At 37.8% G+C, this 72089-nt stretch overlaps 5 protein-coding genes, 1 non-coding gene and 1 pseudogene across 6 annotated transcripts; 3 read left to right on the top strand and 4 right to left on the bottom strand.

Moving 5' to 3' along the window:
• Positions 1-5677: 5677 nt before the first annotated feature.
• Positions 5678-8602, top strand: LOC106414572. Its single transcript, XM_013855205.3, has one exon. The coding sequence runs from the start codon at positions 6661-6663 to the stop codon at positions 8005-8007; it is 1347 nt and encodes a 448-aa protein (XP_013710659.2). The 5' UTR covers positions 5678-6660; the 3' UTR covers positions 8008-8602.
• A 4737-nt stretch (positions 8603-13339) lies between these two features.
• On the top strand, positions 13340-14503 carry LOC111208948. Its single transcript, XM_022708619.2, has one exon. It carries the CDS (start codon positions 13340-13342, stop codon positions 14426-14428), a length of 1089 nt encoding a protein of 362 aa, XP_022564340.1. The 3' UTR covers positions 14429-14503.
• An 8851-nt stretch (positions 14504-23354) lies between these two features.
• On the bottom strand, positions 23355-26275 carry LOC111208947. Its single transcript, XM_022708618.1, has 4 exons — positions 25074-26275; positions 24891-24984; positions 23859-24655; positions 23355-23469 (listed from the first exon to the last, which is right to left on the bottom strand). The coding sequence occupies exons 1-4, from the start codon at positions 26273-26275 to the stop codon at positions 23355-23357; spliced, it is 2208 nt and encodes a 735-aa protein (XP_022564339.1).
• A 250-nt stretch (positions 26276-26525) lies between these two features.
• LOC106402483 lies at positions 26526-28198 on the bottom strand. Its single transcript, XM_013843235.3, has 2 exons — positions 26933-28198; positions 26526-26817 (listed from the first exon to the last, which is right to left on the bottom strand). Exons 1-2 carry the CDS (start codon positions 27961-27963, stop codon positions 26814-26816), a joined length of 1035 nt encoding a protein of 344 aa, XP_013698689.2. The 5' UTR covers positions 27964-28198; the 3' UTR covers positions 26526-26813.
• Positions 28199-29116: 918 nt separating this feature from the next.
• Positions 29117-31213, bottom strand: LOC111208946 (defensin-like protein 242). The gene is made up of 2 exons (XM_048766801.1): positions 31138-31213; positions 29117-31024 (listed from the first exon to the last, which is right to left on the bottom strand). The coding sequence occupies exons 1-2, from the start codon at positions 31211-31213 to the stop codon at positions 30792-30794; spliced, it is 309 nt and encodes a 102-aa protein (XP_048622758.1). The 3' UTR covers positions 29117-30791.
• Positions 31214-53656: 22443 nt separating this feature from the next.
• On the bottom strand, positions 53657-55118 carry LOC106373588 (annotated as a pseudogene).
• An 8678-nt stretch (positions 55119-63796) lies between these two features.
• LOC125592158 lies at positions 63797-63903 on the top strand. The gene has a single exon (XR_007328006.1). It is a non-coding gene; the product is annotated as a small nucleolar RNA R71 (small nucleolar RNA).
• The last annotated feature ends 8186 nt before the right edge of the window (positions 63904-72089 follow it).

Genomic DNA, 72089 nt, shown 5'->3' with positions numbered 1-72089 from the left:
TAACGACGAAACGAGTTTCCTCGATAATTCCTCGTAAACTTGCTTTTACGACGAATTCACGAGGAAAACCCCCCTCGTAAATCTTTTGTTTTCTTGTAGTAGTGCATGCAAAACATTTATTAGGTAGAAGACGGTTTGAACGAACATATAAACTCATCTGTCATACAAAATGCAAGTCATTAAAATAAAAATATGTGAAACGGATTAAATGAATATGGTGTCGTATTTGATTATTATCTAATTCAAATTATTTATTTTAATTTTAATTTTACTTATAACATATAAATAAATTATATATATTGACATATTCTATTTTTTAAAATATAAATTATTTTAAATCAAAGTAATTAAGATTTAACGTGCAAAAAGTTTTTTTTAATTAAAAGTATACTAATATAATATTTCATAAAATAATTTTAAATAGATCTTTAAATTTGGTATTAAAAAAATATTCTCTAAATTGTGAATATATTTAACATCTCAAATTGGGGTTTAGTAACTATTCGTAAATTTAATACCAAAAATTTAAACATTAAAGTTTAATAAAACTGGAAAATCGTATTTCTCTAATTTATTCTTCATATAACTTTTAAATATTTTAATTAAATTTTTCTGTTAAGCATGGATTAAAATTATTCTCAAGACCCAAATTTTTAGTCCATCTAAAAATATTAAAATAAATCATGTACACAAATTTACATATAAATTATATACAAATCATAAGAAGCATAAATTATGAACATAAATATAGTTTTATTGAATAAAATCTTTGTCAATGAAACATTGATGTCACTCTTTGAAAATGCATGTCGAGATCTAATTGCAATTTGACGAGTAAAATGTATGTATAATTTCAAATAAAGTCAAATATTTTGTTGATGTAGACACTCTAAGTCTAAACTGAAGAAATATTTTATAACTAAATATATAATTATAAGCATATATATATATATATAATTCGAGTTTTGTCGACAAAAATAGTTTGGTTCCTATGCCGGCAATGCTCATTGTAGTTCCACTAGAAAGTTTCAGAAAGGTATTCCCAAGATCTTGAAATCTCAGAAATATATCAACAGAATTTGACACATGATGGGTGGCACATGAATCTACGATCCAAGAACTAGGAGCGATATCATTTTCTACTTATTTTGAAGTGAGCATGTTGTATTAGGTAGGTGGTTAGAGAGAAAGGAATATACCAGATAACTGTCAGTTAATTAGTACGAAGGTTGAAGAAGGGGCTTGAGGAGAAAAGTAGACTCGGTGTAAGGGCAGAAGATTGGAGTCTCAAACTAAGGTAAGAAGTCATGTTTTGAATTTGTGTATTTTTCATATTGCCATTCAGTTTATCTGATCCTCCAACCAAGTTTTGGATCATTTGAAAATGAGTGTCTAGAGTAGTGAGAGTTGTCATGTTTGTACTAGGAACAAATGACGATGTAGGTTTTGGAGCATGAGCTGACATAGCCGTTTGAGGAGAATACACATTTCTTTTTCATGTCACTAAAGGAGAAAAACCATGAAGTTTGTAACAACAGTCTTTGAGATGACCTATTACTCCATAGTGGATACAAACATGACGAGGCCTTTGATGATAAGTGGGATTACAGATATACTTCCATCATAGTGAGAAGTATGAGCTGAATTTTATTTTCCACTGGAAGCACATATCCTTTAGCCGTAGCTCCAACATTTTTTTGACTTTGAGATAATTATTATTGTTCATAATTTGACCACAAATGTTCACATTATATTTGTTTACCCCCATTAAGAAATTGGATGGTTCTACTTGTTTATGCTTTGTCCAAGAGTTCATTAACCTTTCCAAACTTACAATTACAGTGGTACTTGCAAAGTACTGCCAAATAGTCTTCATCTTTGTATAAGAGGCTGATGGCTCCATTAGTCATTGATATAGATTCTAAGATTTCTTGGTCTAGTTGACGATTCTAGGTACGTTCCTAACTTGAAACCTTTTGAATAGATCTGACAAAATCTTAGGAGCATCATGGCATACAATATGATATCATATATTTCCTGATTAACAACATGCCTATAGAAGCCATGATTTAACCTTACTATTTCATGGATTCCAGATCTGGAACAATGAATCAGATTCATATGGTCTTGGCAAAGATCCGTCAATTAAATTCCATTTTCTTAGATTCTAAAGCAATGGTCATCACAAAGTTCCAACTTTTGTAGTTCGATCTGTCTAAGGTGTGTGAGACTTGAGAGAGGCGAAGATGATTTGCAGCGTTTAAGAAGTATGTACTGTGAGCTATCTATCCAGATTTGAGGAGATGATATGATCCATGAATAGCTGTATTTGAGGAGATAGATTGCTCTCATAGTTGATTCCATGACTTGTTATTTTTTACGATGGGGTTCTATTTAATATTCTAGTTTGTGAGATTGTGATCTCGCAACGTAAAATAGACGTGGGTGTGTAGTTTATAAGTTGTCTTCTGTTTCTAGCTGTGTTCATAGCTTTATAATAATACCTTTATCTGTTACTAATTGGCCAGGTCAAGAGGCAAAGAGGCAAAGAGAAGAATCCAACCCTCGAGCTAAGAATATAAGTCATTGACGTCAGCCATGTCAACGTTGGATTCTTCTCTCTGCCTCTTTGCAGCTCTAAATAATGGAGACAATATTTAGTTATCCATCAACGAGGATGCAGCTTTCGAAGGCTTATAGACTCTATGAATACTTTAACGATATTCTCTTTCCATTATATATAGAGAAAAACTTTAGGATAACACTAATTTTTTTTTTTTGTCAAAAATATAGATTCTAAGGATCAAAATAACCAAAATGTTTCATTAAAAATGTAAATATACACTTATATATCTAGAGTTAACTAATCCAAATCTTAGGGTTTTATAGTTAAGGGGTGAGAATTTAGAATTGAGGTTTAAAATTTTATAAAATAAAAAAATAAATATTAAAAATTTGAAAAATAGTTTTAAAAAGTATTTTCGAATTACAAAAAGAAAATTGAAAAATAAAATTAAAAAGAAATTCAAAAAAAGATAATTTCGGAAATTTCTTTTTTATAAAAAAGTTTGAATTTGAAAGCATATAATAAAACTATAAAAAAAATTTATTGTATTTATATATCTAGAGTATTAGTGTATTTTTACCTATTAAATGAAATATTTTGGTCAATTTTTTCTTTATATTCTATTTTGTGACAAAAACTTAAAAATTGTCTATCTAAGACAATTGCCCTTATATATAATATAAGAAATGATGTTTAGTGTTTCAGTAATAGGAGGTTATCCTACAAAATAACACAGACGTATATAATTTCGAATGTTGAAATTATTCACATGTGAATACTCACTCTTCCGTCAATCCCAGGAAGATGGTGTTTTACGGATGGTTCCTGGAAAGAAAATGATATTTTTTCTGGCCAAGGATGGTATAGTACTCTAGAGGGATTTGCGGGTTTGATGGGTGCAAGGAATGTTCGGGCGTCACTTTCTCCCCTTCATGCAGAAATGGAAGCCTTGTTATGGGCAATGGAATGTATGAAAAACTTACGACAATTTCAGGTTACGTTTGCAACGGATTGTTCTCAATTGGTGAAGATGGTTTCAACACCAGAGGAATGGCCAGCATTTGCAAGTTATTTGGAGGATATAAACAGCTTGAAAGAGAGTTTTTCCCACGCAGAGATTATCTATGTACCAAGAACGCATAACAAGAAGGCGGATAGCTTAGCCCGTAGCGCTAGGAAGGAAACGTCTTTTGTAGTTCACATGGATCAAGATCTCCCAGTTTGGTTCACAGAGTCTATATGAGTCTGTAAAGTTGATGACAAAAAAAAAAAAAAAAAAAAAGAATACTCACTCTTTATGAATTTGGTCTCGTCTAGAACATGTTACCTTCCCAACATCTTGTGTTTCTGTTTTTTTCACTAGCTACAAAATCACATCCATGCGGCTGGACTCCTCGAACGAACAGCACATCATCAGTAATCGATCTATGTACTCCAGGCAGAGAGTAAATAAAAGGCTGCATGGAACAGGAAAATTACCTATTTCAACGTGAACTTTACCGTCGTCTCTTTTTTTTTTCTTCGGAATTTTGTATTAGTGCATGTGTCTTTTTTTTTCTTCGGAATTTTGTATTAGTGCATGTTTCACACTGAACTAAACAAAATTTTAAAAATACAATATAAACTTTACGCTTCGTGTCATTTTTTCTTGAACTTTATAGTAGTGCATATTTCGTACTGAATTAAACAAAAATTCCAAAATACTACATAAACTCTCAATATCGTGCCTATATATATTGACTGTCTAAGGTGTTAGTCAACCATTCATTTATCAAAATGACGTCTTTTTGATAAATATTACATGAACTGTCAAAATTGTGCATATATATTAACTGTCAAATTTTAAAATAAAGTTAAATATTCAAAAAATGTTATTAATTTAATTTATTAATATTATTAAATTTTAAATATGATTTTGAAACTTAATTTTATTTTAAATGTAACAACACAAAATTCTAAATTTAACAATATATTTCAATTTTTAGTAATACTATAAACTAAGTATTTAAATTAATAGTAATTAATTTAAATTTATAAAAAAATGATTTTTAAAGTTAAATTTAAAAACAAAAATAATTATAGATTTATTTGATAAAACTACAACAGTATAAATTTGATAACACTTATTTGATTAAACTAAAACTTATATATAAGTTAATGTTTACACAATTTATAAAAGAAGGTTACTTTGGTCTATGAGTTAATATGCTTTTACTTGTCCAGAAATACGAGAGTTAAAACATTACAAATTTAATTTTTAATCCAAATGATGTCGTTTTGATAAATTAATGAAAGACTGTCACCTTTACGATTTTGAGAGTTTATGTAGTATTTTTTATTTTTTTAGTTTTGCATAATTTATCCAAAATAACGTCGTCTTGATAAATTAACGGATGACTAACACCTTTGACGATCAATATATATAAGCACCATTTCGAGAGTTTATGTAACATTTTTGAAATTTTTTTAAGTTCAATATAAAATATTCATTACTATAAACAGTCCATGAAGGAAAAGATACGACGCGTAAAGTTTATATACTATTTTTGAATTTTTGTTTATTTCAGTATAGAGTGTACACTACTACAAAGTTCAGAAAGAAAAAGCACGAGGAGTAAAATTTACTTTGAAATAGGCATTTTTCCCGTCAAGCAACAACACACTATCAAAATTGTAATGTTTTCACTCGTATAAGGTCACAAAATTGTAATGTTTTTTGCAACCTAAAATTTTGTCCTCTTTTGGCTCATTCAGTAATTAACATCCGATAAAATAATAATAATAATAATGAAATATGTCTTTCTTTGAGTTCTCTTTTTCTTATATGTAGAATATCCCAAATACCAAGTCTTATACATCTGTTCCTGGATGTATGAAATTGTGCTAGTGGGACAGCACTCGACATAGACATGTTTACTATATTTCCTTGGAAAGTTGTCTAAATATTCGCATATTTGAGATAGATATATGTTCGTGGCACATCTATATGTTTTAATACATTTGTTGAACTCTTTGCAAGAAGATAGCTCATTTATTCAGTTACCGTTACTTATCCGAACTCTTTCTTAGAACATATGTTGGTAGAAGTGTTTGACAAGAATTTGGTGCGTGATAAGACGATATGTATGATGTATCCTACAAGGGTACAACATGGACATAGTGTCTATCTTTCTATAATTTGGTATATATAAAACTAACTTTGACTCGAGATATGCCGTGCAAAGATGACACCACAATTGAGTAATGCAGAAGATAAATCAAGAGACAAAATAGATACAAACAACCAACTATTGCTTTATTAGAAATCGCCTAAACAATTTATTACAAGACTTATTTATCAGCTTTACACAGTCTGTTAACACCCTAACAGCTGCTACTAAAGATTCCTAATCTACCCAAACTTGTCTCTCTGTCGTCAGTACTTCAGAAACTGCTTCAGCACGACCCAAGAACACCTCTAAGAGATTTTCACACTTCCTCTATAATAATAGCCAGTGTCTTATGGAATACACACGACTCCATAGCTCTTTTATAGTGATCCCCATGTTCCTGAAACTCTAGTCTCCAATGAACATGAATATGGACAACTTCCATATCAATAAGTACATTTTCCTTTTCTTGAAATGCACTTATTCTTCAAGGCATAAATTTGCTCCACAAGTTTATCTTTTGTCTTTTCTCCACGGTATAAACTTGATCCCACGCCAGCTCAGCATCTTGCATCCACCTGGTCTCCACCACTCTGCATGCCTCCTGGTTCACTATCTGACACACACTGCTTCAACAACTACTTCAACGACTACGTCAAGATATAAACTCTCAGTTTATCCTTCTCCATCTCAGCATATCTTGCATCCCACATGGTAATCCACCACTCTGCATGCCTTATGTAGTAACGACTAATGCATACATCATCAATGACTTCGTCGTCTAGTTAGTCACGGAAGACTATTGAAATCTACAAGCTCCACTTGCATCTTCATGCCATCCATGTTATCTTTCTATAGTTTTATAACATTTTAATTATAGAAGATTGTCCACACGAAAACTTGTATATATCTTGTGAAGATAGTAAAAGGCAAGACATTCTAAAAATGGCTTGTTCAGAGTTGCAAAGAGCCATAGAGAACCCAGTTCTTGAGCTCAAAATTGTATCAGCCAGCGACCTCAGCCATGTCGATGCCACTGACAAGATGGACGTATACGCCGTCGTTTCAATTCACGGCGAAGGTACTCACAAGACACAAACGGCCAAAACACCCATCGACTACGACGGTGGTTTGAATCCGACGTGGAATCACACCGTTAAGTTTCCCTGCAACGAAGAAGCAGGCCGTGAAGGCCGGTTAACCCTCAAGGTCGAGTTATTTAGCTATTTGCTCGAACGGAAGGAAGACCTTTATCTAGGAGAAGTCAACGTCTCGGTTCAGGAACTTTTTGCCTCAGATCCACGGCCGTTTGGAAACGGTAACGTCCATAAAATGAAGTCTATGACTTGCCCTATCAAAGTCACAGAGGAAGGAAGTACCAACGCAAGGTTGTGCCTCTTGTACCGGTTTAAACCACTGCCGGTTGATGATTCGTGTCCTCCTGTACCTCAGGATCATTCCCTCTCGATTGGTCAACCCGTTTATCCAAACCCGGAACAAGTAATACCAGGTCAGCCTGTCGTATTTTCCCCTCGGTTTCAAACCACCACGACCAAACTGATCCTTGAGATTGTGATCAAGTTTGCCAAAGACATTGAAGATGTTAACGCCTTCTCGGCTATGGACGTATATGCTTCAGTTGCGATCCTTAAAGACAGGAAAGTTAAGGACAGGATCAATACCCCTGTCGCTTTCTCCGCAAATACAAACCCTAAATGGAACCAGACGATTAAGTTTTCACTCGATGAGAAGTTAGCTCAAGAAGGGCGTTTAATGCTCCTGGTGGAACTGATGAGCCACAGGCCTTTTCTTGGTGATAAGGAAATCGGATTCGTCAGACTTCCAATGGAACAACTATTAGGCTCAAACCCTCCAGCCAGTGGTGATGCTAACGGTATGAAGCTGGAAACGCACGCTTTGACGGGTCCTTATGGGAAAAAAGGTGTCGTGAACTTCACGTATAGATTTCTTGCGGAACAACTTAGGGTTTCAACGGTTCCAACACCGTCGACAACATCCCAACCATATATCATGTATCTACCGGTCTCGCCTCATTCATACGCGTCATCAGATCCGATACAGTTGACCTCAAGTTATGTGACTGTTCAACAAGGTAAAAATGCCGGGCAGGGTAACGGACTAGTACCAATATATATGTCGCCTCAATATCAATCACATGGATATCAACAATATTCACCACGAAATCCGCAGCCACCACCGCAACATTCGCAGCTTAAGCCACTGACTCAGCAGCCGTTCTCTCAGTCAATGCCGGATACACAAGAAGCATAAACTTGTTGTACTCGTCTTAATTATTGCGTGGAAAATAAAATGATCTAAGTTTGATATGTATTTTTAAATGCTTGGACCAATTTTCCTTCTTTTACTTTCAGTTGATTTGTGTTGTTCCTCTCTCCATTATCTTGAAACTTAATATTTGCCAAGAGAAATTTTCCATCACTCTTTTTTCATGATATATTTTGACATTTCCTGCTTTATCTTTTCACTTTCATTTTTTAATATATGAAGTCTATGTTGGTCATTTTCTTGCTCTCTTTCCTTTTGTTTGTGTGGAACTATTCGTATGAGTAATAGTGTCAAACCACTCGAACAGGCACGGAGCCGCATCTGACATTTTTCATGATGCACTTTTTAATATTATTATTACTGTATAATGTAAAATAAAACTTTGAAGTGGGCCCTCTTAGGGCATGCATATTATCACTTTCGAGAAGAAATTTAAATGTCCACAGACTTGATCCAGCTATACTATGTAATAGATATTGAACCGTGCGGATGATTATTTTTATTTGTACACACATAATTATTTGTTTTACGTGACTAATTGTAATATTTACAATTATATTGTTTGATATAATATTTTAAAATACAACAATTTTATAGTACACATACAATAAACTTTTTTTTTTTAATTTTCAGTGATAGCATATTTTATATTATGTGATACAAAATTCTGAATTGAAATATATTATTGGTAAATAATCAAAATTTTAATTGAAAAGTATTATATTAAATTAATATCACAAATTTAATACAAAATTATACATGATTTTAGTTATAATTAAAAAATTAATTAGATATTTAAAATTTTTTTATTGAAAATGAAATATACATTAAATTTTTAAATAAACACGAAATTAACAAATATTTTATAAAAAATATTAGGTGAAAAATGAAATTTACATTTATCTAAATAAATACGAAATTAATTAAATATTTAAAAGGTTTATTTTAATGAAAATGAATAATATATTTATATTGTAAATAAGAAGATATGAAAAGATTTTATTCATATACAATTTCAGAGAAAATATAGGAATATTTATTTGATTTTTGTTTTAGAATAATTAAAAATAATTCATATATTTATAAAAATATAATTTAAACAACTTTCTAAGGGGTGGTCCAAATAAAAAAATCACACATGAACTAAGTCATGAGTTCTATTTTAATAGATAAGATACTAGGATAAGACCTGCGCCTTGCGCATGGTGAGTTTATTTGTATATATTATCGATAGTTTCTATTATATATTTGATCATTTTATTTATATATATAAAATATTTTTTGTTGTTATTATATAATTTCTTTCCGATGGATCGGATCAATTTTTATTAAAAATAATGGAACAAAACTATAATTAATACATCATGGGTTGATCGGATTGGACATTAAACAAATTATGACATAAAAACCTTATTTTTTCCATCGAACACATTCTTGAAAAAAGTGAACAGTATTGTTTTCTCAGTTGAATTATTTTGACTTTTATCTTCCATATGGTTTTGAAAGTTTTCAAATCAACCATCGAATTGATACAAGTCATTTTAATGTTTTTAGTCGTATACTTAAGGAAAACTTACATTTTTGTAATTTAAAGTCGTTTTAAAAAATTCAAAATATAACATATAAGAAAAAATCTAACATATAAGAAAAATATAACATATAAGGTGTCCTCATTTTTGTATTTTAAAGTCGTTTAAAAAAAATAACATATAAGGTTTCCTCATTTTTGTAATTTAAAGTCATTTTAAAAAATTCAAAATATAACATATAAGAAAAAATCTAATTTTTTTATTATATGGTTAATGTGATTGTTTATTTTTTTTAATAATATAAAATTAAACAAAATGAAGAAGGATGCAAAAATTATTATCAAATCTTTATTATTCATAATCATTAATTGTCATATATATGTAAATAGTATTAGGTAATTTCGTAGCTTTAATTTAGGGAAAGAATACACACTTCTTATATTTTAGGTTAATATAATGTTCTCTAGTGGACATTAAACAAATTATGACATAAAAACCTTATTTTTCCCATCGAACACATTCTTGAAAAAGTGAACAGTATTGTTTTCACAGTTGAATTATTTTGACTTTTATCTTACATATGGTTTTGAAAGCTTTTAAATCAACCATCGAACTGATACATGTCATTTTAATGTTTTTAGTCGTATACTTAAGGAAAACTTACATTTTTGTAATTTAAAGTCGTTTTAAAAAATTCAGAATATAACATATAAGAAAAATATAACATATAAGAAAGATATAACAGATAAAGTGTCCTCATTTTTGTATTTTAAAGTCGTTTAAAAATAATATATAACATATAAGGTTTCCTCATTTTTGTTAAAATCATTTTAAAAAATTCAAAATATAACATATAAGAAAACATCTAATTTTTTTATTATATGGTTAATGTGATTGTTTATTTTTTCAAAAAAATATTAAATTAAACAAAAATGAAGAAGGATGCAAAAATTGTTATCAAATCTTTATTATTCATAATCATTAATTGTCATATATATGTAAATCATATTAGGTAATTCTGTAACTTTTATTTAAGGAAAGAATACACACTTCTTATATTTTAGGTTAATATAATGTTCTCTAGTGAACATTAAACAAATTATGACATAAAAACCTTAATTTTTCCATCCAACACATTCTTGAAAAAAAGTAAACAATATTGTTTCCACAGTTAAATTATTTTGACTTTTATCTTCAATATGGTTTTGAAAGCTTTCAAATCAACCATCGAATTGATGCATGTCATTTTAATGTTTTTAGTCGTTTACTTAAGGAAAACTTACATTTTTGTAATTTAAAGTCGGTTTAGAAAAATTCAAATTATAACATATAAGAAAATTCTAACATATAAGAAAAATATAACATATAAGGTGTCCTCATTTTTTTATTTTAAAATCGTTTAAAAAAATATAAAATATAACATATAAGGTTTCCTCATTTTTGTAATTTAAAGTCATTTTAAAAAATTCAAAATATAACATATAAGAAAAAATCTAATTTTTTTATTATATGGTTAATGTGATTGTTTAATTTTTTTTAATAATATAAATTTAAACAAAAATGAAGAAGGATGCAAAAATTGTTATCAAATCTTTATTATTCATAATCATTAATTGCCATATATATGTAAATCATATTAGGTAATTCCGTAGCTTTTATTTAAGGAAAGAATACACACTTCATATATTTTAGGTTAATATAATGTTCTCTAGTGTTATATAATTATGAAATAATATGACACCGTTAGATTAAACTGTACTTTATATTAGATGCCGTAAAATTCTTTGAAATGGTATTTAAAAAGCATTTAGAGTGCTACCTAGGATTTGAGGTTTTTTTTAATTAATACAAAATTAAGGTTTTAATTTTTCAAATGCTTCTCAATTAATATATAGAGGATATATGGGGATTATACATCATTTCGAATACTATAGAAAGTTTACCAAATTCTAAAAGTGTATGTTGAACTTATAAATACCCGCGGTAAATTATACACGACGTCTATTTGATTTGGACCTGGTCCTCACGGGAACACAATAATATTTTATTGTCTATTATAATTTTTTAACGCTTTTAAATTATATTACTACAAACTGTAAAAATTATCAGTATAAATGATTTAGCCGCCAATAATTTTACATTCCTTATAAAAATTCATGTTTGATTAAGTCACCTAAGTTAACTTATATGATCCACACATTACGGAAATCTTTATATGATGTTAGAAGATCTGATGTAAGTATTTTTCCATTAATTTGCATAGTTCTTTTTCTAAAAATTTGAAACTCAAGCACTTTTAATGTAGAAACATAAACATTTTATCAAACCATTGAAATATGGAGAATTCATTATTGTTTTTTTTATTTGAAAAATGTTTTACTTGCATTATATTGTTTTCTTGAATTTAAATAACAGTTATATTTATGGTTGTCACTAAAATTAACGTATTATTTAACAATTTTATCAAAGATTAAATTTTGTCACAAAATATTGTATATTAAATTAATAAAATACAAAAAAATCATATTTTCAATAAACTATATCATCATTTTAAAATAAATATGGTAATGACAAATAAGAAAGTTTGAAAAAAGTAGATAAATAATGTTTAGGGGATTTTTTCAGAAGCATACATTTCACTCGTATAAACCACTAGGTTACATGTCTACCGGTGATTATATTAAAATAAATTGTGAGGATTTTATCATGAAAGATATTTACTTTTAATTTTCTTCTTGGTTTTGTATTTTCTCAACATGGCATGATTTACGGCTCTGAACGTGAAGTATAAAATGTTTTAGGAGGGTGTATTGAATATGTAATTTAAAGTGATTTGACTTTTAAAGATTTTGTTGATGATCGCAGGGGAATTGGAAAATTTGGTGTGATTTTTATTAAAACATTCTAGAATCTCATCTAAAACAATGAGATTTGAATTTTTATTTTTATAACTAAGGAACTCTCTTCAAACACTCTAGAAACACTTAAAGTACTCTAAAATCTCCAACTTAAATATTGTTCAATAACAATTGATTTCAGAGTGTTTTATGAAATGAAAAGTTCAATAACACTAGACTTTAAAGTATTTTTTTAAATTCATGTTTGAATAACAGTAGATTTGTCATTTTAATATAAATCATTTCAAATACCTATTTGAATACACTCACCTTAATGTATTTGCTGAACTCTACTAGTTCCATAGTATATGAACTATGGGCCGCACTGCTACATGCAATTGAAGATTTTTTCAGCCTATTTTAATAAGATATCTACCTAAAACATGCTGTTTGTTAATTTGTTTATTAAAGGCCAGTTTGATGTATATATACACTAACATTTCTGGAGTAGTGACATACATGTTATCTTATCTTTTTATAATATGGTAACATCAGAAACTGTCCATGCAGTTGTGTATTTTGTATACCTTTGTCCTACTTCGAGACAAGACAGGACGCGACTAGCTTTTCTCGAAAATGTCTTCCCAACGGTCGCAAAAAACGACAGAGAACCCAAGTCTTGAGCAGCTTTTCTTGAAAATGGCTTCCCGACAGTGGCAAAACACGATAGAGAACCCAAGTCTTGAACAGCTTTTCTCAAAAATGTCTTCTCAAAGGTGGCAAAAAACGACAGAGCCCCAAACTCTTGAGCAGCTTTTCTCGAAAATGGCTTCCCAACGGTGGCAAAACACGATAGAGAACCCAAGTCTTGAGCAGCTTTTCTCGAAAGTGTCTTCTCAAAGGTGGCAGAAAACGATAGAGAAACCAACTCTTGAGCAGCTTTTCTCTAAAATGACTTCACGACGGTTGCAAAAAGCGATAGAGAACCAAACTCTTGAGCTCAAAATCATATCAGCCAATGATGTCAGATATATCGATGGTAAGGACAAGATGGACGTGTACGCCGTCGTTTCAATGAAAGACGACTATACTCAAACGAAACAAGCGGCCAAAACACCCATTGACTACGATGGTGGTTGCAACCCGACTTGGAGTCACACCGTTAAGTTCTCCGTCAACGAGAAAGCAGCTGGTGAAGGCCTATTGACCGTTAACGTCAAGTTATATAGCTATTGGCTCGAAGGAGAGGACGATCTTTACTTGGGAGAAGTCAGCGTGTCTCTCCAAGAGCTTCTTGCCTACAATCCGCTTCCACCATTTGCTAACGGTGACGTCAATAAAATGAAGTTGGTGACTTATCCTATCAAAACCATAGAGGAAGCAAAACGAAATGCAAAGCTGAGCTTCTCATGCCGGTTCAACTCGGTTAAAGATATTTATCCAAATCCGGGTCCAACGGGATCATGTCAGCCAGTCATATATTCACCTCAGTTACATACCACCACGGTGACAAAACTAACCTTAGAGCTCGTGATCAAATGTGCTAAGGATATAGAGAAAGTCACCAATATCCTCGACGAGATGGACGTATATGCTTTGGTTACAATCCGTGACGGTAAGAAAAGTGTTAAGCATAAGAGCAGTACGCCTGCTGTTTTCTGCGCCTATCAAAACCCAAAGTGGGACCACGCCGTTGAGTTCTCCCTCGACGAGCCGTTAGCTAGAGACGGGAGTTTGACGCTATTCGTTGAACTGATGAGTCTCCGACCTTTCTTGGGAGACAAGCAAATAGGACATGTCAACGTCTCGATCCAGGAGCTTTTACGTTTGAAACCGCCGTTAACAAACGGTGATAGTGATAGTAACGATATGATGTTAGTGACCGAGAGTGTTTCAGGTTCGTATGGCAAAAAAGGAACGTTGAGCTTTGCTTATAGGTTTCTTGCGGAGCAGGTTACACTTCTCAAGCCATCACCATCCACAAACCGTCTACCCGTCTCATATCAGACACAACAACAACAATCCCAACCACCACCATAGAACTCGCAGTAGTCTAGACCACAACATGATACATATTCACATCCATATCAGTCAAATGGATACCAACAACATTCACCACACCACTACCACAACATCAGTTCCCGAGACCACTTCAAAAGCCGTCACAAGCACAGCCGCAATCCACGACCAGAAGTGTATCTATAGAGATAATGACATGTTAATATTAGGATAATGATTAGGAGTTGTTTATAGTTATCTACTAAGTTTACCTTGTATATATACTTCTCCTAATGAATGAATACATACACGCTTTCTTCATATTATTATCATTACATGGTATCAGAGCACTAACGATCTCTTGAAACCTAAAAACACTTCCGCATATTCTTTGCCGTGATTGACAATTAATCGATCATGGATTCTACAAGTTCTACTTCTGAGACTACGTCTCCTTCTACTACCTCTACAAATCAAGTAACGCCCTACTCTCTACATCCCTCCGACAATCCAGGCGCTTTGATTACGCCGGTGATTCTTAAAGGAGATAATTATTCAGAATGGGCAACTGAATTCTGGAATTCTCTATAAGCGAAACAGAAGATTGAGTTTATTGATGGAACAGTTCAGAAACCATCTACAAATCCCGACTTGTCTCGTTGGACCGCTGTTAATTCTATGATAGTTGGCTGGATGCGCACCTCCATCGATCCGCTAGTTCGTTCTACCGTGAGTCACACGCCAGATGCGATTCAACTTTGGGAGTCTCTCAAACGCAGATTTTTTATCAAAAACGGAGTCCGCAAGCATCTTATACAGGATGAGATCACCAACTGTAAGCAAAACGGACAGACCGTTCTCGACTACTATGGCCGCTTATCTAAGCTTTGGGAGGAACTACAAAGTTTTCAACCAACTTTGTCGTGTACTTGTGATGCTTCTTCAATTATCGAGAAGGAAAAGGAAGATGCCAAAGTTCACAAGTTCCTATTTGGACTTGACGAGTCTCGTTTCTCTTCCATTCGATCACAGATCATCGATGAGGAACCACTACCTGACTTGAATCTTGTTTACTCTAGGGTGATACGGGCTGAACAGCTTCTCCAGACCGTGCGCATTACTGAGTTAAAACATGATCTCGTGGGATTCTCTGCTAAAACAGAGTCCCCTGTTCACACTACTTCTCCGACTGTTGCTGCTGCTAACTCATTCCGGAGCCGTGATCCAAATCGCTTTTGCACTCACTGCAACCGCAAAGGACATGAAGCTTCAGAGTGCTTTCTTCTTCACGGTTATCCCGACTGGTTCAACGAACAACAACAACGCTCGGGACAATCTTCTACATCTGCTCAACGTGGTCGTGGAGGCAGTCGTGGTCGCGGACGTGGCCGAGCCAATGCCTCTCGTACCACAACAACTACAAACATGCTACATTCGGATCAAATCACAGCACTCATCAATCTTCTACAAAACCAACAGTCTCAACTATCTACAGATAAAATGACTGGTAAAACTACTTTACATGATGTTATCATTGATACAGGGGCTTCACATCACATGACTGGTGATCTGTCCTTACTACAAGACATTCACGATATCATTCCATCCGCTGTCACGTTCCCAAACGGACAAGCCTCTCGGGCAACCAAAACTGGAACATTATACTTAAGCTCCGATTATTTTCTTACTGACGTTCTCTACGTTCCTGACTTCAACTGCACACTTATCTCAGTCTCTAAGCTTCTTAAACAAACCGGATGCATCGCGATTTTTACTGATACACTTTGTGTTTTGCAGGACCGTTTTACGAGGACTCTGATTGGAGCCGGTGAAGTGCGAGAGGGTGTGTATTATTTCTCGGGGGTGACAGTGGCACGGGCAAACAAGACTGGACAGACTAGGACACCTGCTTCTTCAGTTTTGTGGCACCGACGACTTGGACATCCTTCTGCTAAAGTGTTATCTTCCTTAGACGATTTTCAGTTTGATTTTCAACACACACACTCGTGTGATGTATGTTTTCGTGCTAAACAAACACGTGAAGTTTTTTCTGAGAGTTTTAATAAAGCGTCTGCACCCTTTGCTTTAGTTCATTGTGATGTTTGGGGTCCTTATCGGACACCTTCGTCTTGTGGAGCAGTTTACTTTCTAACACTAGTTGACGACTACTCTAGAGCCGTTTGGATTCATCTAATGCTAGAAAAATCTGAAGTTGCATCATTACTCAAGAACTTCTGCTCCATGACCGTAAGACAATTTCGATTTCCCGTGCAGACTTTCCGCACAGACAATGGATCTGAGTTCATGACTCTAAAACAATACTTTCGGCAACAGGGTATTTTACATCAGACATCATGCGTCGACACTCCTCAACAGAATGGTCGCGTGGAGCGCAAACATCGCCATCTCTTGAATGTTGCTAGAGCTTGTCTGTTTCAAGCGAACCTTCCTACTACGTTTTGGGGCGAGAGCGTACTAACAGCTGCACACTTGATTAATAGAACCCCAACTCCGGTACTGAATGGCAAGACACCTTACGAGGTACTACACGGTTCTCCTCCCTCGTTTGGTTCTCTGCGAGTGTTTGGTTGTTTGTGTTACGCGCACCGACGACATCGCGACAAAGACAAGTTTGGGGACCGCAGCCGCAAGTGCTTGTTTGTAGGGTATCCATACGGCAAGAAAGCCTGGAATCTCTACGATATTGACGCCAATGAATTCTTTACGAGTCGTGATGTTATCTTTTGTGAAGACACGTTTCCTGGTCTACCACACGATACGGATCAACTCCATCAACCTGACATTGCTCACGATGATTACGTATCAGTTAGCTCCCTTCCTTTAATCCCTACCGTGTTGCCTTCTCTTCCTACAAACAATGACACTCCTACCGTTACACAACCAGAGACAATTCCGCCTCTGGAAACTCCTACAACTACTCCTCCTGTGACTCTACCCTCTTCCATCAACTCACCCGCTACTACTATCTTACCCTCTGCCACTCCAACCACATCACTCCCACCTCCACCAACCCAACTACTCAACAAAGAACCTCCTGAACTGACATCTCCAGGTCTACCTGAACTGCTAGGTCGTGGCCATCGCGTTCGAGAACCTTCCGTGCTGCTCAAGAATTACGTCACACACTCTGCTCACGCGAATAATACACTCCTCTCTAACTCTTCTGGCTCAAGTCCTAGTCCTTCTACTACGGTCTCAGGTAACACTATGTATCCTATCTCTCGCTATTTGTCTGACGCCTCTTACTCTCCAAACCACAAAGCTTTTTTAGCAGCTCTAATAACAGAAGATGAACCTAAGTCCTATAAAGAAGCAGTCACTCAAAAGGTGTGGAGAGACTCTATGACTGATGAACACGACGCTCACGTTCTCAATGGAACTTGGGACGTCACTACTTTACCACCAGGCAAGAAGGTCATCTACAGCCAATGGATATACAAAAACAAATACCTATCGAACGGTAAGCTGGGGCGTCGCAAGTCTCGCCTGGTTGCTTGTGGCAATCGTCAAAAACAGGGCATCGACTACAAAGACACTTTTGCTCCTGTTACTAAGCCTACTTCTGTTCGTCTTCTACTTCAGATTGCTGCTATTAAACAATGGGAGGTACACCAGATGGATGTACATAATGCATTTCTACATGGAGACTTGGAAGAGGAGGTCTATATGAAACTTCCACAAGGCTTTGAAGATCCTGATCCGACTAAAGTAGCTAGACTCAGAAAATCAATATACGGTCTCAAGCAAGCTCCTCGTTGCTGGTTCTCGAAACTCACTACTGCTCTCAAGTCTTACGGCTTTGTTCAAAGTCGAGCCGACTACTCTCACTTTGCTTACATTCGTGGTTCTACTCATCTCCACATTCTGGTTTACGTCGACGACTTTATCATCGCCAGTAACGACCTTTCTACTCTTCAGAAGTTCAAAAATTACCTTGGAAAATGCTTTCACATGAAGGATTTTGGTAAACTGAAATATTTCTTGGGCGTTGAGGTGGCTCGCAGTAAAGAAGGAATCTTTCTGTCACAACGCAAATATGCTCTCGACATCATCACAGAAATGGGATTACTTGGTTCAAAGCCTTCATCTGTCCCTATTGAACCCAACCATAAACTGGCTCTCGTGGATGGTCCACCACTACCGTCACCTGACGCATATCGAAGACTTATTGGACGGATTATTTATCTCACCTTTACTCGTCCAGAATTAAGCTACGCAGTGCACATTCTCACTCAGTTTATGAAAGCTCCTCGTCAGGGTCATTTTGATGCTGCTCTGCGTGTGGTTCGCTATCTCAAAGGCACTCCGTCGCAAGGAATCCTACTACGAGCCGATTCCTCTCTTCAAGTTAACACGTTTTGCGACTCTGATTGGCAAGCATGTCCGCTAACTCGTCGTTCTCTGAGTGCTTATGTCGTATTACTTGGAAACTCTCCTATCTCCTGGAAGACTAAGAAACAAAACACAGTCTCCGTTTCTTCTGCTGAGGCAGAGTATCGCTCAATGGCATATGCTCTGCGCGAACTCAAATGGATCAAGCAGTTGCTCCATGCGTTTGGTGTCACACATCGTCAGCCTATGAAGCTTTTCTGTGATAGTAAATCAGCTATCTACATTGCAGCAAATCCGGTTTTCCATGAGCGTACGAAACACATTGAGGATGACTGTCATCAAGTAAGAGATGCTGTACAGGAGAAGCTCATCACTACTGAACACATTAAGACTACAGAGCAACCAGCTGATCTTCTAACCAAGGCGTTACTTCCCTCTACATTTCAGTACTTGTTGTTCAAGCTGGGGATTCAAGACATTTCACCTCCAACTTGAGGGGGGTATAGAGATAATGACATGTTAATATTAGGATAATGATTAGGAGTTGTTTATAGTTATCTACTAAGTTTACCTTGTATATATACTTCTCCTAATGAATGAATACATACACGCTTTCTTCATATTATTATCATTACAGTATCCGCAAGAGGATAGCATCGCAGAGATAGGATTAGGGAGGTCGGTTTTGGGACGAGTAAAAGGTGGAGAATAAGTAGCATGATTCGATGAAGTGAAGATCGTTTATTTGTGTGCAAGTTATTATGTTTTCTTGTTGGAACTTGGGTTGTCTTGTGACTTCTGTATTTGATACTTGTGTGTCCTCGCTTGTTTGCTTTCACATGGAAAGTTGTAATACGCAATTTTCCTTCGGAGTTTTAGATATGTTGTGTTCAAGTTCAACACACTAATCCCCATCTATACCTAGAATGAATCTAGTGGGTGCATATCGAATATAAAGTAAAATTCCCTTGCTTCTGGGGCAACGCCATCTCCGAAAGCGGAAAAACAAATCGTGATAAGTTTTTAAAATTTATAAAAAAATCACATTTTGTTCAATTAGTATTGGATCAAATATATTAAAAATGTATCAAATATTCCTAAATTTATTTTTATAATAAATTATACATTTAACCCGAATCAATTGTAAATATTAAAATCGTAAATAAAAATTTATGAACATTTTAAATATTTTTCAAATTTAAACTTTCTTAGAAAAATAGATAACCTCAATGATAAATATATCCACATTATTTTAATATTTAATTTAAATAACTTAAATATCTAAACATATATAAATTGGTTTGAAATAAATATGAAATATTATTTATCATTTTTTCTATTTTACATAGATGTAAAAAAATTGAAGAGAATATGAAATAATCAATATTTTAATGTCATCAACAAAAATAAAGTATAATCTAAAATAATGAATTGAATAAATGGCTTTTTGTAAATATGACTCAAAATTCAAAACCAAACACAAAACTAACCCATGATGTTTTGGAACTTTCATTTGCTCTATAAACCCCAAAAATTCAGATTATTCACAAAAATGCTATTATTATTTTTTTCAAAAATGAGTATATTACTCTATCATCCCCATCTTCATCAAATATTTACAATATTACCATTGCCATGAATACACAATCACCACGAACAACCAATTTAAAGCTTTTTTAATGCACCTAAAAATGATTTTCACTCCTCCCATCTCATTTCTTATGCCCTAAAACAACATTTCTTTCACTTTCTCTCTATATTAATCTAAAAAACTCAAGATTTTGATTCTAAACTTTTTAAGGTTCATAGAGCCATTCAAGTTTATTATCCTTGGTCATTAACAAGTGGTTCGATTTTGTGGTGAAGTTTTTGTGGTTGGAGACGCTAAGCAAGTTATTTCACTGGTTGAAGCTATGAAATCAATTTTTTTTTTCGAATCTGTCCGACGTGAGTCTTCTATCTTCCGGTCAATGCATATGTCAGTTTTGCAATTGACTTTCTGTGTATTTCCAACTTTTCTGTGTTAATGAAAAAATCTCAAAAATATCAGAGAAGACTTTCCGGTAAGTCGTCTAGGATAAACATGTTAGTTTTGAAATTGACCGGATTGTGTCAGAAATTTGACTTTCTCTAGAAGACTTGCAGGGAAGTCGTCTGCCATAAGACTTCCATATAAGTCTTCCGAACTCTCGGTGAAAGTTGTCTCACTATCAGTGAAAGTCTTCTCATGTTACTTTTGCAATTAAAAAATAAAACTTAAATATTTAATTTTAATTTTAATTAGAAGACTTCTATGTAAGTCTTCTGGGAGACGACTTACACGGAAGTCTTCCAGAATTTTATTCCGAGATTCTTGTCAAACCTTGGTTATCACAGAAGACTTTCGTGTAAGTCGTCTACCGAAAGACTTACATGGAAGTCGTTTAATTAATATTAAATATTTAAGTTTTTTTTAAAGTTGTAAAAGTAATCTGAGACGACTCACATAGAAGTCGTCTAGTTAAAATTAAATTTTTAAGTTTTATTGTTTCTGGTAGAAGACTTCTTTGTAAGTCGTCTAGAAAAAGTCAAATTTTTGACACAAACCGGTCAATAAAAAAAACTAATTTTTTTATCATAGACTACGTCTCGGGAAATCTTCTCTGGTATTTTCGAAAAAATTTCAAAAACAAAAGTAAGCTCATATTTACAAAGGAAAATTTACAAAGAAGTCTTTTGTAGAATAGACTTCTCCGGGATTCTTCCTTTGTAAATTTTCAATTGCAAAAAATGACCTAAATGAAAGATTTCCTAGAATTCGTTTGGCGGACGACTTCTTAGAAGTCGTTTGGCAGAAGACTTCCTAGAAGTCGTTTGGCGGAAGACTTCCTAGAAGTCGTGTGGCGGAGGACTTCCTAGAATTCGTCTGGCGGATGACTTCCATGGAAGTCTTTTACGTCAATGTTAATAAACTTTCATTTTCTCTAAAACTATAAAGACTTTTAGTATATATCTATGTTAATATATATCTTAATATTACATATCACAACAAGCGCTTCTACGTTAATATATATTGTCATTATACGTTTGATTGGCAAAAATAATAATGATAGTCTTTTCAAAAAAGAAGCCCATTACTTTGTTTTTTTGTTGGAGATATTGATCTGGCTAAAAATTGATACAATATTGAAGTTAATGTGTTGAAACTTTGGTATACATGAAAATTTTCAAAAATCGTTTTGGTTGAATTGGTGTTTGTTGATACCATTGTAAGTATAATATTTTTCGTTATTGATTTGCGTTAATTATACGATTTAGTGTTAGTGAACATTCTCTTGGCAACTTTTGATCTAAGCTATCTCAAGAGGATTCTTTTGTTCGGAGTAATTTTACTATCAGTAACAGTACTACAGAATATAGAATGAATCTTCTACTTTTTAAGATAAACTTCTATACAACAACCAAAATTACTCCTTATGATGATTTTCCGTAAGAGTTGGTAAATAACCATTTCAAAGATTTTAAAGAAATATTGGGACGTCGGTATGAAAAGAAAGTCTTGACCAGTGAGGTTTCTATATCATATTGTGTTTTTAATGTGTCATATTTATAGTCTCTATGTTGAATGCCTAGGTATAAAGCCACATAATAAACAAACAACATAAAAATTAAAAAAAATCTGCACACCAATGAAAACACATCATTTTTTTTTCTTTTTTTTTTTGTCATCAATAAACAGACTCATATAGACTCTGCGAACCAAACTGGTAACTCCGCATCCATGTGAACGACGAAAGACGATTGTTTTCTGGCACATCGTGCTAGACTATCTGTCTTTTGATTTTCCGTCCGGGGTACATGAATGATCGTTGAGCTAGTAAAATATGTCTTCAGTAGCTTTATGTCGTGCAGGTAACTCTCAAACGCCGGCCATTCCTCTGGTTCTGAAACCATCTTCACCAATTGAGAACAATCCATAGCAAAAGTAACCTGAAACTGATGTAAATTCCTCATGCATTCCATTGCCCATATCAAAGCTTCCATCTCTGCATGAAGAGGTGAAAGACATGCCCTAGTATTCCTTGCACCCATCAATCCCTGAAAGCCCTCGAGTATGCTATGCCATCCTTGACCTGAATAAGATTCTTTATCTTTCCAGGAACCATCTATGAAACACCAACGACCAACTCTCAGCTGCCGATTCAAAACCTCATTCTGTGGTGGAGCCTGCTTAGTCTTAATCACCTGGGCCTCACCCCAAAGTGTTGATTCAGTTTCTGCAAGCGTAAGTGTATCTTTTGGGTCAATATCCAAATTACTAAAGACCTTATTATTCCTTCCTTTCCAAATATACCATAGTATCCACGCAAAATGATGATCTTCCATCTTCGGAAGTACCCTCCAGAAAAGATGATCCATATTTGTAAATAGTGAGCTTGTGGGAAAATAGACTGGGTTAGACGGTATCTTTGATAAAGCCCAAACTTGACGGGCAGGAGGACACTCAAAAAACACATGGTTTATTGATTCCTCCTCAGCTCCACATCTAATACAACAAATATCTCCCTTCATTCCTCTTGCTTGCATATTCTTCTTAACAGCTATACATCCGGATACCATTTTCCATAAAAAATGCTTAAGCTTCGGAGGACATCTCACCTCCCAACAGAAAGCTTTTAGAGTATCCACTGTGGGACCATAAAAAGCTGGTGGTTTTGCCTTGTCCGGATAGACCCGTTCCAGCTGATATCCTGTTTTAACCGAATATTTTCCATTATTTGTGAAATGCCATCCATTCCTATCCACCAATTGAGTCTTACTCAAATGAATACTTTCAATAATTTGAGCGTCTGGGGGATCCACCAAATCCCGAATTACTTGCGACTTTCAAGTTCGTGAAATTGGATCTATCAAAGAGTCCACTGTGAGGTCCTGATAAGTGTCATGTTGATTTTTGTTTGCTGGTCTCGGGTGAGTGGTTGGGAGCCATGGATCACTCCATACAGAGATAGAGGATCCCGTTCCCACCCTTTTGATTAGTCCTTTGCTAACCAGAGATCTAGCAGATACAATACTCCTCCAACCGTACGACGGAGAGTATGAACGGATCGGTTCTAGGGGTGAGGCATTCCTATAGTACCGTCCTTTAAAAACTCTAGCAAAAAGAGTTGAAGGCTTCTCTATCAGCCTCCACAATTGCTTTCCAAGCATAGCTGTATTAAAATCCGTTATGTCCTTAAAGCCTAGACCTCCTTCGTCTTTGTTTGTACATACTTTGTCCCATGACTTCCAGTGCATACCCCTTGTATTTCCCCCTGGGCTCCACCAAAATTTTGATACTGCACTCGTCAATTTCTTTACCGTTGCTTTTGGTAGCCGATAAACAGACATCACATGGTTAGGCAAAGCCGTGACTACTGATTTAATGATAACTTCCTTTCCACCTTTTGAAAAAAACTTAAACGTCCACCCATTCACCCTGTTATTCAAACGGTCCTGGACAAAACCAAAAACCTGTATCTTGGATCCCCAAAGACTCTCCGGCAGACCCAAATATGATCCCATCCCTCCTAAATTCTGTATCCCAAGGATGTCTCTCAATTCCTGTCTAGTGGACTCCTCAATCTTATGTCCAAATTGAATCGAAGATTTCTGAAAATTAATCAGTTGCCCCGAGACCACCTCATATTCCTTCAGAATCCTAAGAATAGTATGACATTCTTCCTTATGTGCCTTACAGAAGAAGAGACTATCATCTACGAACAACAAATGAGAGATTGAAGGACAAGCTCTTGCCACCTTCATTCCAGTGAAATGATATCCTCTTTCAGCCTTCTTAATATTAGCAATCAAAGCCTCAGTACACATGATAAATAGATAAGGGGATAAGGGATCCCCCTGCCGTAAACCTCTTTGAGGAACTATATGTCCACGAGGCTGCCCATTTAGCAAAACATGATATTGAACTGATGATATACATTCCATAATTAATTTAACCCAATGCGGATCAAAACCCATCCTGAGAAGTAGCGCTTGAATAAAACCCCACTCCACCCGATCATACGCTTTGCTCATATCTGTCTTTATCGCCATATATTTACTTTGGCAAGCCTTATTAGTCCGCAGTCCATGAAAAATTTCCTGAGCAATAAGAATATTATCTTAAATCAACCTTCCTGGTACAAATGCTGATTGTGTCTCCGATATTAACCGTGGGAGGCATAATTTCAACCGCTGACATAAAACCTTCGAAATAATCTTGTACCCTACATTGCACAAGCTAATTGGCCTCAACTCAGACATCCTTGTAGGCCTTTCCGTTTTCGGGATCATATAAAAATTGGTAATATTTAACCTTGAATCCATGTCTCCTGTGATCAAAAAATTATTCACCATTGCAACCAAATCAGTTTTGATGATATGCCATGCATGTTGGAAAAAAAGTGCCGTCATTCCATCCGGTCCTGGGGCTTTTTCCGGATGCATCAGGAACAAAGCCTGACGAACCTCCTCCTCCGTTGCTGGCCTCAGCAGCCCATTATTCATCTGTGGAGTAATAGACGGAATTATTTCCTCCGGAAAACTGTTAAAGTCTGAAGGAGAAGTAGTAGTAAACAAATCTTCAAAATAGTCCACCGCCACCTTTTCTACACCATTTTCTTCCGTTATCCAATTACCAGTTTCATCGTGAAGACCCACAATTCTATTTCGAACCCGTCTTTGTTTTGTTAAAGCATGATAGAATTTAGTATTTAGGTCTCCACATGAATACCACGTATTCCGACTCTTTTGGTGCCAATACTCCTCCTCATCCTTATAAGCCTCTTGCAACTTCCTAGATACTTCCAAAATCTCCTCTTGCGTTCTATTATTATCCGATTGGACCTCTTCCAATGCTTTTTGGAGCCCCTGAATTTTGTCCTTTCCATAAGGAGGGTTATTTTTTCGCCATGCTGCAATTTCATGTCGAGAATTACTAATCTTTGAAACAACATCCCCTGTTCGTCCTTCATTATTTTCCAGCCAGCCTGAGGCAATCGATTCCATGAGGCCATCCTGTCCAATCCAACGTTTATCAAACCTAAACTGCCCTCGTCTACGGTAGACTTTATCTTCCAAAAAAGCGACCACTGGCCGATGGTCAGACGCTACCATCCCTAGGTACTCCGTATAAGAACAGGGAAAAAGCGTGTGCCAATCTTCATTCGCTAGAGCCCGATCTAGCCGACATCTGATCGTTACTGCCCCCTTTCCTTTTCCCCTTCTCCCCTTCCATGAAAAAGTGTTTCCCCGAGCTGGAAACTCCAACAAACCACAGTTTCTAATCATATCATTGAAGGGGACAAAAGAACTTGCGCTTCTTAAAAAACCTCCATCTTTTTCATGATTTCCGGTAATCTCGTTGAAATCTCCAATAATGAACCAAGGCTCTGTTCTCGATAACCCATACCTCGTCAACCGTTCCCACACTTGTTCCCTCAATTTTTGCACCGGTTCTCCATACACAAAAGTAAGATAAATTTTTTTCCCAAGTGCCACCGCCTCTACATCAATCATCCTATTACTCGAATAGAGAATCTGAACCTGGTATTCATTATTGTAAAAAAGCGCTAAACCCCCACTCCGTCCATTAGGATCCACTGTCACCAAGCAATCATATCCAACATGTGATTGAAACTTTTGTACAAATTCAAAAGTCTGCGTAGTTTCTGATAAAAATAAAAAATCAGGTTTATGTTTATGCCAAATTTCTCGAAGATAACTTATTGTCCAATGACTCTCCATTCCTCGACAATTCCAACTTAGAATCTTCATAAAATTACAATTTGATCATGCTCCCAAGAGCTAGAAAATGGGCCTTGAAGATACCCAACCATTTTAAACAAATTAAATTCCAAAAACTCCCATCCGAAAGAGAGTACCCAATAGTCCTGAACCAATCCAAAAACCAGTACCAAATGGTCTTGAACCAATTTAAAAAAATTGTCCCACCACCATGATACGCGACTACGTCGGGGCCCACTACTGCAACATCTTGTATCGATATATTGACTATACCACCATTTCCATTTTCTCCAGTACACAGACCCTTGTATCAGCTCCACAAATACAATAAGAAAACCAAAACGTATTATTAAAATCCATAGATTATAATTCCTAGCAGCTGTCGATACAATAAGACAGATCATATTAACCCAACACCAAAATAAATACCACAACTTGATAGTTCGTGACCAAACACCAAGTCCCTCCGGCCAGCCATCACGATCCATATGCATATAGATAAACAAAGTAGACTTGCGAGGTATACCATTCGCTACCAACACCATCACCGCCAACCAAGAAGTATACCATTCGATACCAAGCCAACCATAATAATCACCACGGATCCAACTAAGCACGTCAGATGAACATTTTAAAACAAATAAGTGTAGTGTCTCATACCAATTCCAATGCCAAGAATCCAAAACACCATAAATATTCCAATACATCACGATATCATAATTACTAACATGAAGACACGCCAGAAACAAAAGGCCAAAATGAAGCCAAGAAGCCTCAACAGTACTACAAAATGATATGCTCACAGAGCTTATTGAAAACCCAAAAATAAGAACACCAAAGTTGACCAAACATTCCCACCAATATTCTTCAAAGCCGATGATATCCATAAACAATATATATGGTTTTAAAGAGCTAGGTTTAGGGTTTGATGGACCCTTTTCCTCCGTCTGTTTCACACCTTCTCCGTGTCGATTACCTGCCGTTGCTTGAACGCATTTGCGTGGTGAGAGTACAGCCTGAACGAACCTGTTTTTTGATGTTCCCTCCGCCAAAGTCGTATTCTTGAATAACATCTTGCGTGAACGATTCTTTTTCTCCTCATTACCAATGGCAATTCCCATATCACCTGCATCCCCTAGGTAATTGATAACCTCCTTGGTCTCGTCCAAAACCTCCTGTAAATTATCAGGTTCCTCAACTTCTCCATCAGTGAGGTTCTGGAACTCATCATCACCACTAATAACCTTTTCATTGCCCTCTACATCAATCCTAGTTTCATCAAACTCCATTACATCCTCCTCTACACTATGATTCCCATTTCCGACCATATCATTACCCAACTCTAAATCATTCTCAGGGCCCAGAGATACCTTCAGATTCGATTTGCCTTGCCTCTCTTTCCTGGACTTTCCAGATCTCCATAAAATCCTTCGAGATCCATAAGCTCCTTTCGCTTCCATCCTCCACTGAAACCGTCATGAAGATGAAGATTTACTCTCCGAGAACCACTTAAAACCTTTCGATTGCCCCTTTGAAGCCTTAGATCTCCGCGATCCCAACCTTGAGAATCCATCGAACCCTAAAAAATCGCCGTCGCCATTATATGAAAACACATCATTTAAATCCTTCCAGATTTAAAAATATTATCCGCATAACGTGGCCAAATTTTCTGCCCAATCAATTTGCCCCACATGTCTAAGATGAGCAATAAAAAAAATTCAAAAGTTAAAATTTTGCAACACTAATGAATCCACCTAGATATATTACAAATTTTCAACAATCTCATAGTTGAATACTAAACAGTTGAAACTGGTTTCAACACCCCACATTTTGGATGATCTTGAGTAAATAATATTAGTAAAAACATGTTTATTTTTCTCTCATTTCCTCTAGTTTCCACTTTTTCTTTTCCACTTTTTTAATCTATTTTTTCCACCTAATTACTCTAAACACTCTTAATCTAACCAGCGATTTCACATAAATTAAAACCAAAAATGAAAATAAATTATGTTGAAATAAAAAATGAGAAGACTGTATGTTGGTAACTGATCTCTATACAAATTGATGGTTTAAAAGGGGGGGGGGGGGGGGGGACAAGCTATTTTCCCACTAGAAGTATCGTATAACACCATATATCTTCAAAACTATGACTTCGTTCTAGATGTCTCCGAAATAAAAGTTCCAAACCTAGTTCCCGATAAAACTTAAGCTTAACACTTACATCTCTTTATAGGGATGGGCGTCGGGTACCCGTCTGGGTTCGGTTCGGGTATTTCAGATTTTCGGGTATTTCTGTACTTTGGGTCGGGTTCGGGTATTTTTAGTTCGGGTTCGGTTATTTCGGATCGGGTTCGGATATTTAGATTTTGAAAAAAAAATTAAATTTTTCATTTCTCAAATTTCTTGTATTTAAAAATTTAACTTTCACTTAACTAATTTTTTTTTTAATTGATTGAATGGTTAATAGATTTGAACATAACATTTTGAAACTAAAAGAACATTAATTTGATTATTGTTTTTAAATTTTGGATGTAACTTTTTGTAAATTCTTGAAATAAAAAGTTTGACATGCATTTTAAGTGAGTAGTAGATCATTTTCTCCGTAATTCTATGTATATTATATGAACTTAACGTATGTATAGTATCAATATAAATATTTTATATAAAATGAGAGATGTAAACTAGAAATATATGGTTAATTATACATATGTTCGGTTATCTTCGGATATCCATTCGGGTTCGGATATTACCCGTTCGGGTTCGGATATCTAATCTCTCCTAATTCAATACCCGTTCGGATATTTTGCTACTTCGATTCGGATTTCGGTTCGAGTTTTTATGATCGGGTTCGGATGCGGCTTCGGATATCGGATAAAGTGCCCACCCTTATCTCCTTAGATTAAACGTTCGAAATCCCTGACCCCATAAAATTAAATTACTAGGTTTAAAATTTTTAATAACCAAAACTATCAAAATTTTAATAATAAACCAAAACTACCAAAATTTTAATAATAAACCAAAACTAAACCAAATTCAAAATTAAACCCGATCCGATTTAAGAAAAACAGACTCTATAAAAATAAGACAAAACCAACGCTTCTGGTCTTCCTATTTCTTCATCAATCTGTAAACATGGCTGAATTCAAAGATTCAGAAATTTTCAAGAACCCAGCTTGAAGCCATAGTAGACGTAGCCATAGAAATCAAAATCATAAAACACACAAAGTTTCTTCCTTTTTCTTCTACTTCTACGTGAGACTTGTCTTCTCTATCCAGAGATGTTCTTGTCTAAATATCATTAAACTTGAGACACTGATGATAGTTTTCTTCGATTAAGAGATTTGATTTATCCAGTAAAATTCAAAACATAAGAGGTTTGATTCTCTTGTCTAAGATCTGAATTAGAATGGGGTTGAAGGAGAAGACATAAAGAAAAAATGTGTTTATTGGTAATAGAGGTGGTGGGGCCGTCGAATCAAAACTTCTAAACCAATGAACTAGTCTCTCTAGAGAACATGACTGTGTTGCTAGTGACAAGATTAAACAAGCATATCCAAAACAATGAGAGAAGAAGAAGAAATTAATTAATGGAAGCAATACATATGTAAATGAAGAAGTATTGGGTTAGGATTAGGTGAAGAAGAATTTGGGTAAAATCTAGGGAAAAAAAGGGGTGAGGAAGAGGATGATGGCCGGATCACTTTTTTTTTGTTTGGGTTTAACTAAATTAGGTTTTGGTTCTATTTTTGAGTTTTTTTCTGTTTGGTTTTGCGAACCAATTTCAAATTGAGTTGCATGGAAAAATAGGCTTCAACGTTTTGTTTCGGGAACATCTGGAATGAGGCTATAGTTTAGGAGACATATAGTACTATAAGATGATACTACACGTGGCAAAATAGCTCGTCTTCCCAGTCTAAAAACTAATAGTGTTTATTTCTGAAGCCAACTTTACTGTATTTATACATCAAATACCACTGTAAGCAAATACCATATGTTGCAGAAATAAGCAGAATCATTTTGCGGAAGAAAAAAACATGTACAAAACTTTTAATACTATTAATCAATTGGTCCAGTTGCGAGACTGGAGCAAAATGTATTAAGATATTAATTATCATGTTTCTAAAAGAAATTAATGTAATTAAGAAAATTACTGAACTCAGATCTCTGAAAATAGTGTATGAGATCTAGGATATTATCGATGCCTACAATTTGATAATAATTGAAAATATGCTGAAAATAAGTAAAGATAACACTAGTTACTTTTTTGTAACTCTAAGAACATATTTAGTTAATTACAACAATCCTTGCAAACAACTTGACATTCACAAAGACGCATGTTTTTGGGTTTAGGAGTGCAATGGCAGTTCTTAGGCATCTCACTTGCACTTCGTGCACCTAAGAAGTCAAGGAAACAAGTGGCGCTTGGACTGCCTCTGTCTTTGCATGATCCCTTGAACATTTGTTTCGAACGACAGTAAACTGGTTCTGGTATTGGTGCAAGAATTGGTTCTTCTGGTTTATTTTACATGTCAGAGAAAAAAGCAGAGAAATTTTTTTAACCCTAACAATTTTTTTCAGTGAGCAAAAATGTGCATGAAATTATGATGTATAGATATGTATTATTAATTTATTACCTTGCGAGTCGGCGTCAAGAAGAGAGAAAAGGGCAAAAGAAACCAAGAGGACTGCAGCAATGCCAGCAAACTTCATTTCTTTTTCTTTTTCTTTTCCGGATGTAGCTGGTTTGATTGGGTGTTATTGTTTCAGCTGTATATTGATATATATATAGCTGTTGTGCAGCTTCTATCTATGGCATAACATTTATTTCTAATATATTTCCTTACCATATATTGCTATTAAATTTAATCATACATATAATTAACCACTTTCTCTTTATTTAGGCTATCTTCATCAGCCTAATCATATATTCTAAATAGATCTCACAAAATATTCATCACATCAACTCATTTCCTATTTGACGTTCGCCTATTTTTAAAAATCAAATAAATCTCAAAACTATGAAATCTAATTATATGTTCCAAATCTATCCAGATTATAAACATGACTACAAATCTTTCCTACATTTCAACTGGGCCATAAGAAACAATTACCTTCTTCACTTATGTCACGTCGTCTAATTACCACTAGCAAAAGTAAAATCTGAGGTTGTTCAGTACTGACTATTTCATCTACAACCCGCCCTTTTATTTGTTTCAATATATTATAAGAATTGATTACACTAAAAGACATTTTTTGACTTTCTATTACACCTATAGACATTTTTTACATGTGACACACTTTGTTGTGGGTCAGCAACAGATTGTGGACAATTTTGTCCTTAATGGAAATGACAGTTGTGGATGGGTGATTTGTGGACGAGTGATGTGTAGTTGGGTGATTTTTGGACGGGTGATGTGTGGATGAGTGATGAGTAATGTGTGGATATGTGATGTTAATGTGTTTATAGTAGATAAGTGGACAAACTCTCTGTTTTGATTTCATAAAACTATACAACAATACTTGGACATGAACTCATGTTACTAAAATTATACCATAAAACGTGGACACGGACTCTGTTATCTCCAATACAAACACTTGACTTCTTCAGCTCAATTGATAAATTATATGCAGTTAAACTTCAATCAAGATGAGATAGAGATGATATTGTGAGTATAAGCGGAGAGAAAAATCGAAGAAGCGTTTACCTTTTGTCGGAGAGTAATAGATCTTGCATGTCAGAGATTTCTGATCTAAGGAATTTGCGCTTTGTCATGATGTGGATGAATGTAATTTTGATTAGAATTGAATTTAGATCCCGAGATGATGAATAGAATCGAATGAATATTGTCCATGTCCACAACTAGTTTATAATTCTGTTAAAATGTTCATGTCCACAACTAATTTATAATTCTGTTATCCACACTTTTGTGTCCACGTCCACATTTTGTTTACACATTAATATATATAATATATATATATGAACATTGATCTTAAAAGATAGAGAATTTTATATATAGTTTATTATGACAATTATTTTTGTTTAATATATTTTAGAACTTGAGATAAAAGTAAATAAATACACAAAGTAGAATAAGAAAAATAATAAAATAAAATAAGAAGAGGAGAGATGTTTTCTTTAGTTTAGGGTCATAAGAGTCTTTTTGACAAAAGAAAGTGTGTCTCAAGTGATAAGTGTCTTGTAATGTAATTTGAATGTGAGAAAGTGCCTCTAGATGTAAAAAATTCATATTATAATATAATAAAATCTACTCCATCATACTTCCACTTCTTCTCCTAAAATAAAATTGCTATTTCCTCCTTTATATATATATATTTTTTAACACTGGGTAACACATTACATCATCGTATAATCTCTAATTCTATTAGATATGATAATCAACTACCTGCAACATATGCAATATTGATGAACAGCTCCATGGATAAGAATTCCACGACGAAGCTCTCCCCAAAACACTTGGATCGACGGACGGTTCTGCATGTATGACATCTTTGATAGACAGGCTCTCTCCACAGCAAACGACCACAACGAACGGCTCTGCCAACAGTACTCCTCTCGAACCTCCAATAAGCTTCGAATCATATAATCTGCAAGAAATTGCATAGTCTGGGAATCAAACCCCAGACCAAGGTGTAGAAGCCTTTAAACCTTAACCAATAGGCTACTGTGGTTCCACTTTCCTCCTTTATATTAAGGAAAAGAAATAACATTGCTCTGTAATAAAAGCATATTTTTTATTTACACACTTGTCCTTTATTTTTACTTATAAGACCCATTATTTTTTGTTTACGTAATATTCTTAATTTTTACAGTTATAAATAAAAAAATATTATAATTTTATTTGAAAGAATTTTTTTTAACAAATAATACTTAAATTTTATATTTAAAACTAAAATTGTTAATTATAGTTTAATTATTAAAAAGTCCCCGGGATACGTTAAAATTGGCGGAAACAGAGTCAACGCTTTGGGCTGAAGCATAAGTGTTGAACACACAGAGGGGGGCACGACCTGTAGAGGCTATGACTATGCCGCCAATCCTAGGGCGATGGTGCTTTTCAGATGGCTCTTGGAAAGAAAATAAGGTTTTTTCAGGATAGGGATGGTATAGTTCATTAGAAGGTTTTTATGGTTTGATGGGGGCAAGAAATGTAAGGGCTAGTTTGTCTCCTCTTCATTCAGAGATCGAGGCTTTAGTTTGGCAATGGAGTGTATGAGAAACTTGCGTCAGGTTCGGGTTACGTTTGCAACAGATTGGTCTCAAGTGGTGAAGATGGTTTCGGAACAAGATGAATGACCAGCTTTTGCAAATTATTTGGAGGACATAAAGACCTTGAGAGAAAGTTTTCTTAGCTCAGAGATCATTAATGTACCAAGAACGCATAATTTAAGGGCGGATAGTCTAGCACGTAGTGCCCGGAAACAATCGCCTTTCGTCGTTCACATGGATGCGGAGTTACCAGTTTGGTTTATAGAGTCAGTTTGAATCTGTTCTAGATGATGATAAAAAAAAGGATAGACGTCGACTTGTTATATTTGGAATTAGACAAATTTTTTTAGAGGATAAAAAGTTAATCCAAAGTTTGTCAAACTATTAACTGTAAAAGTGACACGTAAACAACGAAGAAATATAAAGTAATGATAACTCAACAAAATTAAAATGAAATTAATAAAAAATAAATAGAAAGTTACATCTTTTCAAATGATCATCAAATAATATATATGAGATAAGTTTCAACAAATTCCCAGTAGAACCGTTTAACAAATCACTTATCTTTATCCAGCAATAGGCATCCTAGTACGACATAAATCATCACTTGATCAGCAATTTTTTTCTTATTAGTTTCTCTTCTGTCTTGCTGCGAAATTGGTTGAACTCATTGTTGTGGATATCTCGACTTTGGCTAACTATCTCACATTTGATGATTTACATCTTGGTCGGTTAGATGAGGATAAACCAATAATTTCTATGGCTTCAACTTGATATGGTGATAATATGTATTTGCATAGTAATCCATGGCTTCTGTTCTTCTCAAGCATGGATTTCTCTGATTCTCCGGTTACAAAATTTTGCAAGTTCTAAAGTTAAGCTGTTATTTATGAATGAATAAAACAGCTAAACAAGAACACTCATCGTTCCCCCAAGCCTAAAAAGTAGAGAACTCTCCTTAGAGGAGACGTTAACCTGACTTTTCTTCAGTGGTTTCACAAGTTCTCTTGAGATACTCTGAAAGAAAGAAAAAAGAAAAAAAAGAAAAATAGTAATAAACTTAGACATTCTTGGGGTTTATATCTACAAAGGAGTCATATTCTCAAATGATTCTCAAAAATGGCCCGTATATATGAAGGCGGTTTTCTTTTCAATTCTCAAATGATTATTTTTTACTATAGCATTTATTTAGAATATGTCTATCTTATATATATACTCCGTATTTACATCAGTATATATATTAAGACGCTAAACAGTAATCAATCGCCCGGTTAGCTAGCGTATAAACATATTTTATTACATTCTTATGAAGAGAGTATGAAAGTGAAACCACAAGAGCTACAACTCCCAACCGCGAGATGTAGTCACGTCGACCAACCACAAGATCATACTTGGTCATGGACAGTGCCTGCTGTGAGAAGAAGCGTAGAAGCTTCGCTTCTGGCCTTAATTGAATAAACTATTTTATCGGTCTCTCTGAATCTTAACACATAATGTTAAGGCACATTAAAAATAATAAAAACTAGGATAAGACCTGCACCTTGCGCAGGGTGAGTTTATTTGTATATATTATCGATAGTTTTTTTTATATATTTGATCATTTTATTTGTATATATAAAATATTTTTTGTTGTGATTATATAATTTCTCTCCGATGGATCGGATCAATTTTTATTAAAAATAATGGAACAAAACTATAATTAATACATCATAGATTGATCAAACTGGACATTAAACAAATTATGACATAAAAACCTTATTTTTTCCATCGAACACATTCTTGAAAAAAGTGAACAGTATTGTTTTCACAATTGAATTATTTTGACTTTTATCTTCCATATGGTTTTGAAAGCTTTCAAATCAACCATCGAATTGATACATGTCATTTTAATGTTTTTAGTCGTATACTTAAGGAAAACTTACATTTTTGTAATTTAAAGTCGTTTTTAAAAATTCAAAATATAATATATAAGAAAAAATCTAACATATAAGAAAGAATATATAGGTAAATCATATTAGGTAATTCTGTAGCTTTTATTTAAGGAAAGAATATACACTTCCTATATTTTAGGTTAATATAATGTTCTCTAGTGTTATATAATTATGGAATAATGTGACACTATTAGATTAAACTATATTTTATATTAGATGCTCTAGAATTCTTTGAAATAGAATTTAGAAGGCATTTAGAGTGCCAACTAGGATTTGGTTTTTTTTTTAATTAATACAAAATGAATGTTCTAATTTTTCAAATGCTTCTCAATTAATATATATGAGATATTATTCGCGCTTTGGGCATGATGAATATTCTGTATACAAGTTATTTTCATATTTTTATTTATTTTGCATTCATTTATATATATTATAAAATAAGAAAGTAAAACAAAATATATCATATAGTTGAGAAATCAGTAACTATTAATATATAATTAAATTTCTGTAAACAAATAAATCAAAATAATTACGCTTTTTGATTTACAACCATTTACGGTACATAGATCTAAACAGCCATTTTTATCTATTTAAATTGTATATAAGAAAATTAAAACCATTGATAACAAAAACAATTCAGCGTGGATATTTAACAGTTTTAATAATTTATAATATATTTAAAAATAATTACAAATACTAAAATTAGAATATTAAGCTCTCAATACTTGTTCAATGCAAATTCTGAAATTAAAATATTTATGTATTTTTAGATAGTATATATGTTGCTTAATTAAATATATATATATTAAGTTGAATATAATTTAAATGAGAATTTTACTCACAGTTTTAAAAAAATAAAATCATTTTCACAAAATTCACAATGTGAGACTTTTAATAGAATGATTCATGAGCCTACAAAAACATGTTGTAATACTCCATGATTAATATATAGGGGTTATCAATTATGTTATATATATATATATATATATATATATATTTTTAAAGGGCTTATCAGTTATGTTATGTCAAAAAGAGAAACTAATTGCATCTGCCGCAACGAACCCTAGCAACCGCAAGAGAAGAAAAGAAGGTTTTCTGATTCGCCTCCTCCAGTGTCCGGCGGTCATCGTCGGTACTGTGAAAGGGTCTATAGTGTCTATTAGTAGGTTTAATTGGTGAAACTGAGGTCCTTCGATGGCTGGAGATGGATATGAGTTGTTGTTGGGTTTCGTCGTCGTCTCCGTGTTTTGCTTGATGGCTTGACCAGTTCCGTACTTTTTTCTGGTGACCGGTGCAGGTTCAAGCCGGCTCTGATGTGGGGTGGTACTTCTTCCATCGGATTTAGTCAGGCTGAGTCCGGGTGAAGCATTTGGTTTGTGGTGATGGCTCCTCTCAAGCTCGTATCTATCTCGTTTCTGGTTTGTTTAAGGATTTTCTTCTTTGCCTTGTTATGTTGATCCTTCCCTTGCATCTCACTGTTCCTGAGGCCTTGCTCAGCATATCTTGCATTCGTTCTGTATACTCTCGTTGGAACTTGGTATCTTTCATTTTTGTGGTTCTTTGTTGGTGGGAATGTGAAAGGACCCGACCCATTTTTTCGTAACATCAGTACGAGTCTGGCTCGACTTCCTCGATCAGACATGGGCCGTTTTCATATTTTTCCTTACTTAGAATTATTTCAGAGTGTTAGTTCTTTGTCAGACAGTCAAATAAAGCATAATACGATTTGAATAGATAATCTGAGGTTCGAGTTAACAAGTCAGTTCGCTATAGGCTATTACATGTTAATCTCATCCTAAATCTACCCAAACCCACCATCCTTCCTTTCTGCCTTTGTCTCTCGTTCAAGCTATGTCTTTACCCTTTCGGGTCTGGTCATGATCTGCATCCAAACAAGGAGGCATAAGCAAACAATAAGCTTAGTGAGAGCGGTCATTCCGTCCCACTCAGCCAAGTAAAGCAATCGAGTCAATCAGTCAATAAACGGACATGCTTATCATCAGTAAGTTACTTAGCCGACCCAATCGTTCCAAGCCAAAGCGCCATCAGATTCAGTCAAGCCCTAGCAGGCCAATACGGCTCTAGGCGCATGATCTGATCCAGATGCATCGATGGAAGGAACCGACTGTTCGGACCAAGCCAGAACTTAGCAGATAATTCGAATTAGACAAGCAATCAGTACATAGAACATTCCTATCAATCAGACTATGATTCAGTACGATATGCCACGGTCACGCACTCACCTTTGTCTTAGAGTCGGTTTGTTCTGTTTGATTCGGTCTCTTCTGACACTTCTTGAGCGGTTTCCGTCGGATCTCGAACGTTCAGACAGTCGGATTCACCCCACAGACGATCGTTCTTGACTCGGACTTGATCAATCCAGCCAAATATCGAAAGCTCTCTCTTAATCGGACTGTTCTCTCTCTGAGTTTCTCTCTGGTTCTTTCTTCCCGTTTCCGTACAGAAAATGGCGAAATAAGAAAAAGGAGATGATTAAAATGGGCAGTTGGGCGGTTTAGGCCCGAGAAACTGCCAAGTTAACCGTTCCTGCTAATTTTACACGCGGCTCTTAATCCGTAACCGCCACCCCGCGCTCCAAGGCGTTTCAGCGCGAGTTTTTCCCCTTTTCGGACTTTAATTGTTCCCGCCAGCTTTACATAGGCGAAACTCGAGCTAGAGCTGACTGATCCATTCGACAACTCTAACCACCTTGTCCGAATCAGACCATTACTACTGTAATAGCTCATTCCAGCTCAGTCGACAGTCTTAACCGTTTTGTCTGATTTCCGACAGTCGCTGTCCAGCCGACCAGTTCACCCGTCTTGTCCGAATCCAACAACACTTGTCCAGATCCGACCATCGCTGTCCGAAAATTCCGCTTTGTCCGGATTTTCATCGAGTTGTCCGAACATCCTGAATTCCACAAACCGAACGGCCAGTCCAATAACCCGAGCGTAAGACCGACTGATGGACCTTTGTCTGGCTGAAAAACAGATCCGTTCCTAGCTTTAATCGGGTACATGGTTCCGCTCTAGTCGCTACTAATCAGGCGCCGATCCATGTTCTCCCATCCACCCACGGAAAGTCCCTCAACTCTGATCAGCTCTTTCTAGCATCATCCAATCCATTCAGTACGTTCTCACAGTCCGGGCAGTCAATCCTCAGATCATCCTAACATCGATCTTCAGAACACGGTCGCTGTAAGTTCTCCCCCACTTGGCTCCGACTCGTCCTCGAGTCTTTCTTCCTGAATCTTCCGTGAGTTTGTCAAACCACTTTGGAAACTCAGCTTTCATTCTCGCCTCTGGCTCCCAAGTCGTTTCTTCCTCTCCATCGCAGTCCCAAACGACTTGGATCATTTTGATATTCTTTCGGCCTTTAGGTTTGGTTTTTCTACCAATGATCCGGACTGGTCGTCCCTCCACAGTAAGGTTCTCTCTCAAGTCAGATGGTGGTTCAGGAACCATATTGTCTTGATTCCTTATGCATTTTCGCAGCAAAGATACATGGAACACGTTATGGAACTGAGCCATCGATGAGGGCAGCTCCAGTTTGTAGGCGACCTTTCCAATCCTTTCCAGGATCTTGTACGGCCCCATGTATCTTGGACTCAGCTTGGCATTCTTTGAGGATCGGTCCTTGCCTTTGTAGGTGATGGTTTTGAGATATACCATGTCTCTTACTTCGAACTCAAGGTCTTTTCTGTCTGTCTGCATAACTCTTCTGTCTGTCCTGAGACTCTTTCATCTTCAGTTTCAAGACTCGGATTCTTTCAGTTGTCTCTTCTACAAAATCTCGGCCAAATATGATGCGCTCCTCCACTTGGGTCCAGCATAGCGGTGTCCTACACGGACGTCCGTACAATGCCTCGTAAGGCAACATTCCAATGCTTGCATGATAGCTGTTGTTGTAAGAAAACTCTGCCAGATGCAAGTACTGATTGTTAACTTGAAGAAAAGAAATGGAGAAACCAAAGATGGTGAGTTGTGTTGAGGATGGTGCAAAGATAGGGCAAGAGCTTAAGAGAGTGTCTATCAAGAGTTATGAAGTGTCTTGAGATAACTAGAAGTGATCTGATGGTGGTTCTAAGCAAGGGCAAAGTCTAGGAAAGACTTAGAAGAGTGTAGAGGAGCAAATGGACGAGTGTGCAAAGATAGGGCAAGGCCGGTACGGCCATGTACGGATGAGTTACGGATCTGTACGGATGGTGGACATAACAAAAGAGTATACTCGGCCATTTGTGAGTCTTAGGCTTGGTGAAAACTTAGGGTGTCTATGTACGGACATGGCATGATCCGTACATGCTCTAAGGTTTGTGATCAACCTAACTTGAGTCTCAAGGAAGAAGAAACCCGTGAGGCTTCATGTAAAGAAGCCATGAGGATATTCAAACTTGGGGGCGCGGGAGGCTTTGGCTCCTTGTTACCGTTTAAAGATAAGACAGGCTGGCTGTGCAAGCTGTCCATGAGCTGTGCTTTGACTATGTATCTAGACAGATACATGGCAACATGAAGAGGAGCCATAAAGCATCCAATCACACGCTAAAGAGAACTCAGCCAATAAGAAGAGCCATCATGAAGATAAAGACAAGCATAACTCTCTCCATCTCAACCATCCATTTAAACTTCAAGTATTATCAGCCATTAGATTTAGGTTTATGATTTGCTCTTGTAAAGGCATATATAAACTCATAAGTGGCGATTGTAAACTCTCAAAAGAGTATGGGGGGTTTCCCCATCTCCTTCATAATTATAAAAGTGTGTTCTTGATCAGATTCCCTTAATCTACCCCTTTCTTAGTCTCTAATCTCTTAATCTCTCAAAGTCTCTTTGTTTCTGATTCAAGTTCATACTAGTTTCATCAGACCTCTTATTCAACTAGTTCAAGACCTTATCTTTGCCTTTAATGGCGTTTTCATACACATACATAGCCAGGGCTCTGAAAATCTCACATGGTATCAGAGCCAGGTTCATCAGAACCTGAGCTGAGCTTCCGCAAATCCACAGCTCTCATCTCAGCTCAAATCAAACCCTTGAAAACATCACCAGCCGAGTTCTGTTCTTGAAGAAGAAAGAAGCTTGAAGCGGGGAGTGTTCTCCTTATCTCTCAACCGTTCCTGTCTTTACCTGATGGAGAGTGTCTCTTTGGAAGCAGAGGAGGATGGAGAGGCGTCATGAACCTCAAGCCAAAGCTCCTTGTCCAAGAGCTTATCACATCCGGATACAAGAAAGATGAAGCTAAGATGAAGCCGGTTTGATGTATGAAGAAAGGAGGGGTCTTTGGGTGTGAGAAACAAGAAGGAGGCCATGGACTGAAGGAGAAGGAGTTGGGTGACGACCTAGACTCTTGAATCCAACCATATCATGGCCAGATTGCCTTTGGAGGCTTAAGGAACCAACCTGGTTCCTTGTGTAAGCGATTCTTTAAAACCTTCTTGGTATTGAGCTTATGTTGTGTTGTTGCCTGGTTATTGTGATGTGTATTGATTGAAAAACCTGAGGATAATGTGTGATTGCTAAATATAATTAGTTGAATCTGTCCCAGGATGCTTTAAAGGCTTGTTTAGTGTTTAAAGAGTAAAATGCTTGCTCCTGTTAAGTAATGAGTTTGCTAAATGTGATATGGTATTGTTTGAAGCTCATGAACTGAAAACAGATTGAAAGTAATGCATTGTCTGATGTTAAGTGATGATAGTAATGCTTAGCCTAAGTTATAAATGAATGTGTGATGGATTGTATTGTTGCATTCATGAATTGAAACTGATTAAGGTTAGTGCATACTGTCAAATGGCTGTCTTACATTGAAGCATTAGATTCATGTCTAAATGCTGAGTAAAGAAGCTTTAAAATTGCCTAAGTAGCTTGTATTGAATCTGTTATGATCTTACTTGTGCTTAGAGAGTTTGCTTGCAAAGATTAGAACTTGAAAATGTCTAGTTTAATCTGTTGCATTGCTTAAAGACATTGGTGTTCAAACTTGATGATGCATCAAGGGTTGACCCAATGCACTTGTGTCTTATCTTTGCTGGAGTTTGAGTGATGTTTCAGGTACACTAGATGTGTTCTTAGTTCATCATCAATCCGAGTTGAAAGTAGGAGACGTTTGCCCATTGTGTGTGCAATGGAGAGTTGATACAAGAGTGGTGATGCGCCACTAGGTGTGTAGTCTCACTGAAGCTCACTTGCAAGCTTGGACCTATACTCAATCCAAGCTTGAGGAGGGGAGTTTAGTGAGCTATCAGTCGGACCAAGAAGGTTCAGAAGGTCCATTGCAAGCAACTGAAGAAGAAGGAGCCATCCGGGTCTAGGCAGTGGTGTCTAGGCAAGAGAATGTTTAGAGCACTCTTGGCTGTGAGAAGATGAAGACTCTATCAGTGCGGCTTCTAGTGTGAGGTGGCTGAAGAGGTAGCTGAAGTTTCCACAAGCACTCCATGAAGATGGCGAGTTCAGAACGTGTTGCAATGGTGTGATTGGGCGGATCAAGAAGCTATCCTTCCAAGCTTGACTTGTTCCACATGGTCAAGCTTGAGGGGGAGTGTTGAGAAAGCTTCTATGATCCTAGAGTCTTTGGTGGTTATTCAAGAAGAGGAGCAGATCAGTTATGAAGCATAATGAAGGATGAAGAAGCAATCACCAATGCGACCTCTAGAGTGAGGTGATTGGTACTACAGTCTGAAGCATCCTGTCATGAAGGTTTCAGTAACATGGTGGTGACTCATGAAGAGAAGCAGCCAAGACTCAGCTTGTATCTATCGAGGAAGATCTGGTAGTCCGAGCACTTGATCACAACAAGAAGGTTGTGAGAAAGGGGGAGAGACCAAGATCTGTCTAAAGAAGAGTACAAGAAGTGTTGATGATGAGCAAGAGGAGTGGGTTCTATCTTGCATAATATGAGGGCCATGATCCAGAGTCTTTGTGTCCCTTACATTGTTGGTAAGGCACAAAGACTCACTGGCCAATCCCTAGGCCTTGGAGACTTTACTCTTTTTCCCTCATCAAGGTTTTGTCCCAAAGGGTTTTCCTTGGTGAGGTTTTTAATGAGGAAGCTCTTCAAGGTTCCAAGCTTGACTTAGGATCTACTAAAGTCAAGCTTGAGGGGGAGTGTTAACTTGAAGAAAAGAAATGGAGAAACCAAAGATGGTGAGTTGTGTTGAGGATGGTGCAAAGATAGGGCAAGAGCTTAAGAGAGTGTCTATCAAGAGTTATGAAGTGTCTTGAGATAACTAGAAGTGATCTGATGGTGGTTCTAAGCAAGGGCAAAGTCTAGGAACGACTTAGAAGAGTGTTGAGGAGCAAATGGACGAGTGTGCAAAGATAGGGCAAGGCCGGTATGGCCATGTACAGATGAGTTACGGATCTGTACGGATGGTGGACATAACAAAAGAGTATACTCGGCCATTTGTGAGTCTTAGGCTTGGTGCAAACTTAGGGTGTCTATGTACGGACATGGCATGATCCGTACATGCTCTAAGGTTTGTGATCAACCTAACTTGAGTCTCAAGGAAGAAGAAACCCGTGAGGCTTCATGTAAAGAAGCCATGAGGATATTCAAACTTGGGGGCGCGGGAGGCTTTGGCTCCTTGTTACCGTTTAAAGATAAGACAGGCTGGCTGTGCAAGCTGTCCATGAGCTGTGCTTTGACTATGTATCTAGACAGATACATGGCAACATGAAGAGGAGCCATAAAGCATCCAATCACACGCTAAAGAGAACTCAGCCAATAAGAAGAGCCATCATGAAGATAAAGATAAGCATAACTCTCTCCATCTCAACCATCCATTTAAACTTCAAGTATTATCAGCCATTAGATTTAGGTTTATGATTTGCTCTTGTAAAGGCATATATAAACTCATAAGTGGCGATTGTAAACTCTCAAGAGAGTTTGGGGGGTTTCCCCATCTCCTTCATAATTATAAAAGTGTGTTCTTGATCAGATTCCCTTAATCTACCCCTTTCTTAGTCTCTAATCTCTTAATCTCTCAAAGTCTCTTTGTTTCTGATTCAAGTTCATACTAGTTTCATCAGACCTCTTATTCAACTAGTTCAAGACCTTATCTTTGCCTTTAATGGCGTTTTCATACACATACATAGCCAGGGCTCTGAAAATCTCACACTGATCCCATTTGTCTCCCCAATCCAGAACACAAGATCGCAGTAAGTCTTCAAGTGTTCGGATTGTCCTCTCTGATTGTCCATCCATTTGCGGATGATGTGCTGTACTCATATGGACCTTGGTCGCCATCGACTTCTGCATAGCTCTCCAGAAGGCCGAATAAAACTTGGAGTCTCGATCTGACACTATGCTTACCGGAACTCCATGAAGTCTGACGATCTATTCCACGTATAACTTGGCTAGCACCGCTGCATTGTCTGTTTTGTTGATAGACAAGGAGTGTGCGGACTTGGTCAATCTGTGCACTATCACCCAGATAGCATCCTTGCCGTTCCTGATTGGCAAGCCAGTCACGAAGTCCATCGTCATCTTATCCCAAGGCCATTCTGGGATGGGTAAACTCTGAAGTAGTCCACTCGGAACTTGATTTTCTGCCTTAACCATTTGGCAGATTGGGCACCCAGCTACCCATTTTGCAACATCACGCTTCATTCCAACCCAATGATAGTATCTCTTCAAGTCTCGGTACATCTTATTGGCTCCTGGATGTATCGAAAACTTTGACTGATGTGCCTCCTTTAGGATCTCATCCCGCAATCCTTTGTCGTTAGGAACACACACTCGGCCATTAACCAGAATCGTCTCATTGTTTGAAGTCTGATACTCCGTCTTCTCGTTCTTGGAAGATTTGATCAGATCTTCATCCTTTTCCTGTGCAAGGCGAACTCGGGACAACAAATCCGCCTAATCCGCTGCACCAAGACCCAACGGTTCCAATTTGTCAGTCAAGGCAGCTAATCGTAAGGTTCCAACCATGTGAACCAGTTCCTCCATGTCTTTCTCTAAAACCGAAGCTACTCTCTTCCGGCTCAAGGCATCCGCGACCAGATTCGCCTTTCCCGGATGGTAGGCAATATCCAAGTGTAATCCTCAACCAGTTCCATCCAACGCCTCTGTCTAAGGTTCAGCTCTGGTTGAGTAAAGATATACTTCAAGCTCTTATGGTCCGTGAAGACTTGGACCTTAGCACCATAGAGATATGACCGCCATATCTTCAGCGCAAACACGACAACAGCCATTTCTAAGTTGTGTGTTGGATAGTTCCCTTCGTGTTTCCCTAGCTGTCTAGACGCATATGCGATCACTTTGCCTTGCTGCATCAGTACGCACCCAAGCCCCACTATGGATGCATCTGTGTACACCACGTATGGCTCGTTGTCCATAGGAAGAGCCAATACTGGAGTAGTCGTCAACATCTTCTTGAGTTTGCTGAAACTCACATCACAGCCTTCTGTCCACACGAACTGAACATCTTTCCCGGTCAACTTTGTCAACGGTTGAGCCATGCTAAGGTCCCTACATATTCACCCGGAACACTAAGGACCTACTCTACAGGAAAGCAATTTCACACAGAAATTCTTAAGGCAAAGGTGAGAGATAGGATGACTCACCAGTGATCGGACGAGACGTGCTTGGGTTCATTGACTCATCACCGATTGTGTACACCCGCGGTATGATGGCCTGCCTCTTTGCAGCCGGCTGAGGCCCATCGCTCGGACGCTTCCCAGCAGATTGCGCATCCTTCGGATACTGATTCTTGTAGTGCCCCGTTTCACCGCAGTTGTAGCACACACGTTCCCCAACACCCTTGTTTTGGCTCTTCGGCCTTAGGTCTTCCTCAGGACAATCACGCACCTTGTGATCCATACTTCTGCAATGGTGGCAAGCTCCTGAAGCAGCACGACAAACACCAAAGTGCATTTTCCCGCAAGTCAAACATGCACTGCGACCTGTTGCATTAGGCTTGCTGGAAGAGCCACCCTTCACCGACTTTTGATTCTTTCCCGCATGCTTACTAGGATGGACATGCGCCACTGTGCCAAACACCTTGGCTTCCTCACTGATTCTAGCTTCCTGTTCTGCGGTCTTTTCCACCAGTTCGGCCACAATATCATAGTTGCGGATCTTACAACGAGTTCGGAGATCAACCCTGAGTCCGCGCATGAATTTGCGGACCAAGGAAATTTTCGACTCAGCCTCACGCCCAGCATACTTCTTGAGGCTGTTGAATTCCGCTTCATACTCGCTTACAGTCATGGATCCCTGTATCAGTCTGAGAAAAGCTCCCTTGAGCTGGTCAAATGCTTCTGGCGGAAAATACTTCCCACGGAATTCGGTCTTAAAGTTGGCCCACGTGCAATTCTCAGCACCAATCCGAGCCGCTACACCTCGCCACCAGATGTGCGCATCACCGTCCAAGTAGTGGACAGCAATGTCCTTCTTGTAAGTAAGAGGACAACAGATCGACTTAAAGTTCCGCCCTATCTTGTCAATCCATTGATCTGCTTCCTTTGGTTTGGAACCACCCGAAAAGAACTTTGTTCCCAGTTTCTGCATGTGGTCCATAACCTTGAGGTAAGACGGATTCCATCAGGCACCACGTTCTCCACTTCCTCCGCAACAGGTGGAGCCACCGGAGGTGCCGCCGCAGCAGGCAATCTTGCCAAGACTTGCGCCAACATAGCCAAAATGGCTTCCAATCCAACCGGAGCAGCAGCAGCTCCAGCAGCTGCACCAGCCGCTGCAGCATTGTTCAAATTTGCTGCATTCTGAGCAGCATTCCGAGCCTCTTCCGTACCAGTTTCATTCCTGGCCACGTTGCTCGCAAACCCCTCAGCGGTCTCATTCACAGTCCTTCTTGTGTTACGGTTACTTTTTGCCATCCGCAACAAGATCACAGCCAAGTTAGTCAAAACTAACTTGGGATCAGGACTCGGAACACAGAATCTACCGCGAGACGTCAGGCTTGGAAGGATGGTTTGCCCCAATAAACCACCATACTTAGATTGTCCTAGAACTCGACTCCGATCTGATACCACTTGAAAGGACCTGACCCATTTTTTCGTAACATCAGTACGAGTCTGGCTCGACTTCCTCGATCAGAATTGGGCCGTTTTCATATTTTTCCTTACTTACAATTATTTCAGTGTGTTAGTTCTTTGTCAGACAGTCAAGTAAAACATAATACAATTTGAATAGATAATCTGAGGTTCGAGTTAACAAGTCAGTTCGCTATAGGCTATTACATGTTAATCTCGTCCTATATCTACCCAAACCCACCATCCTTCCTTCCTGCCTTTGTCTCGCGTTCAAGCTATGTCTTTACCCTTTCGGGTCTGGTCCTGATCTGCATCCAAACAAGGAGGCATAAGCAAACAGTATGCTTAGTGAGAGCAGTCATTCCGTCCCACTCAGCCAAGTAAAGCAATCGAGTCAATCAGTCAATAAATGGACATGCTTATCATCAGTCAGTTACTTAGCCGACCCAATCGTTCCAAGCCAAAGCGCCATCAGATTTAGTCAAGCCCTAGCAGGCCAATACGGCTCTAGGCGCATGATCTGATCCAGATGCGTCGATGGAAGGAACCGACTGTTCGGACCAAGCCAGAACTTAGCAGATAATTCGAATTAGACAAGCAATCAGTACATAGAACATTCCTATCAATAAGACTACGATTCAGTACGATAGGCCATGGTCACGTACTCACCTTTGTCTTAGAGTCGGTTTGTTCTGTTTGATTCGGTCTCTTCTGACACCTCTTGAGCGGTTTCCGTCGGATCTCGAATGTTCAGACAGTCGAATTCACCCCACAGACGATCGTTCTTGACTCGGACTTGATCAATCCAGCCAAATATCGAAAGCTCTCTCTTAATTGGACTTTTCTCTCTCTGAGTTTCTCTCTGGTTCTTTCTTCCCGTTTCCGTACCGAAAATGGCGAAATAAGACAAAGGAGACGATTAAAATGGGCAGTTGGGCGGTTTAGGCCCGAGAAACTGCCAAGTTAACCGTTCCCGCTTATTTTACACGCGGCTCTTAATCCGTAACCGCCACCCCGCGCTCCAAGGCGTTTCAGCGCGAGTTTTCCCTTTTTCAGACTTTAATTGTTCCCGCCAGTTTTACTTAGGCGAAACTCGAGCTAGAGCTGACTGATCCATTCGACAACTCTAACCACCTTGTCCGAATCGGACCGTTACTACTGTAATAGCTCATTCCAGCTCAGTCGACAGTCTTAACCGTTTTGTCTGATTTCCGACAGTCGCTGTCCAGCCGACCAGTTCAACCATCTTGTCCGAATCCAACAACACTTGTCCGGATCCGACCATCGCTGTCCGAAAATTCCGCTTTGCCTGGATTTTCATCGAGTTGTCTGAACATCCTGAGTTCCACAAACCGAACGGCCTGTCCAATAACCCGAGCGTAAGACCGACTGATGGAGCTTTGTCTGGCTGAAAAACAGATCCGTTCCTAGCTTTAATCGGTTACATGGTTCCGCTCTAGTCGCTACTAATCAGGCGCCGATCCAAGTTCTCCCATCCACCCACGGAAAGTCCCTCAACTCTGATCAGCTCTTTCTAGCATCATCCAATCCATTCAGTACGTTCTCACAGTCCGGGCAGTCAATCCTCAGATCATCCTAACATCGATCTTCGGAACACGGTCGCTACAGAATGCCTCTCTGTTCGCCTCTGGTAGCAACGGGTTAGGGCACAAGGCGTGACTCCGGTCTTTGACGTGTCTCCTTGGTGTATCTTCTTCATGTCTTCTCTCCCCGCTCTGTCAGATTAAGAGCCTTACTCTCCTCATTCTGGTGTATCCGGTTTCCTGTCGCTCCATCCAGCTTCATTGATGGCTCTTCTTCAGTGGTTGAAGTGTCTTATGCGACGCAGTTAGGTCTCCTTTGGAAAGGTTCTGGTTCAGGTAAGGGGTTCTCTTTGTTCCCAGGTAGGAATGTCAAACAGGTTGATCCATCCCATCCCGTCCCGTACCCGTCCCGTCCCGTACCGCAGCGGGCTCGTCTTCGAGCGGGTCACGGCGGGTCAGGCCCGCGCGGGCTGCGGTCCTCAAAATGGCTAACCAAACCCGTACTGCAAAACATGTAGGCCTTTGCGGATCGGCCAGCGGGACATAGAATTACAAACGGACATATGGCTCATGAACGCTTCAAGACATGATTCAGGACGCTTTATCAGTTTCATGACGCTTTATCAGTTTCATGACACATCAGTAAGTGAGTTTAGTCGAGGATTGAACTGGATAAGGCAATACACTTGTTAGTTGAAGATTTTAGTTGGATCAAAACACTAGTTTATTTACTTTTGTTAGACTCCAAACATTTTATAAATAAACAACAATACTTTAGTTGCTGAATCCAAATAATATAACTCATAAGTTCATAACAAATGCTTTAGTTTTCTGAATCCAAAATTAAATAAAACCAACATCAAATCAAAGATGCTAATCCCAAAAATAAATAAAAAGAAAACACCAATCACACTTCTTGTTCTTCATCTTTATCACCAACAAGCGACAAAAAGATGGAGATTTCTCTTCTTCACCATCAACTTCATCTTCTGCAAATAAGAATAATAGAAGTCAGTTAAAGATATATTGAAACCTAAAACTCCAGAATGTATGATAATGTGAACAAATACATATAGGCAAAACTATGAAGAATCCATTGCGGGAACTAGATCTTCTTCTTCGATGGAAAGTGAGTTTTCAAATTTCTTATGATGACTCGAAGAAGCTCCACCGGTGCAGATCAAAGGCGCTTGGGAGACCGGAAGATCCATCGACCCTGAAACCACCATAACGTCGAATTGCCTTCTCTCTCTCTCTCTATCTCTCTCTCTATCTCTCTCTCTCTCTCTATCTCTCTCTCTCTCTCTATCTCTCTCTCTCTATCTCTCTCTCTCTATCTCTCTCTCTCTCTATCTCTCTCTCTCTCTCCATGTTTTAGGTGAAAGCATAAATGGGGACTTAGGGTTGCGGGTCTTCAAAATCCCACAGGTTAACCTGTAGCCCATCCCCTTTCGACCGTCCCGCTTTCAACCTGTCCCGCTTTGAACCCGTCCCGCTTTCGACCCGTCCCGCTTTCGACCCGTCCCGCTTTCGACCCGTCCCGTTTTGAACCCGTCCTGCGAGGCCCGCAATTTTACGGGCTTACCAAATGGAGGTCCAATCCCGCCACGCAGCAAGCTTTTACGGGCCAGGCCCGCGGTCCAGGTCCTTGATTGCCATCCCTATTCCCAGGGTTCAAAGTTCTTCTTGTGGTTTCAGTCAAGCTTCGGATTGGTCCTATTTTGTTGGTCCTTATTGTTTGAAGTCGCTCACCCAGTCTTGTTGCCTATTTCCGGCTGCCTTGAGTGGTGTTGATGATAGTCATGCTCGCCTATATGCTTTGGTGAATTGATAATGCTACTTCAATGTGATGTCAAGAGAAGTTAATATATTTTAAGTCTATGTTTAGGTCTGTTTTAATGTCTCCGGGAATGTCCGGCTTATGGCTCCAGTTCATGTCTGGCTTAGTGTTTTAAAGGCTTATGGTAGTCTTATGTTTTGTGTGATCAACTCATCTTAGCATAAGATGGTTGATGTGTTGTAATGAACTCTTGATCTTTGGGTGTTTAAGAGAAATTTACAGATGACAAAAAAAAAATCAGTTATGTTATGCCAATGACTTAATGTCGATGTCCCGCCTAGGTCAGGAGATCGATCTAGTCTAGGAACTAGCAACTAGGCTCCCGAATGTTTCTTCTAATGGTTACAGAGTTATCTCTTCTTATTACAACGGAGACTTCACAATTTGAAAACAACTCTAAAAAATGAGCTTAGAATATAATAGTGATAGATGAAATTCGAGAAAGGAGAATGTTCATGGGAAGAAAATTTTTATAACAGGGGTCTTATTACTCTCCAATCGTACTTCAGATTAAATTTGTTCTTGTTGGAATACTGAGTGAAGGTTCATCATATTATTGACTATGGCTCATGTTTTAATGTACGGCACTTGCTTACGTTAAGGGTTAAATTATGACCTTAAGTTTATCGGATAAAAATATTGATCATTTATGTAAGTAACCATATATATTAAGATAAAATGTTTGGAGAAAAGATCTCACATTAAAAATATGTAAGGAACTTGAGCTGTACACTATTGCCACTACACTATTGCTACTGCTAAGTTGCGTCAGTGCTAAGTTGCTCAAACAAACATGATGTCTGGCTGTGTTCACTGACATTTTGTGTATATTGCAGGACTGTTTTACGAGGACCAGGACGATATCCATATTTATCGGGGTGTGACAGTGGGACGAGGTCTTAGAGTTACGGCTGTAGAAGACAAAATTTTGTGGCATGACAGATTGGGACAAACTTAAAACCAATTTGGTGGTAAATGGAATGGCCTAAATCTCTTATATATTATTACGCAAATCCCTTTGCATATTTTCAGTGTGGGATCTTCTCTCTAACATAAGGTTGGATGCTAATTAAGATGAATTTGCTTCCCATTGTTTTCGTTTATGTTGAGCACGTTTTATCAGTTTTCTTCTATTAAAGAAATGTTTCGTACAGAAAAGAAGAGAAGGATAAATTCAGCTCAAGCTGACTTTATTAATTGCGATACTCTCAAGTTATAAAAACTAGAGCCTTTTCCGGGCTACGTCCGCGTTTTTACTAATCTTAGTTAAATTTATAACTTTAAATTTATATTTGTAAATGTACTTTATATTCTATCATAAAATACCAAGTAGCAGGAAAATCTAAAGTTATTTTATTTATTCGTTGTTCTTTTCAATGCATTTAGAATGGTTAAAATTCATAATTGTTTTGTCTATTTCACTAGAAATTGTATATAATATGGTCAAAACAATGGACTGAAAGTTATTAACCTTTAGTAATGTTCAAAATTTTATTTCATTTTGATTATTTTTAATGTAAAATAATTAAATTTACAAATTATTTAAAAATTGTTATTTTAGAATTTTGAGTTCACGTTTATAGGTCTTCTGTCTTCAAAAGGAAGTACAAACCTACATATTAATCGGCTTCTTACTTAGTTTATCTGAATTGTTAAATTAAGTCCGTAGGTCTAACTAAGTTTACAGCTACACAATCTTGGTTTAACATACATTTTGAAAATGTTTTATAAGTGACCGAAGAAATAAAAAAATATCTAGAAAGATTGTTAAATGGCGTTGATGAAATCTCGGCAGAAATAAGGTAAATGAAATTGATTAACATTGTTGTTTTTGATAAATTATTTAATTATGTTAGTTTTTATACTAAATCAAACCATTTTATGATAGAGAATAAGTTGAGTCGAAATATCACCAAAACTACAAAAGAGAACTGTCCTCCAAACCGGGGCATAGTTCATGAGAACACAATACAAATGAAAAATAGGACAGAAACAAAACCAAACCAAATAACGGCCATGACTGCAAATTAAGAAACACGACCTTCTCTCAAAAACCTGGCTCTCTTTTTTTTTCTTTGGTGATAAGTTAAGCTCCTTTGCCGGAAAATAAGATCCCTCACTCTTGCTTACTAAGTGAGGAACCTTTTTTTTTTGATCAACCAAGTGAGGAACCTATGCTATTCTTTCTTGGCAACGTCCTCATCGTCACTTGTTAAATAAACGTTCTTCCTCTTCTTTGCTACTGGCTTTTATTTTTTCCTTTTTGGTTGTAAAACATCTAACGATTGTCAGTAAAAATAACATCTAACGGTTTACGCTTTTCCTCGAGTTTTGAAACATTACCTTTGGCATTGATTGTTGATACAAAACTATAAAACTATAGTAATTATGTGAATGCCACTTCATAATCAATATTCAGGAATTATTGCAGTCTTTCATCATTCATCATTCTTTTTAGTCAGATCAACCCAATATATGATTTCGAGGAACTTGAAAAACAACATTCATACCTCAGTCACACAGTGCTATGTTCGTGTACGTTAATATCTTTGATTCTAGTCCTGTGCGTTCATCCAAATTTATGTACCTAATTCTGTTTATTAGAACAGAGAGACCCCAATGCAGTGGTTGGTATGGTAATTATCTTTCCACGCAAAATTCACTTTACTCCTTTAGTGGTTAAAACCGTTCTATGAGAACGATCACAACCCGTTTCTTGACTTTCGAGCTGCATAATTCTTAGAAAAGGAAAAGCAATTTATTAGTTTATTTTTAGTGCATTTCGTCTCTTAAAGAGCAAATGACAGAGGCAAAAGCTATGATACTTTCGCTTTTCTTTCCCCTTCTTTCTTTGGGGTGTCTTTGCTTTATTTTCCTTAACATATTGATATCGCCCTCATTATTATCATTGTACTTCATCCATCTCAAGGTCGTTTGTGGCAACAGCCTCACCTATGAACCATGAGACATCATGCAAGACAATTTTTTATTGAATGTTGATATACGTGATAAACAGTGCACATACTCAGATCCTGAAACTAAAGTAACATGCAAAGAGAACTAAAGATAACAAACAAAGGTACAAACCCGATATCATAGTCGTGCTCCATTTGCCCTTGGTAAAACTGCTCTTGGGGAAGGCCATACCATGTCTACATCAAGATCCTACTCGTCATCAGGAACTTGAGGTGGACTGAAATATTTGAAGAAACTCCCCCTCTCCTCAGTCTTAGAGATGGGATTTGTGAGTTTGTTACTTTGGATCCCTTCTGAGGCTTAATTTTAGGACCTTCTGATCCAAACATTCTATAGGAAACCACTCAATCTCCGTCCTATAGAATAGTTAACGATCAGTAAATCATTATTCTTACAGAAAAAATGGCAAATACATGATAAAAGCAAGATCACCCAATGGCCTTCTCGAGGATTGACTCATCTTCAATCATGTGATTTGTCTTATTCACCACAGTGTTCTTCAAGTAAGGGTTCTGAGCAAAGAAAAAGTGAAGCTTGAACTCTTTTGATACTGCGACACTATTAGTGTCACACTATTCAACTTGATATCGTTGAGATATTTAAGAGCTCCTTCATCCTGCTCAGTTATGTAGAGTCATGGGGGAAAACATCAAGAAAGAGAATGCCACTCACGTATGTAATACATCGATCAAAGGTCATTAAAAATACAATCGAGACTAATAAACAGCTTCAGGCACACCAATGAATAACATGAACATGAGGATCAATTGACGTTTCTCAAGTGGTTGGGCATTCGGAAAAGCTTTTTTATTGTTATTTCAAGAGAAGTCCATCTAAAATGGCTTGTGAAGACGAATAAAGAGCTTCGGGTACAACATTGAGTAGAGTAGTAGGTAATTCTTTGACAGTGTTAGCTTATTCAGATGCTTCAACATCATCTACAACGTTAGTTCTATGAGAAGAAGCTAGAGACCAATTAGGAATTACCCTTTCGTTGTGTTCTTCGCTTCCCAGAAGAGGATTAGCTGAAACAGTAGCTTCGACTGTCCTAAACAGGGAACAAAGTCATCGTAAAACAGAGACGTAGGAACCTTGCCGGTTGATTTCGCGATTTTGTATCACATAGTTTGCTTTGATTTTTTCGTTTGCGTGATTTGGAGAAAGAAAGAATCAAGGAAGCATATGAATATATAAGCTGGCGAGTTGATGGGATGTGAAAAGATGTGTAGCAGTGGAGTGATTCGGAGGAAGACGAAGCAGATACGTGGTTTTGGAGGATTTGGGTTTTGGGTACACATGATGGCCCAAAAGAAATTTTAGTGGCTGACATGAACACTCTCCCTGCTCTAGTTTTAGAACTTTTAGTATTGTAAGATAGGTACACTCTCATAGTATTTCTCTTCAAAACTTAGATAATCTTTCTTAGAAATACAATATATGTATAGATGACCTTGTTTTTTTTTTTTTTGAAACAGACCTTGTTTTCTTTAGTTTCATCTTTTTCTTGCAAAACATTGGAGTAGTTAGCAAGGTGCGAACTTACGCTACTACGTGACTAGATGGGATTTTTGTGTGTGTTTATAATCAAACCCATAACACTCCAACACGCTTAAGCATTGGGACGAGAGAGCGATTGAGATGAAGACTCATGACTTGATTGGCTCCACCAACAAGCTGCCCTCCTATGAATACCACCGGCACGGTCGGGCTGCAGCTAGCCTAGTTGAGCCAGTGCTTGTTCTATCTCCTTTCCTCTGTTGATCTCGTCTAACTCATAGATCGTTGGGTTCACGCCAAAGTCGACGAAAAGAGTCTTGATTGAGTGAGACATGCAGCACGAGTTCTTACTGAAGATCACAACAGGTTTTTCGGAGACCATATTTTGTAGCTTTTCCCTCCGTGATAATAGTATGTATGTTGAAAGACTGCTTCTTAGGATATGTAAACAATTTAACTTAGGGGAAATGATGTTACTCAAAAAACGATAAGGAATGACTTTGAGTTTGTATGTGTTAAAAGATCAACTATAAATGTTCCTATATATAGCTTCTTCACGAATGCACGTACTCACGTAGACAAATGAAAATGAAGAGTCTAATTGTTCAAATTCTTGGTTCTATCATCTTGTGGACATAGTTTTACGATCTGGTTAACTATCTAACATAATCATTTTGTAAAAAAAAAAAAAAAAAAAAAAAGAGGAAAAAGGATCGATATAACAAAATCTTAGCTGTGAAGAATTTATGATACGGACGAATCTTGTAAAATGTTTATATAGCACGGTCTTTCACCTTTATTGAACCGTAAAAAAACTGCAATATCGCATTACTTTTTTTTTTTTTATAACGTTGCATAATCTGTTATATTCTTGAGCGGACGGCCCAAAAAAAAACTAAAATATTTAAAGATCGCTCACAATATTTTAAAGTTTGATACAAAATTTAATTACTAATATAATTATATGTTCTGTTAAAAAGCGAAAAAAATCTAATTAATCAATTTTTGTGATTTTGATTTTAATTTAATTATTGTAATTATATTTGTAACAGTTATTTGTAATCAAAAGATGGATAAAAACATTTTAATATTTCCATTCATTCTGAATTTTTATCACCAGTTTTATAAAAGGTTATGTTGAAAATCCGATCTAAAAGCATAAGCTGATCGTTGGCTTTCACTCCTTTGACATAGTTTTAACTTCTTAACTTTAAGATACGCCATATAAAGTTTTCAGGTACATCAGTCAAAAAATGGTTTTCAGCCTTGGCTTCTTCAATATTTGTTAAAACTCGTCATCGCCGGTTATATAAAGAGTTAATAGAATATTATGGCCACTTGTAACCTAAAGGCAAACAATATGCGGTTCCGTTTTAGCCTTATCGTCATGCATGAAATTGGAATATTACGATGTCAAGAGTCAATTATCAAACCAAACTCATGGCCAAGAAGATGGATTTGATGGTGAAGTCATTCTTTATTCTTCAAATGATTTTAATGATGTCTCAATCGTGATCTCAAGAGTCGTTATTCTTATATCACAGTACAAGGTTATCATCATTATCACGTTGCAGTAGTGTACGTGATTCACGTACTGACACACATATATATGTACATAATACGCCAAATAACATCTAATTTCGCAACTAGTCCTACCGTCCTATATAACATGGAATATATGTAACAATCTAGCAAAGTTTCGTATCCCTTATATATTAAAAGATAAACATTTTAATAAATGCGTTCACACTATAATAGACACGTGGCATCCTCGCAACGATTTGAAAATGATCATGCTGATGTGTCATGTGTAGAGTCCCAGCCAAATTATACATAAATGTGTTCACATTATGTACTTTATGTTTTGTTTTCAAATATAAAACTCACATGTAACGTTCCTATAAAACTCACACTATCCAGATTTTTCGATTCGAATCAAAACGGTTAACGAATCGAAAATCCAATTATATATATATATATTTTTTTTATTATTTACGGATAGGATGGGCAAAATATTCGTAATTTTTTTATTCGATTCATTATCCGCTTTGATTCGAACCGAAAAATCCGGATATTTGTAACCCTATGAAGCAAATCAAATACTAAAATACAATATCTGTAAAAACGAATAAAATCACAAATACTAATATTTTTTGAAACGGAAATCCGATTCAATCCGTTATATGCATATATATATATACATATATTTACAGAATTATATATGCATAAGTTATACATATATTATAGTTTATATAAATTTTACAATATTTTTGTGTATTAAATTTTTTATATTAGGTATTAGAATTTAAAAAGTGAAACAATAATTTATTTTTGTAATGAAATATTATTATTTTCTATTATTTTTAAATTTTGCATTTATTTTATTTTTTTTATTTTATTACGGATCAAATCGATATCCATGAAAATTCTAAAGTTTTCCAGATATCTGAGATACCGAATATCTGGGTGGCTACGAATCGAATCGACACTAATACTTCCAAATACCCGGATATTCGATCCATGCCCACCCCTATTTACCGATACAATTTGATTTTCTTTATATGAAAGAAAATTCACTAATGTTTAAGCTTATTTTATTTTTAATTAATTTTATTTTAATTTTTTTATCTTTCATGTGTTATTTTGGATAAATGTCATTTAATATTGATTAACAATATCTTTATATAATTTACATACACATACATGTGGACAGTGACGTGAACACCTATATAACTAAATATTCACCACAATTGAAGTATCTAATTCTCTTAGAAGTTGAAATATTCATTTTTAATGCTTGTTTCACTATTAACCAAATTGTAGTGAAATGATTTTTCTTAATAATTTTATTTTCCTTTTCTTTAACTATTATATGTTTAGAAATTATAATATGAAACCATTGGTTCGACATCAGGACTATCTAAAATTCATAAAACTTGAAATCAAACAAATAATAATAATTTTTGGTTATTACCAAAAAACCAAAAACATCAACAACTTGAACCGAACAAACCAAAATAAATATTGATTTAGAATTATAGCTATATTTTAAGAGATTAAAAAAAAACAACCTAAAGCAAGATCGATATCCAGATTAAACAGATTTAATGTCTCCGTATTAAAAAATAACAAAATTAATAATCACATCCCGCGCAAGACGCGGATTATTACCTAGTATATATGTATAATGTAATTCTTTACACATTTCAGCGTAATGGTTAGAAACGTACCATTTTATTATAATGAGGTTGAACAATCACATCCAATTTTTTTTGTAGATTGGTGGAAGGATTTAGTGATGGATTCATCCAAATTCAAATATTATTTTGATTGATGATATATTTGTTTTTTATTGATAAATTTGATGATAGATTTGTTATAAGATCCATATCATATATTAATACAACTTGCAGCCAAATTTTGTCTTAAGGCTATAACCAGATAACTATCACCTAACGTAGTTCTGGCATCGAACGATTATATGAAATTACTAGTCTGAACACTTCAAATAGTTTTTTTAATATTTACGATTTATAAATAACCTGATAATGAGAATTACAGCATCAACTAAAAGTCTTAATCAACAAAAAATTTCTAATTCAACCATCACATGACTAGCTTCGCTCCCTTGCTAAACCGACGCGTTTCGCTAGACCGTTCAGAAATCTTTTGAATATCAGTCTCCGATCTCAATCATTGATGGAAACCACGGGAAATGTGAGATTTACCTTATTGCCTTGAATGTCGGCGTTCCCGTGACATCACTGGAGTAACATCAAGGGAGAAATATTAAACCTAGAGGGAAGCCACTGGAATCTCGCTAAACCGCCGGGACTAGGGAGGGAATGAAACTGCGAAGGACCGGTAGAGGACCAACGATGCAAATATAGAAACAAAGGCTTAAGTCCCCGCAAAAGAAGAAGGAGATAAGCTTGCCAAGGGGAACAAAATAGACGCCTTAGCACTGGGATAGCACATCTCTACCTAGGTATCCTCACCTTGCAACTCTGACAGACCCAATCAAGGGCACATACTGACGCCTTGGTCTGCATTAGAGTACCTAATGCGACCGTCCGAGCTCTGCGCAGCTGCACCCTAGTGTAGACACAGAGAAGAACCGAGACAGAGGAACTGAAAAAGACACCACTCGCGATATGGCATGAAAAACTTGCACCATACCATGAGAGGACCTACTAAGAGAGAGCATTCTCGAGAGAGAGAGAGAAGACCAAGCCACAGATGACAAAGCTTCTCACACCACACAAGAGTTGCATACGCCAAACCCCGAAAATCCAACCACCACACGACAATCAGACCCTGAGAAACCGCCATCACTCTTGAAACAAAGTACACCCACAACCCTCACAAAACACCAAGTGAAAGGAACCTTTAAACACCATTCCACATCAAAAAAATCAAATCCTCGAGATACATAAACACAACTAACCAGATGAGAGAGAGGCCCTCGAGATGTCACGCGCCTATACCCCTAAAAAACCTGAGGAGATATCGTAGAACGGAGATAAAATGGAGCCATCATCCTCAAAACTGACTCCTGTTGCCTCTGACTCTCACCGTCTCGCTGAAGCTCCGGCTGAACTGTTGGGATTCGGGACTACGTGAGAGACTACGTCAAGGAATCTGTCAAGGACTTCGTCAGGATTTGGTGATGGAAATCAAACAAGACAAGGACGTCATATTAGGCAAGGGAAATATCACTTTTATGGATATGTAAGTTGATAGGATCCTGGAAATATTACTTTCATGGAGTTATGGAAGTTGACAAGTGTTTTGGAATATTTCCTAATAGGTTTATGGAAAGGGGTGAATGCCCTAATCCAACTAGGTTAATGTAATAGACTCTTCCTCTATAAAGGGATCTCGTGTGTACTCTTATCTCTTGGTCCAAGTAAAGCCTATTGTAAGCTTGTGAGAGAGAGAGAGAGAGAGAGAGAGAGAGAGAGAGAGAGAGAGAGGTTATATATCTTTTCTCTTAAGATTATAGTGGATTGCCTCTTGCCAGGCACCAGAGACGTAGCCATTCTAGGTGAACTCTGGGTAAGCAATTACTTGTGTCCATCTTCCATCTTTTCTGTGTTCTTCTTCTGTTCTCCATAATTCTGCAAACTCATACATACTAACTTACGTCGTCGAGTTCGTCGGAGAGTGTGTCAGCGAGTTTGTGTGTTTGATTCTAGTTTAAGGTCAAACTGTTCTTGCCATTGTGGTTTCAACAAAGTGGTATCAAAGCCAGGTTGGTGGTTGTCAATGGCAAATGCAAGATTTGAGGTGGAGCGGTTTGATGGGAAGAGAGACTTCTCATTGTGGAAGAAGAGGATGCTAGCGCATCTGTCTGTCCTTGGTCTAAAGGATGTGTTAGAAGAGTCTACGTCACCTTATGTATCAGCGATTCAGAAGGATGAAGGCGAAGATGTTTAAATGGAGCGGTTGGTGAAAGAGGAAACCGAAAGGCTTGGAAGATCAGAGAAGGCGATGAATCTGATCATTCTCAATGTTGGTGATTATGTGTTAAGGAAGATCGAGTTGTGTACGTCAGCTGCTTCTACATGGTCTACACTGGAGAGGTTATATCTTTCAAATACTCTACCGAATAGAATTCACTTGCAGCACAAATTCTACACCTTCAAGATGGTCGATACTCGGAGTATCGATGAGAATACGATGACTTCTTGAAGATTGTCTCTTACCTGTCAAGCGTGAATGTAACTGTGTCAGAGGAGGTACAAGCATTTCTTCTCCTGAATTCACTTCCTTCACGGTTCAACTCTCTCAAGGAAACGCTTAAGTATGGCAAAAATACATTGTCGTTGGAAGAGGTGACAAGTGCAGAAAGGTCTAAAGATCAGGATCTCAAGACCTCTACGGCTTCACATGATAATGGTGAAGGATATTATGTTAGAGGAAGGACTGAGAAGAAAGAACATGTGAGAAATGATGATATTACGTGTATACGCACACCAATTAACCTAATGTGCACACTACCACAATCGAATGGTATGTCGATGTAGCACTTTAGGATCGAATCCATAGAGACCTACGGTTACACCTTATTTCTATGGGATCAATATTAAGCTAAAATAATGAATGATTTTTAAAGTTGATTGAAGCTTAGAAAGCAAGTAACAATTAAACAAAAGGGTTTTTCAAAGATGATAAGCGAGCTAGTCTAGAGTGATTGGACGGGTTACAAGGATGCGAGCCAAACAACTATTCATGTTCTTTCAGTTCGAGTCTAGAACTCGGGCAGCAAAGGAAGATCAGCCCATTGTCGTGGTGCTTCTCCTTTTATCCATCGATCTCAATATCTAAACTCTCGCTTGGACTGAGATACGATGATAAACATTAAGAACTGACCTGATCTGTTCATAAGACACCTTAATATCTACATTCGCTGATTAGGGATGTAATGCTCTATATCTCAAACCTGCAAAGCTACACTTTCCAGACTACATTCAATCAAGAGAAGCGTGAGCTTCTTATCACATACATTATTCAGGGTAGACGGTCTAGGTGTGGAACATGCTATTTAATGGTAGAGTTAAGAGTGTTTAGGGGCTACCATTTCGAGGATGCAGTATATCGCACAAAAATGGCAAGAGATGATAGATCCATTGACGTCCACAACCTCTATTCGTTTTTGCTTTTTTCTGGAACGACTGCTCTGCTTTGGATCAGCCATCTGGCTGCTCAGATCATCTGCCTGCTCTCCGGTATTTTAACTTGGTACCCACTCTTTTGCTCGACCTTCCCAGTGGCTCATGTTTCTTTGATTTCTTCTGCTTCTCCATCACCTTATTCTTGTTTTTTTGGACTAGATGTGGTGATGGAGCGATTGCTCCCTTAATCTGCTTGTTCTCCTTTCTGACTGAATTTCTGCAGTAGTAATGAGTAAGAGGCTGCGTCGATCCTTTCCTCTCCAACCTTTTTGCACATATCTGCACATATAACACTGAAAAACAAATGCATGAAGGTGGAAAAAAGGCTAAGGTACAGGGTGGAAACTAGCTAAAAATGAGCTAGCCACTCAGGATCAGCAAGATAGATAAAATGATAAGAAGTCCTGCGTGTGTTCTCATTTCCCTGATCTAATGCCCATAACAAGAAGAATTGCAGTCAAGATCAGGTTCAAATGAGATAATGTCAGGGTGCTCCAGGTCCACATGTGTCTCTTTCGTCACTGCTAAGGTCACTGCTAAGGTCACTGTATAAGATAACTAAAGCACTAGGAGGTTAGTATTCAATACAAAATAAGATTCTAATTCCCACAAAGTTTTGACTGACTCCTAAAAACTGACTCACCGACTCAAAACAAAAGAAGTAAACACGTTAGTAAACGATGAAAACCCTCCCTCAGACTTACTTCACACCGTCCATGGTGTGAAATTAAATCAGAGAGAAGGTACAAACAAGAATAGAAAATATATATTTTTTTTATCAAGTTGCTTACTGAGTGGAGCGGTTGCTCTGAAAAACCATGGGTGCTCCATCGCCTGGAGCGGTCGCTCTTTTCAGAAAGCAGGGTGCTTCGTTTCTTCAACCCAGAATTTGCGAAGTATCTCGGATTTTCTGCTTTTTGACCTGAGACTCAATAACTAAAACAGAAAATAAAGCAAAACAGAAACAAAACCAAGTTATATTTACACTTACCGGTGGGTTGGCTCCCACCAAAAGCTTGGTTTAAGTGACTAGCTTGACTTGGTGACAGGGATCAGTCGGGTTGAGCATGAGGGCTTGTTCCAAAACAATCTCCACAATTAGACATGTTCAGCTTCAAGACTCTGCTCAACAACCCCTTGTTGATGTTGGAGAAATAGACTCTCTTATTAGGCAGGTCGATGATTGCTCCCACTGTAGCAATAAATGACCTTCCAAAGATCAAAGGCATCTCATGATCCTTGCTCATCTCAACAACTTGAAATTCGGTATGGAGCATACAGTCCCCTACTTGGACATGAAGATTGCGAATTGTACCATAAGGGACTGCCGTGGAAGAGTTTCCAAAATCCAGAATCACCAGAGAAGGCTCAACATCAACAATGCCTAGCTCGTCCACAATTGCCTTTGAGACTAGATTTACACTAGATCCGGAGTCACTAAGAGCTTCCTTGAATTCCACTCCAGCAAATGGAACATGGAAAATAAAACTTTCCAGGGTCATCAACCTTAGGCAATACCTTCACTGATGGTGTCAACGCTTCCGTAAAGAGACCCTTAATTTCCTCTTGAGTCTCTCTGCAATTTTTGAAGAACATATGCAATGGCCGAATCTCCCAAGCATGTTCAAATGAGATCTTTTAAGGAAGCCTTCTCACCATCTTCCTAAACCCAGCCAGCTGCTCTGCACTAATGGGATCCATCAGATGTCTAGGTGGAATAGGATAGGGAACCTTAGGAACATAGACTCGAATTGGTGGAGTCTCAGCAGGTTCGCTAGGAGCAGTTGCTTCAGAGCTCATCTAACATCTGCTCCGTTTCTTTTCCCTCAGATTCCTCATCTGTCAGCTCTATTGCATTACAGTGCTCAGTCCTAGGATTCTGATCTGTTTTTTCAGGTATCATCATTTGCTGCCTCTTGACACTCTCAGTTGTTTGAGCAAGCTGAACATCCATCCTCTTTATGTGATTGCTCACAGTATCATATTTTGTACTCAGCTCGGTGAACATGTTTTCTATCCTGGTGTTGATGTCTGCACTAACCTGATTCAGAGCCTTGACCTGAACCTGCTGACCCTGCAACAACTGTTGCAACACCACACCTAGACCTTTCAGCTCATCTGGTTGACCGTTCCTGGCAGTTGGAACAGCTTGCTGGTTGCTCTGCGGCTCCTGCTGATTCTGATTCTGATTCTGACCCACGAACCGGTTCTGTGCCTAACTGAAAGCGAAAATTTTAGCCTGAAAGTTCTGTGGGAAGCCTTGCTGATCATTTCCTTTCTTTTCAGCCTCGGGAGCAACCTCTTGAGTGTTTTGAATCTGCCCAGCCGTAGATTCCTCCATGCTGAAGATTTGCCCTTGGTTGTTTTTTAGTAGCTGATCAATCTTGGCGGTCGGCTCATATATCTTCTGGCTGTTGATACTGTTGACTTTCTTGGAGCGGTTGCTCTCCTGATTCATATTGGCTGAGCTAACTGCCATGTTCTCAATCAGCTTAAACGCTCCATCAGTGGTCTGAGTCATGAAGTCCCCATTGCTCGAAGAGTTTAGAGTACTTTGGTATTCCCAGTCTACTCCATCATAGAAAATACCTAGGACGTAATCATCATCAAAACCATGGTGAAGGCATTCTCTTCGGTAGTCATTATAACGATCCCATGCGTCGCAAAAAGGCTCATCAGTGAGCTGTCTGAAAGAAGTGATCTTGTTCCTCAATGCGGTTGTTCTCGCCTCCGTGTAGAAAATGGTTAGGACCGTTGATCGGACATGTTCCCACGAAGTAATAGATCGGTCGAGAGAGCATTCAACCATTGTGCAGCTTTTCCATCAAGAGAGAATGGAAACAACATGCACTTGATGTAGTCAGGTGGTACGCCGTTCGCACGAGTAAAGCTACAGACCTTTTCAAAGCTCTCAATGTGCTTCATTGGAATCTCTGTCGGGAGACCAGTGAACACTTTTCTCTGCACCAGATCAATCAAAGCAGGCTTGATCTCAAAGTCCTGTCTGAGGCAGGGTGGAGGAACTATGGCAGAGCGCGTTACGCGGAAGGTTTCTCTGCCCGTTCGGAGCAGCTTGCTCCTGCTGTAGCTCGGCCTGTTATGCAGCTTGTTGAGCAGCTTGTTCATGCGCTTGAATGGTCTGCTGCATCCGATGCATCTGCTGCTGCATCTGTTGCATTGTAGCAGCGAGATTATCCGGATTGCCGTAATCGCCCATTGTGGCGTTGGTCGGCCTTGGCTGTTGACGGTTTGTTCTTTCTAACCTTTCTAGCTCCTGGTTGCTAAGTGTAATTAACTCTCCCTGTGCACTTCTCCGAGTATGTCTACTGGTCATGTACCTTGATCATTAGCTGCAGCAAAAAGGGTAAAGAAAGTTAGAGGTCATAGACTGAATAAATAACCGAAAAATAAAGGTAAAAAGCTTGTCCCCGGCAACATAACCAAATTGATATTAATACGTGTATATGCACACAAATTAACCTAATGTGCACACTACCACAATCGAATGATATGTCGATGTAGCACTTTTGGATCAAGACCATAGAGACCAACGGTTACACTTTATTTCTATGGGATCAATATTAAGCTAAAACAATGAATGAGTTGTAAAGTTGATTGAAGCTTAGAAAGCAAGTAACAATTAAACAAAAGGGTTTTTCAAAGATGATAAGCGAGCTGGCCTAGACTGATTGGACGGGTTACAAGGATGCGAGCCAAAAAACTATTCAAGTTCTTTCAGTTCGAGTCTAGAACTCGGGTAGCAAAGGAAGATCAGCCCACTGTCGTGGTCATTCTCCTTTTATCCATCGATCTCAATACTTAAACTCTCGTTTGGACTGAGATACGATGATAAACATTAAGAACAGATCCGATCTGTTCACAAGACATCCTAATATCTACTTTCGCTGATTAGGGATGTAATGGTCATTCATGACAAGTCTATCAACCTATTAAAACATTAATGAATAGATTCAACCTAAGATCAAACAGTAAGTGATCAATTCAATGCAAGCATTAAGATTAGACATGAATGAAGACAATCAATGGATGCTTATTTGTGTTCAGCTCGCAATCTAGCAACACCCTAACACCTTAGGTTAACAAGACCGACTACTCAGTCATAACAAGAGAAAACACATAGATCAATTTTTAATAATACTGCATGTTAATAAAAGAGATAAAAAAAGAGGGTTCAGGGTAATCTTCTCTATGGTGAGAGAGATGTAGTCTTCTCCCTTTACAAAGTATCAAATCACAAATCTCCAAAAGCTCAACTCTAGTTTCTTGTCTCAAAAACAGTGTAGAAAAATATAGAGAAAGAGAAAAAGAAGATAAATGGAGGCTAGAGGCGGCTAGGATAGAAAATAGGGAGATTAGAGCAAATCCCAAAATAACTTTTAATTTCCTTAAAAATCTCTGCGCTGGAACATGCACTCGGGTTGCTCCGCACGCCCGAGAACATCCTGCAAGGTTGTTCCACTTGTGAAAATCTCCAATTCGGGTTTTTTTTACTCTTTTGTTCCAGCTGGTCCATTTTCCATCCAATGCAACTCCAGACCTGTAACGAGTCGAAAAGGACTAGAAAGACTCAATAAAGACTCATTAACCAATTAGAAAACATATATACAAGATGTCAAAAATGCCAAATATCAAATGATAAGGGCAAGTCTAGATCGAGCTCAGGGTTGTGGGAACCGAAATTCGCACCGCCGATTTCCGTAATCGGAGGAAATTTAAGAAAGCCTAACTTTCCCTGAGGTCCCGGATTCTATGCGAGAGCCAACGACAATTGACCAAATAAATGCAGAAAATATGAAAAGATAACAAAATGAATTTATAGAAAAGGTAGATCTTATTCCGAATCAGCGTAAGAGCTTTGCGATCATTAAAAGAGATTATCAAAGCTTCGGCCGAAAGAGCTGTGTGCGAATTACTTAGTTCTAGCAACCAAAAACCTTAAACCAAGTTGAGTCGCAGCTCAATAGCAGAAGACAAAAAAGATACGAAAAAGGTTTTGATTGATTTCGGACTGAACCTTATGAAAGGCTGCCTACGTACCCTTTTCAAGGATCAAACCGAACGTAGTTTGATTCAAAGAGTAGAACAAGAGACCGAACTGCCTGGGTGAGTTCGTATAGTAATCTAGTGCTAGTCATAGAAACAGAACATGTCGAGAATAATGCCTAAAAGTTTATAAGTGCAGAGAGTTCTAAGAGTAAAAAGAATTGTGTCCTCCTGCATCTTTAGCCTCGATGTCCTTATATACTCCTCCTAGAGGCGGTTTGCTATTTCACTTTCTGCCCTCGGTCAACTTTATCGCTTCGCGGAAATATTCCATTTTTCTTCGATCTTCATATTTATCTTTGGAAACTTCACATTTATCTTCCAAACTTGACATTTATCTTCTGCTGCGGAATAGAAGATAAACCGTCATAAAGATTGGGCTCGATTTCGTAAAAAATCGTAAGTGGGCTTCTAGCCTCATTTTGGACCCTCTCGGGCCGTTTTCCGACTTAAGTGTTTTTACGATTTATCGAAAGAGCGCTTCCGAAACGACGTCGATTCCGAAGTACGTTCGAATTTTCTCGTATAGTGGAGGCAGTTCGAGGTGTTTAGTTAACCGTTGCCGTTCTATACGATCAATTCGAACTTCTTACGAGAAAATGAGTTCTTACGGTTTTTAAATCGTAAAGTTTCAACGGTTTCTCCGATCGAGATGAAACAAGAGCAGGTTCGATTCAATCCAGAAGGAGGGAGCGACGAGGACGGGACGAAGGAAGGCTAGTTGACCAGAATCGCCGAACGGGCGAGTTGGACAGCTTGCTCGATCCAACTCGCCCGTTCTGCGAGTTGGTCGGTGCGTTTGGTCCAACTCGCCCCTTCGGCGAGTTGGACGGTGCGTTCGGTCCAACTCGCCCCTTCGGCGAGTTGGACGGTGCGTTCGGTCCAACTCGCCCCTTCGGCGAGGTGGACGATGGTTGTTTCGCTGTTCGGGATCTGTTTGTCCGAGGCCCGGAGTAACCTTTCTCGAAGACTTATCGTGTGAATCCTTTTCGGAGTTGTTACGACACTCGATTTCGGTTTTCCCGCTATTTTTTAACTATTTTTTCTTTCTTTTTAAAGAGAGACATTTTTCTTGAGAACTTTCCGACATTGATTCCGTCGTGACCGATTTTGAGCCCAACAGTTAGGCCCCTAGCTCGCTAGAATATTTTGCGGTGTTCTTGCGAGCGGTTAGGCAGGTCAGGTAAGTTAGGCGGAATTAATGGTTGGATGTGGTCTGTTCACTCTACTAAAAGTGGAGTGCGATAAGATTAGGGCTGCGCCTTGTGAAGGCTGCCTACGTACCCTGGTTAATGGGATCAAGCCTTTCATAGTTCGTCCCGGAGTTGAGATTCTTAAGACCTGTTTTCCAGTGAGACCTTTACGGTCCAGTTTATATGTCGTGTAGGGGTTATCAGGCATGTTGCTGCCGATGGCATTTTATATTGGTGTAGAGGGATGACTACGAGTTGTCTTCTCGTAATCTAACTCTGTGTGAACTGCTATATCCATGATCTGTTTTGAGAGTTTTCCGCAGTGCGTAAACTTGCGGGATTTCTGAAGACGCTCGAATATTAGCCAAGAGACAAATTTTGGGATCTCGTATCACTGTGTTTGATACTATGCCTAAAGATGTTAGAGACCAGTGTGTTGGGTTTAAGGCAAGACCTAGGTCTAATCACAGCTTTAGGGGGTGCGATGACTACTTCGACTTACGTTTCCTGTATCGTTTTCGACCTGATTCCGTCCCGCTTTAAAGTCTGCGACATGTTCTTGGCTTACGTGACTTGTGATAGACCACGGATTTGACCCATTTTCATCCATGGTTTATAGGTGTTTTTACTAGTAATTATTATATTATAGAGTCTATTTATTATATTTATAAGATCATGAGTGATTTAGAGATAAGTGATGATTTTAGAGCATTTTGGAGGTATTTGGAGCAAACACCCGGGATGACCATCGAGCTCGACCATCGGTCGATATTGGAGAGGAATAATCGATCGATGTTCATATCTTGACATCGATCGACAGCGAAACGCGCAGAAAGCCCGTTTGGTCACAACCGACTTGAAGCCCAGGTCTTCACCAATTTACAAGATTGCCCTGACGAGTTTTAACCTAATTATATAAGCTTTACAACCATGTTAGAGGCAAAGTGTGCTTTTCTAGCTTTATTATTTTCACAGCAAGGTTTTCTAGAATTTTGATAGATTGGAGAGAAGATCCAAAGTTATAATTTGTGATTGGAAATGCATTAATATCTATTTACTATTCTAATGAAGTTTTTTACCTAATTGTTGTTATGAATTGCTTAGCCATGTCTGAGTAGTTCCATTGTTAGATTTTAGGGTTTAAATAGGTTAGGAGGGATTAGCCCCAACTATAGATTGCTGAGTTGTGGTAATTGTCTTTAGGATTGTTCATTAATGTCTGTCTCTAGATTGGCTACCTAGAACCAGCCCTAGAATTGATATATAAAAGCGAGAGCTTCATTCTCATCCTGAAAACATTCTAACTGAGCTAAGTTTCTTGCTATGAGTAAGACGAGAGCTGATCTAGTGAGCTTAGTAAGCTACCATTCAACCCGCGCATAAAGCTTAAGAAGATGTGTATCGATCGATATCTTTATTGAATAATCGATCGACGGAGCGAAAGGTGTATCGATTGATATCCCTATAGGATTATCGATCGACACTTTCAATTGATCACGATAGTTGAGATCATTAGATCTAGTTAATAGACAAGTCCAAACATTGCGAACGATGATGGATTTGTTGACTAAGTAGTTGAGCTTTACATTATCATGCATGCAACTCATTAGGCATGTGTAGGATTATAATCACAAGTTTCCTGAATAAAAACCCTAAGTCTAACTATTTCCTTTTTAAGCACCAAAACATCAATCAATCTATTGAACAGATACTTGTTCAATATAAAACTGCAATATATATTTAAATCTCTAAAACCGTCTAGCTTAACAAATCATATTAGATTTCTTAGGTTCCCTAACTCCTTGTGAATTCGATCCCTAAGTACTACAACTCGACCTCTTATTTAAGAGAGTATAAATCACTCCTTAGGGTAATTTGAGTGGCATTAAATTTGGCGCTGTTGCTGGGGCGCTTTGATCGCCTAATCGATCTAATTTTTGTTAAGTTTCTGACACAAAATTTATTTTCTTGGATTTTCAGGTACATGCCCAGCAGTAATAGAAGCAACAAGGAAACCCAACTACTATTCTCATCAAATCCTGCAAGTTTGGAGCGTTCAATCCGTAAAGAAGCGCACTCCTCATCGATCGACAACAACACTTGTTCGTCGCTCGATTTCGTTCAACCACCGTCGACCCAGACACTAGTCCCGTCGACCGAAGACACTCATCTTCCATCGACCGACATTGTCCATCCGACATCGATCGATACTCTATCCCAGACATCGATCGATACTGAACCGCGAGACATGGTTGCGACTTTGATACTTGTGCGAGATGATAATGGTGACCTGCATGACCAGGAAGGTCATCTGCGTAATGTAACAGGTTAGAGGATAGATGCTCAGGGGGCTGCAATCCCTGAGTCTGATGCTAATGCTACAGGTGCCTTTTTACCTGTAGAGGAGGCTGCGCGACCCAAGACGTTGGCTGGCTACAACCATCCAGATCAGTTCTACACCAACGGATCAGCCATTCGTGCTCCCACTATTCAGAGGGATTTTGAGTTGAAGGGACAGTACTACACACTCGTGGGACTGATACCCTACCATGGATTGTCTCACGAGCATCCTATGGACCATCTGGAGAGGTTCGAGGATCTTATACCTGCTATTAAAGTTGAGGGAGTCTCTGAAGACTACCTCCTATGCAAGCTCTTCAAGTACTCACTTGCTGGAGATGCTTCGCATTGGCTTAAGCAGCTACCACCAAGATCTCTAACATCCTGAAGCGACATCAAGAATGCATTCTTATGCAAGTTTTTTGATGAAGCGCGTGCTGAAGACTTGAGGAGAAATATTGCTACATTCACTCAGGAGCCTGCAGAATCATTCAGAAGCTCCTGGATCAGATTCAAGTCTTACCAGAGAGACTGTCAACACCATGACTTTAATGAAGTACAAATGCTCAGTACTTTCTACAGAGGCATCGCGGTGCAGTACCAGATGGCTCTTGATGCTTCCAGCAATGGGAACTTCAACACCAGGAATCCAGAAGAGGCATCGCGGTGCAGTACCAGATGGCTCTTGATGCTTCCAGCAATTGAAAACCTAGCATCTAGCAACAGCACCAAGAACACTGATTTTGAGAGAAAAAAGTCTGCCACCATCCTTGGGAATGATCAGATGGAAGAGGTGAAGGCAAATCTGGATAGTGTTCACAAGCTTCTCAGGAAGCAGGTCTGCTTGGTTGAAGATGCAGAAGCTGTAGACACAGAGGGTAGAGCAGAGGAAGAAGAAGAGGTGAACTACATTGGTGGAACTGGATTCCAAGGTTTTGGAAACCAGGATGGAAACAGAAATTCCTATGGAAATAGGAGAAATTTCAACCAGAGTTCACAGTACCAGAAACCCTACAACAACAGCTACAACAACAACATGAATTATGGAAGTTCCTACTACCAGAAGCCACCGCTGCCTACTCAAGAGAGCAAGATTGAAGAGATGCTTGATAGGGTTCTTGAGACACAACAGAGAATGACTGTGGACTTCAATGGAAAGATTGATTCTGTCTGCACCAACCTGAACACAAAGTTTGAAACATTGAGCACTCATGTGAAGAAGCTGGAGATGCAGGTTGTGCAGACAGGAGATGCTGTCAAGAGGTAAGAAGCCTCGACTAGAGTGGTAGGGGATGATGTGATGAAACACCACGTGAATGCCATCATTGAGGATGATTTTTGGCAAGTGGTGAAGGAAGAGAAGCTGCAAGACTGGGGAGATTTCGAAGTAGAAAGTTTGATGAGTTTTGGCGGATCGCATTGGTGTCGAACGACGCCAAACTTCGAACATCGATCGACGTCACACAGTCCGAATCGATCGACAGAATCACCAGAGCATCGATCGATGACACCTACAGAGCCAACTGCATCTTGCAATGCCGTGAGGATCCTGATACCTCCATCGATCGACATGGAGAATCTACTATCGCTCGGAAAACAGAGGCTGCCATCGATCGACAACCTCCAGCGACTATCGATCGACGAGCACCTGTTACCTACCGAGTGCAGATGCCAAAGATAGATGTTGCACGTCTTAATGCACTCAGGCCCAAACCCAAACCTTCAGAAAACCCACCAGAGACCGCCAGGACACCTTCAGATGATGGAGGAGATCCTATGGAAGAGGATAGGGTTCCTACTGGAAGAACCCTAAGGAGAAGAAAGGAAAAAGTAGCAAAACATTTGAAGAGGGGGGCTAATGAAAAGGAAAAGGAAAATTTCCGAAAGAGAGTCTTCAGAATTCTTATAGATAAGCCATTCCAGGAGGCTTATTATACTCACAGATTGTGGATGTTCTTCAGAGAAACTAGAGGGAAAGAATAAGACATCAAGAGAATGTTCTGTGAAGCTAGAGAAAAGATGAGGATGAGGATTACATTGAAGAAGAAGAGTGATCCTGGGCAATTTGTAATACCATGCACGGGTGAAGGGTATTGAATTTCCACATGCCTTGTGTGACAAAGGAGCATCAGTCAGCATCCTACCTAGGGTTATGGCAGACCATCTGGGTCTGCAGGTGGAGCCTTCGCAGGAACTGTTCACTTTTGTGGATTGTTCCCAGAGGAACTCAAGAGGAATTGTAAGAGACCTAGAGGTGCAGATTGCTAATGCCCTAGTTCCAGTAGATTTCCATGTCTTGGACATC

Source organism: Brassica napus, chromosome C8 (assembly GCF_020379485.1).
Source record: "Brassica napus cultivar Da-Ae chromosome C8, Da-Ae, whole genome shotgun sequence".
In the NCBI taxonomy this organism is placed as follows: domain Eukaryota; kingdom Viridiplantae; phylum Streptophyta; class Magnoliopsida; order Brassicales; family Brassicaceae; genus Brassica; species Brassica napus.
The sequence above is the reverse complement of the archived record's forward strand: the minus strand, read 5'-3'. Positions and strand labels throughout refer to the sequence as shown.

Bases quoted from the DNA above. Each gene is read 5' to 3' on its own strand.
- LOC111208946 (XM_048766801.1), bottom strand. From the start codon at position 31,213: ATGAAGTTTGCTGGCATTGCTGCAGTCCTCTTGGTTTCTTTTGCCCTT. The intron at 31,025-31,137 runs GTAATAAATTAA...CTGACATGTAAA, and splicing joins TCTTGACGCCGACTCGCAAG to ATAAACCAGAAGAACCAATT.
- LOC111208947 (XM_022708618.1), bottom strand. From the start codon at position 26,275: ATGATTGATGTAGAGGCGGTGGCACTTGGGAAAAAAATTTATCTTACT. The intron at 24,985-25,073 runs GTTAAATATTAC...TGTGCAATGTAG, and splicing joins ACAGGAGACATGGATTCAAG to GGTACAAGATTATTTCGAAG. The intron at 23,470-23,858 runs GTACTATAGGAA...CGGTTAAAACAG, and splicing joins GCTAGAGTTTTTAAAGGACG to GATATCAGCTGGAACGGGTC.
- LOC106402483 (XM_013843235.3), bottom strand. From the start codon at position 27,963: ATGGAAGCGAAAGGAGCTTATGGATCTCGAAGGATTTTATGGAGATCT.
- LOC111208948 (XM_022708619.2), top strand. From the start codon at position 13,340: ATGACTTCACGACGGTTGCAAAAAGCGATAGAGAACCAAACTCTTGAG.
- LOC106414572 (XM_013855205.3), top strand. From the start codon at position 6,661: ATGGCTTGTTCAGAGTTGCAAAGAGCCATAGAGAACCCAGTTCTTGAG.